Below are 72,089 nucleotides of genomic sequence, written 5' to 3'. Positions count from 1 at the left end.
CTGATCTTCGTCATGTACGGTTCATTCATGATGTTTCTGCCCGACATCGAGTTTCATGCTAAGAGGATTGTGGGAAACATGTGCTCTTGGCTTCAGGGTTTGGTTTAGTGTCGTTTATGTAATTATTGCGGACACAAGAGTTTTGTGAAATCTAACAGTTCCACGTAGTTGTGGTTGCATTTCTAAGTATTCCTTATTAAAGAATTTATATCTAAATCCTTATGTATGCAGGATCATACATCGATTTCTCTTAAGGGAATGTACATGCACTAATCCCCATAATTAACAGTTGGATGATCTGATTTATGAATGAGGATCACTCCTAATGGTTATATTCGTAAGTCTGGGTTGTTGGGTTTTACGTTGAATTCTAGGGTAACGCTGAAACTTTCCTTATTAAGATGATGGAAAGTTCGGGGCGTTACAACATTGCTCCGTATATCATGCATATATTTCATTTTGCCGACCATACGTATTATTAGTCGCACTTAAATTCAGTATGTTAGTTGTGGTTCTTGTCGCATGATCCATTTAATTTCTCAATTGCTTAGGTATCAATTAGATTTTACCTATAATATGACAATCCACAAGGCATAAGTAGCACCTGGGATGTCGATAGTCGAGTATCTACTTGGCCCTTGAAATCAGGGGCGTTATAGGTGGTATCAAAGCATGGTTTGGAATTAAACTGGGCCGTGGGCCGTGGACTCGTCATAACGCATTCGCTGACATAGGAGGGAACGCTGAAACTTAGTGACGTTAAACCCTAGGACTGAACCCTCAGTTATCTCGAGTATTCGAGCCTTAGTTTAGAAATTTGGACTGGAAAGGGACTTGAATGAAGAGGAAGTAGCTACAATGGTACTAGGGCAGGGCCTTGGAACACTAAGGAGTGTTTTGTCTTGCACTTAGGTGAGAGCTTAAAAATTCGGCATCGTAACCTAGCATAGCGGGGTTGGATGACTAAAGTAGATCGCCCTACCCCAAATTCATATATAGTACATCTGATAACTCATTTCGGTTCATGAGATACGTCTGTTTCAAATTCTGGCGGTCCGGATCATCCCTACTTCAGATTGGGACTTTTTCTTGCCCATCTAGATCATCGGACAGGCAAAATGGAGTCGGATTAAGAAAGAAGGGGAAGTATAGAGTCGGAAAAACCTAAGTTCGCCACAAATCGGCACCCCTAAGCCCAAATGGGCCACTGCCGACTCCAAACTGACTTTTTCGGTGCATCACATACATGAGACAAATATGATACCTTAATAGTGACGTTGCCACCGTTAAATAAAGGTTCTGGCCTTAGAAGTCAACCACGCAAGTCAAGGATGCCGCGGGAGGCGACGTCGTGCAACCCACACGAGTTCATGGGCCATCGGGGCCACTCCAAACTATCGACCCTCCTTGTAGGGGGCCAAGAGGTATGTGGCCGCCATGGATTGGCGCGACCCCGCCGGACTAGACAGCAAGTGACGGGGCCACCACCAGATCGGCGCAACCCCGCTAGTACCCGACTCATGTGGGCCCCCTTTTCTACCCTTTACTTAGCCCTTTTTAAACCCCATATACCATAAACCTACCCATTCCTACCCCAAATTTGAATTTCTTCAAACTCCTCTCCCTCAAAAACCCAAACCCTTGCTTATAAACTCATTCCACAACAAATCTTCCCCACCAAACCCCTATCCTTGAATCTTCTTCACCTCTAGGTCACCAACTTCTCACAAAGGCCTCCCTTCAAGCCCATTTCCTTTGAAATCCCTTATTCCCTAAACTCATCTTCCTCAAGGCCACCAACTTCTCACATTCCACCACTTTATTCTTTTAATTTTTCTAAGCACTTTTCATGTTGGACACAAATCCTAAAGCTCAAGGGATAAAGAGTTATAATCAGACTAAAACTTACGATAAATAGTAAAAATGGAAATAAAGTGAATTTTTGACTATTGACCTAATGGAATATCACAAAATAACTAGGTTTTTTTAAGCTAAAGTAGCTTCTCCTATCCCAAATTCATATATGGCACATCAACTCATTCTGGATTGTGAGATACACCGATTTCAAATAACAAGTGGCGGGGCCACTACCAAAATGGCACGACCCCATCGATTTAGTTCAGCGGGCGGCGGGGCCACCGCGGAATCGGTGCGACCCCACCGATTTCGGACAGAATTCGGCGGGACCCTGCCAAATCAACATTACCCCGCCGAAATTTCTTTGATTTTCTATTTTTTGAACTAACTTCAAAAAATCATATCTCCCTCAATATAATTCCAATTTGGGTGATTCAAAAGCTAGATTGAAGCTCAATAAGTATAGTTTTATATAAAAATAAATAAAAAATAAAATTAAAGTTAAAATATAGTTAATTTTAGATAGTTTTTATTTTTAGAATTTTAATAATTTTTATATAAATCGAAATGAAATAAAATTTTGTAGGATAACTTAAAACTTAATGATAAACCATCATAAAAATTTTTAAAATAATTCAGTAGCTAAAAATATAGAAAATGTTACAAGGAACAGAAACATTTTGGAATCATACCAAAAATCGTTAGTTTTGGACAGCCGGCACATCCAGAATTTTTATAATTTTCCTGGAACTTCAAATGAAATGAAAATTTGTGAAATAAAATTAAGCTTCATAATGGATCACTAGAAAAATTATAAAAAATAATTTAGCAACTAAAAGTGATAAATAGGTTACGAACAATAGACGAGTTGGACAAAAAAAAAATCTCTACGACTTTAAGTTGCCAGTGAACCGGACGTCTATATATATATATATTAGAGTTTTAGAACTTTGTGTATTTTTAGAAATATCTTCTAATCATGCCAGGAATCATCCTGTATAATTAAATTAGATTATTTTTAGTATATATTTCTATTCCAAGTAGTTTCTAGTACGGTTGAATTACAACTCTTTAGTAGGGTTTAATTTCATTGCTTAAGACTTTGTAAGTTTGTATTCGAGGTAGACTTCGCTAAAATATTATGAGTTCATTATTCTCTTGTGAACTCAAGGTTAATACCACATTGAGGATATGATGTTCTTCTTCCTTCCCTTTTCGCATCTTTCTTAGTGTCATCAGCCCTCCAAACCTCTTAAATATCTTAGAACTTTTGATTCTTCCTTTTTTTTTCTCGAAATCAACGAAATCAAAGCATGATTTGCTCATAACCCACGCCTATAAGATCGAAATGACAATATACAAAAAAATGTTTAAGCCATGGGAAACCTTTCTAAGATAATCGTTTGACCACATGCACAGTGGGAGATTTATTAATCATTAAGTTAGACATGAATTAAAATGAGAGTTCTCTTTAACCAAGACCCGAAAGACAACCTTATAAATGTAAAACTTTAACTTCTTAATAAATTTTGATATTCCCCAAATGTCTAAAATACGTGGACTACAGAATTTCGGAACCATACACCTGCGAAGCATTCGCGGCTTGACCCAATTCTTATTCTTAGGCGACTACCAATGGACTCACTACTTTGACTGAGTAGAAGACCAGGATTGACCAGGACTAGGAAGGGATACAACGAGGCTTCTACCCTGGTCATGTAGATGATCGATGTATTGGGTTCAAGCCCACTACAACCGTCTCTTCGTGTTGGCTGACCACTGAAAACAAATATTTTTACTCTAGATATAGGGGAATCATCGTCATGAATCCAAATATCTTAGAAAATTATAGTAAACCATCAAGGTTAAAAAAAGTTTTAAGGGGGGTAGACTATAATAAGCCAGACTAGTATAGTTAATATGCACCCTACCATACATATGAACGTGAAATTAATAAAACTTGGGCATATGAAATTAGAATATATTTACCTATTTACATTAGGCAATTTTGGGGACAAAATTGTTTTTAAGGGGGGTAGATTGTAACGTCCTAAATTTTCGCCATTTTGGATTGCCAAAAATCCTTGTTTGAACATAAAAAGAATAATAATAAAAATAAATAAAATAATAATAAAATAAATATATAGAAAGAGAAGAAAATATGAAAAAAATGACAATTCATAGTTGTTTGTTACACGGCGCGCAACACAAGTAATGGAGGAGCCATTATGTGGCGTGAAATGAAGGTCTATGCACAATGCTAATGAACGCGCAATGAACGTGTCCGCGTAATGATAGCTTGTGTTTGATCAATTGCGCGGATAGGAGGGTTCACACGTGTGGGAGGCTATAAATACCACACCATCTTCCTCATTTGCATCGATCAGAAGATTTCGAGAGCAACAAAAGAGTTTAGGTACTTGGAGAAACCTAGGTATCCGAAATATTTCTTGTGCGGCGGGCAATGGATGGCTTACACAACAAGTAACCCACACAGTGAGGTGGCTCGCGCGATGAGTGAAGTCAGTCACTCCCTGCCCGTGCAACAGTCCATTGTGCAGACAGGTTATTTCTCTAAAAAATTATCTTCTCTAAAGATATTGAAGAAGTCCTAATACCTGCAAAAGGGGTCAAAGTATTTCAGTTCTACTACATTGATCAAGATGTATATCAATTCCGCATGACAACTTCTCCAATCAGAAGATCATATTATGATCCGAAACGCTGCTGGAATCGATATCCAAACTCATTTAATATTTACATCTTGTAGTTATGAATACTTTATCTTAGAATCAAAGGATAAGAAGGATGTAAATGAATCTAGAATAAATAAAATGTGATGATTATTCTCTTCATTCTCTCTTTGTTATTATTTAGTAAGATAATCCCAAATGAAATGCATTTGTTTCTTATCGAAACAAAATGGCGACTCTGGTAGGGATTTCATTTATCTTACTCAATAATAGCTTAGAAACGTGCAGAGAATTTCATCATTGTTTGGCATCTTATCGACGCCAAAATGACGACTCTCAACGGGAGCATCCTCCCTTTCATCTCGAAGATAAAGTCATTTTTATTAAATAATAATCGATATCGTTTCATATCTTCTCTCAGAATTACAATACAGTACACGCATTGTAGCTACGACTGATGACGACCGTTAAAAACATAACCATTTTCTACTTCACTCCAAATGGATTTGTAATAGAGCATGCCTGTGATCAATCTCCGAACATGAAGAACAAACTAATAAAAAAGGAAACGACCCTCGTTAAGAACAATGCTCCACGAGCTGTCGCTGGAGTGATATCTGCATCGCCACTTGCACAAAGTAGGAAAGATGAATGGATCATCATTTCCAGAAGGAAGTCAAGGACTCAATCTTGTGAAACCCTCGAATTAACTCCACCAAAAAGGATTAGCGGTCCAGTGACAAGGAATGTAGATAGGAAGAATCCCAAACTCACTCCTCTAGCATTATACTTGGGAAAATCTTTTCTTACTCTAACATTGTAGGACTTTCCAGCTTTGCCCGTGGCTAACATTCAACAGATAAGAAAAGAAAAAGGCAAATCACCTATGAGAAGATTATCAGTTTCCATATCACCCTTAAATACACTTCTAAAGGTTATGTCACAATCAGCTGAATTCTATGGGAGTACAAAAGAACTAAATGAAACTCTTCTTTCATTAAGCCCTGTTATGCCAATGCGTTCCCACTCTACTCCGACAATAGCTTTGTCAAAGAGTAGAGAAGTCATTGTATACATGGCAGGAGCCGGTCCTGCTAAGTGTTGACGAGAGTATGGCCGAAATGGTAGAAGCTCAAAGAACCTTAATGGAAGAGTGTTAAAGACTTCAAGAATCTTTGGTCACTCTCGCTCATAACGTAGCCCAAGTGACGGCTTCGCTGGTAATGGCCGCTATGAACGAACATGAACAACGACCCGAAAGTTCGTTACGACATAAAGCAGGATCACACCAGCGACAAAAATAATGACATAAGAAGAAATGTGATAAATGGTTGCAGAAGTGGTTAGAAAATGTGAGCATATTGGGAAATTCTGTTAAAGAACACCGTACCCAAAAGAAATGGAGGATGTACTATTCCCGGCTAACTTCAAACATCCAGACCTCCAAAAGTTCAATGGAAATGGATCTCCGGAAGAGCATCTGGTACACTTCATCACGAGAATGGGTAACTTCTCCACTGTTTCAACATACTGTTTGCGACTATTTGGTTCTTCCCTGATAGGTAGAACATTCCAATAGGCTTCATGCAGACAGTTACCGAAAGAAAAAGAATAAGTAAATATGTGTTTAAACTCTATGGAACCAGGATTGCCTTTGGGCTCACAAGTGCTAATCTAAGAACCTTCCAAGATCTTGCAATGAAGGAACATGTATTGGAGCTGATGGTCAGAAAACTGCCAATCTTTCAAAAAAGAATAGAAAGAAGTGTATCAAATAGATCAATAGTAAATGTCATTGATCATGAAAAGAAAAGAGATGTATTCTGCAACAGACAAGAAGCAAGGAAAAGAGAAGATTCAGATCGTTACAAAGACCGTGTGAATGATAAATGGCCTCGATCGTATGATTATCATAAAGAATACGATTTCAAAAAAGAAGATGTTATACCAATGATGGAACAATTGTTGGCTGTTGGAACCATCTAACTACCTCAGCCCAGGCGTCTAGAAGAAGTTGAGATGACAAAAGAAAAAAAGTATTGTCGTTAACATTGTTATGTGGGGCATCCAACAGAAAATTGCTTTACATTGAAGGATACGTTAGAGAGAATGATTAAGTAAGGTGAGATAGTAATGAAAAAGGGTGAGAAACGAGAAAAAAAAAGTGACTGTAAATGCAACATCCGCAAGAAATCCGTCAAAGGGCTAGAAAGCTAAAGGGAAAACTGTTATGACTAGAGAATTGCCATTTGTAATGTCGCACATCACAGATTCCATCAAAAAGTTTCTTTATCATTCACAATTTCCAGGATCTTCCTCTGAAGAAATTAGTTTAAATAACCTAGTTTCTATTCACCAGAAAGAAGATAAATTGGTAGAAGAATTCATTAATCGTTGGAGAATCTTGGGGACATCATGTTTACTGTTAGTGAAAGAATAAAAAAAGAACAAATCAAGCTATGCATAGGATATATAAGACCAAATATTGCATTGAGTCTTATTAGTCTAAATATATAGACCTTTTAAGATCTAATTGAGACGGCTTGTGATATAGAAAAGATCACTACAAAAGTGTCTGATTCTTATATGAGTTGGATATTTTGAGGTCTTAAAAGAGCTTCAACCAGTATTGTGCAAGAAGAAAGAAAAATGAAGAACCGATAAGATTAGTAAAGAAAATATGATAAAAGAGACATGAACAAACCTACAACTAAGAAAGTAAAGAAAGAATTTAGACAGTTCAAGAACTGTAGAAAGTATTCATTTGAAGAAGATGATATACTTCCTATGATGAATGAATTGTTGGCAGCAGAGAAAATTAAATTGTCGCGGCCAAAGTGTCCAAAAGAGATAAAGAAACTAACTGAAAATGATTACTGCTATTATCATCGTTTCCTCGGACATCGTTTTCTTATAATATATTCAACTTAAAGAATATATTACAAGAAATGATCGATAGTGGCGAAATAATCATAAGGAAAATGTAGGATATAAGAGACAAAATAAGAGCACACAATCCTGATTGAAACGATTCTTCATATCTTCGTAATCGGGATGCAAATCTATAAGATAAATATATTCATAGAACCGGGGGCAAATTCAATCTCAAATAATCCATACATAATGATAAGGCATCAGTATATTTGTCAATATTCGCTTCATCAAGATATATTGTCTGTGAAGATCACTGTGATTTTGATTGCAAAGATTATTAGCATAATACTTCCCAATCAAAAGGGGGTAAGACAAGAAAAATGATGAAACAGCCTTAAAAGGCAATGCCATGTATTCTTCTCCTTATATGAATAGAAGGTAGATTCTCAAGCATATCAAGCATATCAAATCTATCGTCGATTATCACCAAGTATCGCCAATTATCGCTAAGCGCCAATGATTATCGTCAAATTGATATTATCGCCATCGTTAATCGATGCTGACTACTATTACAAAAGTTATTATCATCGAACTGTTATTATTGTTAAGGTGATACACTATTTTAAAATATAATTATTATCAAGGATACTATTATCATCAATGGCAATATATCGTTTATCAACTTATCATCTACGGCAGTGACGATGACAATTTATCATCTACGACAGTGGAATGCTACGCATAAGACCTACTATAATCGGCGATATATCAAATATTATGTGGGTAGCAGTGAGAAGCCAGTGACCCTAAAAAGCCGTTGTAGGCCATCACATGCTTAGATCTATGCGGGTAGCGGATGAAGCTAATGACTAAAAGTCTTAAACGGGCAAAAGTCCATAAAAGCCAATCACGCGTGAGAATAATGCCATCTGTTCAGCTTCTAGCAGCGCCATGGGAGAAAGTGAGAGAAAATGCCCTCCTGTGAATGGGTCCAACCTGGCTGACGAAGAAAAAGTGAGCTGCAGTGTGTGCTCTTTGGCTCGTCTATAAATAGGCTAATCATGCGTAAGACCCCCCAGATTCCTAGTTTGATTCTAGTAGAAACTCATGAGGACGAGTCTTTAAAATAAACTACCCCTCATTGATGGACTTGCGGCCTTGGATTTGGTACCCTAAGGTAGTCATGGGCACCCCGTGAAATCTAGAAAGTTACTACAGCTAATCCTGTGCGAAAAATGCACCGAGTTCGCTGTCCCGGTAGCTTTACTGGTGTAAGACCCGTATCCTAGTCCGTACTGTTCCATCGAGTCCCGCGATCCTTCCTGTCGAATTTCGACAACCCGTGACGTATAATTGACGTTGCGATCGACCCTAAGTCGTATGCTGTACATTTGAGTCGGCTTAAATCAAGACTTGTACCATTGCGACCGCACCGTCGCCGCGGTTCCGACGCCGCGTCTCTCGCACCGATCCGATACCCTGGCAGGAAGATGTGAGCCGGCGTTTATTTCGAAGAAAATGCCGCGCGTTTGCAATCCCAAGAGAATCTCTACAATGTGTCAAATCAATCCCATCCATCACCTCATGTCAAGTACAAGCAACCCATGCTTCCTCTCTCCAAAGTCAACCTTTTCTCACCCTCTCTCTTACACACCCATGCTAGTCAAGTACACATCACCTCACCCATCACTCACATCCATCACTCTCTCTCTTTACATCCCATCTCTCCCTCTCTCTTTCTCATTTCTCAACTCAACTCCAAGCAACCAAGGAGAGAGCTCACGTCCAAGCTTCTCCATGTGAGAGAGTGCATGTGTGTGGCCCACTTTCCCATCCCAAATCTTCCATCCTAGCCTTTCATTTTCCATCTTCCACCGTTGAAGTGAAGCCTAAGGAGATCGGCATTTCAACGGACCGAGAAGATCGACCGGTGGGTGCTTCTATAGGCTAGATTTTCATGTTCTTATGATGGGCCAAGTGAGGCCTACCGATCAATGGTATGGATCTCACTTTGGACCCTTGATGTGGCTAATGGCCTATCTTGATGCTTAAGATCATTCCATGATGGGGCCATTCTCCATGGACCCCATCATGATGTTTATTTTCATGCATGAATATGGTCATCTAGACCTGCGAGTTTGGTGGAGAAAGGATCTCCACCGTTGATTTTCAATTTGGTGGACCCATATGCAATGGGACCCACTTGATGTACGATTGGATGCTTGAAATGGAGGGCCCATAGTGCCGGGGTCCCTCCATCACGCGTGTCCCACTCTCCTCTTTCTCTATCTCCCTCTCTTTTATTTATTCATCTTGGTGTGTGATGACATGGCCGTATGGCCCACTTGGATGGACCCCACCATGAAGCATGTATTGGATCCGAGTCATTGTAGGTGAGGCCCACTTTTTATGTGTTGCTCTACACCACTTAGCCATGTGGTGGCCCACCGAGGTAGGGCCCACCTTATAACATTCCATGCGCCAGAACGTCCAGCGTCCCCTGGACGCTGGACGTGAAACACCAATATCAGCTTGGTTAATAAAGATTTTTGGTGGCCCACTTGTTTAGGCCCCACCTTAATGAATGGATTCAATCCACGCCGTCCATCCTATTAACCATCTCATTTTAGGCGTTGAGCCGAAAAATGAGGTCAATCTGAGATTCTAGTGGGCCATTGCTTGACAAACAGTGATCTCCACCGTCTAAAGTTCACTGAATTTTTCTACACGCTGAAACAAGTCCAATATTGGACTTGATAAACTTGTTTTGAACTGTGAAATCTAATGGTTAGAGTGGATTATCTTGAAGCGGGCCCCACACGTGAACAACCACAAAAATACCGGTTTTTCAAAAAAAAAAAATTAAAAACAAAGAAGGTCAGTGGCTGCTGCCACTGACACAGCAGCAGCAGCGTGCTGCGTTTGACGGTCGGCCAGCAGACCCACGGCTCCAGCCGTGGGCCCCACCACGATGCACATTTGTCATCCAATCCGTTCATTCGATGGGTCACCTCCTGAGGCGGGCCTCCTTCGAATTTCAGCCACATCCAAGACTCAGGTGGCCCACATCATATGAATCAGTGGAATTGAATGTATACCATTAAAACCCTTTTTGGGTCCACGGAAGTTTTTGGATCAAGCTGAAATTTGTTTGTACTCTTCATCTAGGTCTGAGTGACCTTATGGACGGATTAGATGCCACATAAATATTATGGTGGGCCCCACATGGGACCCACAGTGATGTATGTGTTCTAGGCCCACCATCCACTGCTGTGGACGGTGGATTCCACCAGATTTATGTGTTTCACCACGGTCGTCCAGGGACTGGACGGCCAGTGAGCCCCACCATGATTTATGTGTTTATCCACACCATCCACACCTGGACGGTGGGACCCACCATGATGCGTGTGTTGCATCTAAGCCGTCAATCCATTTTGCAACTCATTTTTGAGCGTGAGCTAAAGAATGAATCAGATCCATGGTCCATGATGCATGTGTTGCATCCAAATCATCCAACCACTTGAAAGCTTATTTTAAAGCCTGAGTTCAAAAAGAAAATGAGACGGATCTAGGAATAGGTGGACCACATTATAGGGTTTGAAGGCCCACCATTAAGACCCTTGGTCTACTAAGTTTGGGACCAAATATGATATTGGTCTTTCCCTTTAATTCAGATCTGTGAGGCCTTATAATTAGATTGGATGAGAAATAAATATTATGGTGGGCCTTAGAAATTTAATGGTGGAAATCATTACCACCACTTGTATTTGGGTGTAGCCCATTTGATATGCATATGGCCCATGCGATGTGGCCCACCCGTCATATTTAAGGCCCATTTGAAGATGCCCACCTTGATATTTATAAGGCCCATTTGAGGAGGCCCACCTTGACATTTATAGGGCCCGTGTTATGAGGCCCATTTGACCTACATATGGGGCCCAATTGGTGTGGTCCATTTGAGATACATAAAGCCCATGTGATTAGGCCCATTCTGATATATTCTAAGGCACATAGGTTATAGCCCATTGCAATGTACATAAGGCCCGTTGGTAAGGCCCATTAATGTGGCTCATTTGATGAATGTAAGGCCCATGTGATACGGCCCATTTGATGTACCTAAGGCCCATGGATCGAGGCCCAACGGGTTGTCCTTAGGGTCCATTGCAATGCATGATTTCTCCATGGTTTGTGGCAAGCTATGCCTTGGGAGCAATGTTGGTTTGACGTCCACATTGCAAGTATAATGTTGGTTAAATGTCCGCATTACGACTCTCCCTAAGGCCCATTGATAGGCCGTACTTGTGGTGTGTAGGCCTTCTAGGCCCATCTTATTGTAGGGATAATTCATCACTTTATAATATGCTTGTATAGCTCCATGATACATGCCCATACGCATCATATGTATGCTTGATATGAGGATTGTTTGATCATAGCATAAGCCGTTGGGCTGTGACATTTACGGGACTCCTTATGAGACGGAGTGCCCCCACATGAGTGCGTAGTATGCACAGGATTACTGCATGATTTGACGATGTGACTCATGCATTCCGCATATGTGTGACTTGATCACTGCATGCCCTAGCGACATCAGGGCCGTAGCCTCCACAGGCACATCGTGGATGGTCGTATCGGATACCGGAAATATTGGCTCTAGCATTGTGGGCACTTAGGATGTCCTTGGGTGAAAGTCCCAGAACCTTTTTGGTACCAGGAGATGCTCCAACGTCTAGACCGAGTGGATACACGAGCGCCCGAGTGCCGAATACCAGTAGGCCGCGTCTCCCACTGTTTCGTGGTCGGTTGGAAGGGGGTGTGGCCTTATCCGCCCGAGTGAGGGGGCTATAAGCTAGGCTGAGTTTGACCAGCTCGCAAATGAGTCCGCTATCGACGAGCCGGGTAGATATTGGCAGACTACTGGTCAGGCGGATAGTAAGGTCTATTCCACTTGCTCGACTGTGCAACTAGGGAGGAGGCAGTCTGTGTGGAGTGTATTAGACCCTGGTGATATCCAGAGAGGAACTGTACTGATATGTGTACTTGATGAGGACTGACATGCTTGCTTCGCATCTCGCATATGACATTTGGCTACATAGGCCTCGCATCGCATGGCCTTGGTATGGCCGATAGCATTCATGTCTTGCATCATATAGCGTTGGTACAGCTGATAGCATTCATGGACTTATCGCATATTTCCGCATTACTCTGATATTGTACACTTGGCGCTGGCCTTGCACACACACTTACAGTACCCTCTAAGCTTTTGTAAGCTTATGCACGACCGTTGCGTGCAGGTAGTGTTGGACAGCAGAAGCGCTGAGGCGGAGTGCACATCAGTTTATTTTGAAGCTTTTGATCACCTTGTATTTCCCTTTTATACGCATTGTACTTAAAAGTTTTCGATATAGTGGATATGTGGTGATGTTGTTTTGTGACTTGGTTATGCTTATGGTTATGCTCTATTACAAAAAAAAATTTCTACTGAAAATCCTCCTTGTAGGATCCCAGGATCGGAATCTGGCATGAGAGTGCCGGAATCCGAGAATGGGACACTACGGAGGCTGTCGGCACTAGATTCGGCGATCGGAAATTTTGTGAGCCCGTTTTCCGAGTTTGGGACGTGATAGTAGTTGGTATCAGAGCATAACTTGGGAATACCTGAGGATCACATCACATATCTGCTATGAACTTAGAATGTATAGGTTCCAAGTCGGAATAACTTCGCGATTTTTCGACTTAGACCCTTAACCTTCATGCCTTCGAGAATTCTCAAGGCTGATAGGCCCTTGTTCCTTCCTGTAGGACAAATGGCTAGAAGATCGACCCGAGCGAATCCCCCTCCGCCACCTGCGACTCCCGCTCCTCCACCAGCTGCTGCTCCCGCTCTACCACCGGCGACTCCCGTTCCGCCACCAGATATTCCTGATTTTCAGCCCGAGGATACCACTCCTCTACCTGAGACCGGTGCGGATCAGACTGTGCCTGTGAGTACTGCCCAGCTTCAGCAGATGCTGCAGGCGATGACTGCTATTCTTCAGGGGTAGAGCAGGTGTCCCACTGTTACACCAGCCAAGGCTGAGTAGGAGCGTGCAAGCGCCCTTCTCCAAGACTTTCGATAGCACGATCCTCCGCATTTTCAGGGTGAGCCAGATCCTACTGCAGCAGAGATATGGTGCTCTGAGGTAGAGAAGATATTTGACACCATGAGATATATGACCCAGCAGCGAGTCCCATTAGTTGTATTCCTTCTACAGGGTGAGGCTAGCATTGGTGGGCATCTGTCACCCGATCGGTAGCGGCCCATTTTTAGTGGACCTGGGAAGACTTTGTAGACCGGTTTGACCGGAAGTTCTTTCCCGAGTATGTGCGTCAGTAGCGCGCATTATTTGAGACTCTAGTCCAGGGAGACATAACTGTGTCCCAGTATGAGGCACGCTATCGAGATTCGCGACGTATCTTATTGATGATGAGGGGCAGAAGGCCCTCCATTTTGAGAACGGCTTGCGTCCTGCCCTCATGAGCCTTGTGATCGGACACATGCTTCCGACATTTGAGCAGATTGTAGAGAGGGCTCAGATCTATGAGACAGATTGGGCCATTTTGCAGAGAGCCCGTGACTGAGGGGAGATCAAGAGGAAGGCGCCCTCGGTAGTTCCCAGCAGCAGCAAAGATCGCTCACGCAGCCGACGCACGACCCGCCGCCGATTCGAGCACCGACAGACTTCAGCACCACCTTCTGGACCATTTACCGAGTACTTGCTTTGGGTGCGGTAGGACGGGACATCGCGTGCAGGACTGTCCCCAGCGGCAGCAGCCTAGGACACCGCATCAGCCACCACGATAGCCACCACAGCAGCAGCAGCAAACACTAGTCTCCAAGACCTCCCCACACAGCAGCAGAGGCAACACCAGCCTCGGAGACCGCAGCAGCAGAGGCAGCAGTCGCAGAGACTTCAGAGGGGACCTACACCTCCCAACAAGTTATGCTCGATACCAACTTCATGCCCCAAACCTGCAAATCGGATTCACAAGAATCCCGATCATCGAATCCGCGACACCTCCGTAGTACCCCATTCTCGAGTCCTGGCTCAGGTTAGATTCCGATCCCCGGATCCTACAAGGAGGATTTTTTTGTATATACATTTAACTCGTAATAAGCATAACCACAAGATTACCCAATTGACAAAGGCAACATCATCATCACATATCCACTAATATAATCATTTGAGTACAATCTTTGAAAGGAAAAATACATATATCGAAATCAAAGCTCCAGAAGACAACTGCATGCTCCAAGCTCAACGCGGCTGCAACCTAATAACACCTGCACGCATCTATCGTGCATAAGCTTATAGAAAGCTTAGGAGGTGGTGTAAGTGTGTGCACAAGGTAAGTGTCAAGTATTCAATACAATGTCATTATCATAAAAACTGGAAGTACTGAATCCATAAATCGTACAATATCGGAATAAGCAAAGATACTAGCAAGATCATGAATTATCTGAGTAAGCAGAAATACTGACAAGAGCAGGAATTATCAAAGTAAACAGAAATACTCACAAGATCATAGATCATACGATAACAGAGTAAGCGGAAATACGAGCAAGTCCATGAGCCAATCAATATCAGAATACGCAATATATAACAGCTACGCAAACGAGGAGTCATAAAGAGCCAAATATCAAATGCCGAGAATGCAATGGGGTATATAATTCCTTATTTGTTCACAAATACGTCATCCATATCTAGACCATATAAATGCAGAAGCACAGTAACCCAAGATGTCGTATGTCGCGGATGTAATGCAATATGCGGTGCGAATGGAATGACCATGCTGGAGTGTGAAGTCGGGATGGTAGTGCGTAGTATCACAGGCTATGGGGTCTATCACAAGGGACTTCTATCCAAACCAGTCCCATACCTAAATTTGGATAGTCAGACTCAATATGGTAAACTCCTGATCTCAAGTTAGTCGCGCGCCCCAACCGAAATCCTGGCCATTGCGAAGGCACACGTAACAACTAGTTGCATACCACCAACCCGAGTAGATAGTGAATGAATGAATGCATGAATGAGTATGCAACTCCTGCTCACTAAATCCACATATCAGTACGGTTCATCTCTCGGGATCATCACCGGGTTTAGTACACTCCAAATGGCACCGCTCCTCTCCAGACCAAGTGAGCATAAGAAACCTCACTATCCGCCTTGCCAATAGTCCGCCAATACTACCAAGCACATCGATTGCGGACCCAATCACAAGCTAGTCAAACTCAGCCTAACTATGCTCCCTACTCTCGGGCGGATAAGGCCACACCCCCTCCCAACCGACCACGACATGGTGGGAGACGTGGCCTATTGGTATTTGGTACTTGGGCGCTTATGTATCCACTCGGTCTCAACGTTAGGTTGTCTCCTGGCCACGAAGGTTTAGGGACTTTCACCCATGGACATCCAAAGTACTGAGATGCTAGAACAAATTTTCAGTGTCCCGTCTGGCCATCCACGATATGCCTGTGGAGGCTACGACCCTGATGTCGCTAGGGCGTATAGTAATCATAATGCAAGATGCATGAGTCATACAATCCAGTCATGCATCAATCCTGCGCATACCGTGTGCTCATGTGAGATAACCTCCACCTATTAGGGAGTCTCATAACAACACGCTCAATGACATATGCAATGATCAACCACATCTTATAACAAACATGCAGATGATGCGTATAGGCATGTATGATGATGTTATGCCGTCACATACTTATAATCGGTATCAACAATCGACCTCGACCATGTGGACACTTAACCAACATTGCCCCCAAGGAATGGCCTACATAGAGTCAAACATATAATGGGCCCACGGCCTCACACAAGGGCCTAATATACAACACAATGAGTCTTACTCAAAGGCCACATATACACAACAGGTGGACCATACTCATGGGTCTAATACATATCACAATGGGCCTTGCCCATGGGCCATGAATACATCACAATGGGCCTTGCCCATAGGCCTCAAACACAGGACATGTGGGCCCTACACATGGGTCTTGAATTCATTAAATGGACCATGCATCATAGGCTTAATACATATCACAATGGCCCTCAACTACGGGTCACATATACATCATGCAGGTCTCGACAATCGGCCATGGCAATCGAATTCGATACTCAGAATCGGCCTCGACACTCGGAACCGGCCAATACAATCGACCTCGACAAATCAACACCGATAATCTACATCGATAATTAACACCAACAATCAGCTTCGATAATCAACACCGACGACCGGTCACATAGACAAGACTGGGTCCATAGATGAACATCTGATCAATCATAATATAAAGATCAGCCCTCGACCATGGTTTTATCAAATCTGGTAGCATGGAGCCATCCGTCCATGGTAAATGGGGCCCACTTATTTGGGTTAACCCACTAAGAGAATGATGAGAATGGGCCTGATAAGGCTTAAGGAAGGGTCACAATGTGGACATCCAACCATCACTGCCCAGCAATGTGGACATTTAACCAACATTGCTCCCAAGGAGTGGTCCACATAGAGTCAAACATAAGATGGGCCCAAATATCCAACAAGTGGGCCTCAAATAGTCATCACAGGTGGGCCTTACACATACAGCACGTGGACCTACACATCACGGTGGGTCGATACATTGGGCCGCACGCCACACCAATGGGCCTCAATTCAACAAGTGGGCCGCATCAATGAGCCAGAAATACATCTCAATGGGCCTCATCACAAGAGTAGGAATATTTCACAATGGCCTCACTAAATGGGTCTGAAACACATCTCAATGGGCCACGACGTATGGGCCGAGTATATATCACAATGGGCCACGACCCATGGGCCGCAACCCGTGGGCCTCAAATACAAGTGGGCCACATTAATGGGGCCCATATATAAACCTCAGGTGGGCCCTGCTCATGGGCTTCAAATACATAATATGTGGGCCCTACCCATGGGTCTTATACGCTTCAAATGGGTCACGCGTCATGGGCCCAATACATGTCACAATAGGCCTTGCATCAATGGGCCGCACTAATGGGCCTCGTACACATCAAGTGGGTTGTATCAAATAGGCAGCACTAATGGGCCTCGACCCTTGAGCCCTGATATATATCATAATGGGGTGCCTACCCTGGATGGCGTGGATAAAAATACATCAAAGTGGGCTTGACAAATGGGCCACAACATACATCAAAGTAGGCCTCATAACATGGTCATACATACATCAAATGGGCCACACCAATGGGCCCCATATATATCAAATGGGCCACACTCAAATATAAGTGGTGATAATGATTTTCACTACTAAAATTTTCAAGGCCCGCCATAACATTTATTTCCCATCTAATCTAATCATAAGGTCTCAAGATTTCAAAGATAGCCGTTCAATCCTCACCGTGCACTATGGTCCACTTGATAAATAAATCTGTATTATTTTCATCCTAAACCTTAAAATCATTTTTCCAAAAATGGTTGGACGGTTGGATGAAACACATGCATCGTGGTGCGTCCCATTGGGATGGAAGGCATAGATAAGTCACATATCCCGCTATGGAGGTCCACAATTGTGGACACAACACATGCATAAATGGGTCTTAAGTAAGACCCACCAAAATGTTTATTTTCCACCCATCCTAGGGCCCAACATACTGTCCATCCAAACTAGGGCCAACATGATGTTTATTTTCCATCCAAACTAATCTGGTGATAGGGTCACATGGGCCTAGGGCCCGTTATAATATTTATTTACATCCAACCTAGGCCACTGTAATATTTATTTGCATTCAACCGGGGCCACTGTAATATTTATTTGCATCCAACCTGTTAATAAGGTCATATAGACCTGGGGCCCACTACAATATTTATTTATTTATTTATTTATTATTATTATTATTATTATTATTTTAACCTGTTGATAGGGTCACACGACATTGGACCCACTACAACATTTACTTGCATCCAATCTGTTGATAAAGTCACATGGGCCAAGGGCCCACCGCAATGTTTACTTGCCATACAACCTCTTTATAAAGTCACGTGGACTAAGCCACTGTAATATTTATTTGTCCACCAAACTTTTGGTACGATTATGTGATCTTGGGGTCCACCATGATGTAGTTCACAAATCCAACCCATTCATTGTGTGTGTCCCACCAATTTAAGGGTCCAAACAGAGTTTCAGGTGGATCCAAGCTGCATGTGGACCCCAACAGTTGATTCCATGTGGCTTGACATACCACCGCATGAAAGATGATGGTGTGGGCCATACGAGAACGTTTTATAACTGATTTTTAGAACCAACGTATCAAATAAAGGGACCTATCAAATGAATGGCGTGGATGTAGAACATACATCATGGTAGGGTCCACCATTGGGGCCAATGGGATCCTCCCTACTTAACGTTGGACGTCCAGAGAGTCTGGACGTCAATGTACATGCATGCATATATATTTATATTTTTTTTTAATCCTAGGTGGGACCCACATTAACCAGATCTACTCCGTCCATTATATTTGTCCCATAAAGTTAGGGGTCCAAACCAAGTTTCAATCACATCCAAAACTCAAGAAGGTCCCACTAGATGATTTTATATTTTTAGGCATGTTAACACATGTTTTTAGATGGTATGGCCCACCTGAGTTCCGTATACAGCTAATTTTTGGGATGGACGGCTGGTCCATGGGGACCCATCAAATGCACGGTTTCGATGTTCAAAATGCATCACGTGGGGCCCACGGCTGGAGCCGTGAGGTCCAGCCAGGCCGTCCGCCCGCCCATGCAGTCTTCTGACAGCGCTGCCTCTTGGTTTTGTGTTTTTTTTTTTTTTTCTAAATCCAATTTTCTAGGGAATTTCTTAGGTGGGGCCCTCATCAGGAAAATCTATCCTGACCATTGCATCTCACGGCTCAATATTGACCAAGCAAGATCAATATTGAGTATTTTTCAGCGTGTAGAATCGTTGGGTGAGTTTTCAACGGTAAAAATTTCCATTTCCTACAGTATGGCCCGCTTGATTGTCAGATTAGCCTCATCTTTTGGCTCAATGCCTAAAATGAGATGAGAAGTGAAATGGGCGGCGTGGATTTTATACATACATCAAGGTGGGGCCTGCATGAGCAGCCCACCTCCAAATACTATTCTTCTTCCTCTCCTTTGCTTATTAGTACACCACCATTTCAATGCACGCACACCACTTTAGCCACTCTCTGTCCAGCGTCCCTTGGACGTTGGACAGCATAGGTATAACACAATCATCATAGTGGGTCCTACGTGTAGGTGGTCCACGTGTCACCAAGGTGGGTCCCACATGAACGTGGCCCACCATATTTAAATCAACTTGATATTTGTGTGTTTCCATCACTATAAAGTAGGGTCCACATGACTTGTACGGTTGGGATAAAACATACCTCAAGATGGGATTCATCCAAGTGGGCCACACATCACAAAAAAATGAGAGGAAAAGAAAGGAGCACCCACCTCGAGATCTCTTCTTCCTTCTTCCGCCAATGCATGATAGAGCCCCAAAGAAACAATTTCAATGGCGGAGATGATCATTGGATGGTGGAGATGGGAGATAGGGAGGTGGGCCACACTAGCTCTCTCATGGGAGCCATGGACGTGGGTTGCTCCATGGAGGGATTGCTTGGAATGGAGAGAAGTGAAAGAGAGAAATGATGTAAGGGAGTGATGGGAGAGAGGGATGGTGAGGTAATGGGAATTAATGAGTTGACTTATGGGGAAAAGGGAAGGTAAGGTGGTATGGTAGGGTGATGTCACCCCTAGGGTGACATCATAGTAATTAATGTTTTTAGGGAAGTACAACAATAGGGATAGGTGGGTCCCACAATCAAGCGATCAACGGCCTAGATAATGCACGGGCCGGATCTTATAATCTGAGCATCGTATTGACGCACAAGACGCATCGTCGGAACCGCGGCGACGGCACAGTCAAAATGACATAGGTCTCATTTTGAGTCGGCTCGGGTTTACAGGATGTGACTCAAGAGCATGCGCCAATGCTATCTACTCGTCCCGGGTCGCCGAAACTCGATTAGAGGGAACCGTAGAAGTTTATGGAATGGTACAGGCTAGCTTAAAGGAAGAAGTTAAATGAAGGATCAAGGGGGCATCTGTTGGAACATAAAAAAAAAAAAAATAAATAAATCAAATAGTAATAAAATAAATATATAGAAAGAGAAGAAAATATGAAAAAAATGACAATTCATAGTTGTTTATTGCGCGGCGCGCAACACAAGTAATGGAGGAGCCATTGCGCAGCGCGCAATCAAGGTCTATGCACAATGCTAATGGGTGCACAATGAACGTGTTCGCATAATGATAGCTTGTGTTTGATCAATTGCACAGATAGGAGGGTTCACACATGTGGGAGGCTATAAATACCACACCATCTTCCTCATTTGCATCGATTAGAAGTTTCGAGAGCAACGGAAGAGGTCATGTACTTGGAGAAACCTAGCTATCTAAAATATTTGTTGTGCAGTGCGCAATGGATGGCTTGCACAACAGGTAACCCATGGCGTGAGGTGGCTCGCGCGATGAGTGAAGTCAGTCACTCCCTGCCCGCACAATAGGTCCATTGCGTAGACAGGTTGTTTCTCTAAAAAATTATCTTCTCAGAAGATGTTGAAGAAGACCTAATTCCTGCAAAAGGGTTCAAAGTATTTCAAGTCTACCAGATTGTTTAAGATGTATATCAATTCTGCATGACAACTTCTCTAATCAGAAGATCATATTATGATCTGAAACGCTGCCGGAATCGATATCTGAACTCATTCAATATTTACATCTTGTAGTTATGAATACTTTGTCTTGGAATCAAAGGATAAGAAGGATGTAAATGAATCCAGAATAAATAAAATGTGATGATTATTCTCTTCATTCTCTCTTTATTATTATTCAGTAAGATAATCCCAAGTGAAATACATTTGTTTCTTGTCGAAACAATCCTTTAATTTTTAATTTTTAATTTTTTTATAACTAGCATACGTCATCACTTACTAACCTTTGATGCTCGAAGTGAGCCTATGCGTAGGTGGTACTGATAAGAACCGCACAAATAAGATTAATCAACCGTAGAAAGCTAACGAATTCGACTGATCACTTAAACATTGAGTTTAGCCTCGTGAATTGTTCATCTACGGCCCAAATCTAACCGATCCATCACTGACTAATTAAGAAAACCATAACTAAATTAAAGATCTACCCAAAGTCGAGCCAGCTATGGGCTGTATCTTAATTAACGAACCAAGTCAACCTATTTACTCATTTAGCCTAAAAACCAACAGTTCAGAGTGATCATGATCGAATCACCATTTTTACTAATTTCGAATAGGCCACACTATGAACATAATTAATCCAGACCCTAATCATTGCGCACAAAAAATCTCCCCACCCAATTCATTATAGAAATGCCTCGATTATCTGAACAAGTTTCAGGCCACTCGTTAGTCGACCACTAGTTTCGAAACTATAGAATAATGTCTGTTTCACTGGGCTTGAGGTCCATCAGGGTGGCGAATCAAGATAATACCCAGAACTATATAATTTGGGCCATAGGCCGAGTGCTTGAAATGCGCAAATACTCGAGGCTGAAACCTGAAACTTAAGTGAAATGAACCTCCCACTCTTTTGCGAAGTTGTGGATTTCTGATCATTAGATCGGGACCAAACTCAAGGTATGAGTTAAGGATATTTTCCTACTCATATCCATATAATTGTGGCCTCGATCGATCACCAACGACCGTCGATCGTAAGTAAGGCCCCCACGGCCAATCAAGTTATCCATTTACCACCAAATTTAGACCAATTACTCATCCGACAATGAGGCATCTACCCCATGACACAAATAGGTTAGGGGTCCTCTGGAATAGCCCTATGGGCCAAGATCCAACCCATTAAGGGCATACATGTTAGAAAAAGAACTCCTGGGGCCATTTAAACACAAATTTCAAACTATAAAAGCCCACAAATTACACTCCCTCACTCCTATACAAATTTTTTTGTTGGAAGGGAGAGGAGTGGAGAGAATGGAGGAAGGGAGCTCCCAAGGAGCTGAATTTAAGGAATTTTCCCTCCTACCATAGCTCGGATCGAAGCCCACGACTCCGCCACCGTAGAAGCGGTCCACCGGCAATAGGAAGGTAATCAATCCTGCCCCTTCTGATTTTCGGCACCTTAGGTCACTTGCATGCACTCTAACATGCAAATTCTATCGGCAGAGGGCTCTGATACGCCAACCCGTGGAACCAAGACCTTAGGAGTGGCTCCACTAACCATTAAACTATTCTTAGGTGCGGACCCTTATCCTTAGGTGACCAATTATCGAATCTATGTTGAAAATTAATGATTGTGTGTGTGAATTTACTGTGTACGTTTTTTAGTAAGAAATTCGTTGGTAGTTACTTCACTATAAATATGCCTAAGTATGTTTGGAATGGCTAATGTTTGCTTCTATACTAGATTAGGCCAAGTAATTAAATTGTTGTCCTTTTCTTTATTTCCCTTCCCACTATATGAATTTGAATTTGATTTATGACCAAACCTGTGATGATGTGGGGGTAATGTGCTTGTATGTCATCAATATGCTTATATTGGGTTGAATGTTTATGGTTATTGATATGCATGGCTGAATTTTCTGCAATTAAGAGTAATTTATGATCTTCTATATGATGCTAAATAATTAAACCCCTTTCTTTAGGGTTGGCCAGAAAAATTTCATGGCCCACACAGGCGGCCCCACCGGTTGGGCCACCCAGCGACCAAGCTGACCAATTTAGGTCGAACACGGATAGAGGACAGTAGTTACAGGTGTACATGAACCGAGCTAGCTTGGTTAGCTTGCTCAACTCAACTCGAAAAAGCTCAATTCGACTCGGTTCAAAGCTGAGTTCGAGTTGAGTCGAGTTGATTTTTTGAGCTTGAAAATGAGTTCGAGCTGGCCCCAACTTGACTCAACTCGGATCGAACCCAGCTCGAATCGAACTCGGATCAAACCAATTCAGTGACTTGGTTACTTTGATATTGATGTTGCTCACCAACTGTTTAATGAAATGACTCAAAGAAGTCTGGCTGCTAGCAAGGAAGGTATGTATATGAAACCAATACCCTTTTTTTCTTAATTTTTATATTTCTTTGAAAGTGTTTGATAAAATACCTGTAAAACCATTGTTGCTGTCTCAAATCCAGTGAGATTTAGAAGGTGCAGTCCAGGTGTTTGTGAAAATGCTGCAATGGCGAACTTGGCTCGAACTGGCTTGAGCTACTGACCAAACTGAGCCAAGCTGGCTAGTCAGGCTCAAGGTCTAAGTCGAGTTGAGTTCGAGCTGAGGTCAGCTAGTGGCTGAGCCGAGTCGAGCTGAGGCTAGCTCGACTTGGTTCGACTCGATGTACAACCCTAACAATAGTTGGACTACGTGTGATGTTTGCACCCAATGCCGGGTGTTCCGCAGTTCGCTTGAATTGAACAAATTGGTCTACTAACTGACCAACCATATTTGTTAGCTATGTATGATCATGCCTATTTGAACTTGAGACACCCTACGCCCATGGATGCCCATTGACAACAGATCGAAAGCGATCCACAAGTCTTGGGAGCTGGGCATGGTGAAATAGGACACTATGCTCGAGTTGTTGGCCAACGCTAGGGTGACGAGCCTCCCCATAGTGTTCGCGAGCAATCCAGGGTACAAACTCGCCTCGTGAGCTGGGCATGGTAGAATGGGATATTATGCTCGAGCTGTCGTCCTACGATGGGGTGATGAGTCTCCTTATAGTGATCGCGAATAAGCCTACTTTACAAAGCCGCCTTTCGTATGTATTTTCTGGGATTGACGAACCCAAACGGATTAAGGATTGCAGGCGCAAGGCAACTGCACCCGCCTGGGCCTCGTAGTTGGTTTAGGGCATTGACTTCGTTAGGGTGTCCCAACTTCCCCAACTTGCTGGATGAATGAACATAACTAAACACTTGGCTAACATGTTCATGATCGCATCACATTAGTTACATTGGCGATTCCGCAGTCGAGGTCGCACTGAGGGAGTATTGGTCATATGCGAACGTTAGATGGTGTCGCTCGAGGGAGTGTTAGATGGCGATGGCATGCATTACAGTAACATGCATACACATTAACAATATTAGCTAGTAACTTTGTGTTTAGATGCTTTTCATTAATTTCACCTATGGAATTGATAACTTGTGTAACTTATTGCTAATAGAAGCCACTGAGTTGATCACTCACTCCTACCCTGGGAAGGTGTTTTAGAACACCAACCAAACTCTATCTTAGATGCAAGTGTCACGGAGCTCGATGTGCTTGATGGGGCGAGTATAGATGAGGAGGAGGAGCTCTCCTACTTTCAGCTTCTGGGTGGATCACCATAGGCCATCCTAGGACTAGTGATGGGGCCTTAGGGCAATGAGACATTTGCACATTCTTTTGGACTATATATTTTGTTGGGACATTGGTCCGTATATCATGTATACTATTTCATTTTGCCAACCATACGTATTATTAGTCGCACTTAAATTTCGTATTTTAGTTATGGTTCTTGTCGCATGATTCATTTAATTTTTCAATTGCTCAGGTATCAATTAGATTTTACCCATAATATGACAATCTGCAAGGCATAAGTAGCACCCGGGATATAGGGAGTCGAGTATCTACTTGGCCCCTGAAATTTGAGGCATACAGAATCCGAACCCTCCTAACTAGCCAAAACATATAAAATGTGCATATTAAATAAACAAGCAGCAAGTACATTTTAGAACAAGAACCCTTTCATATTCTAAAAGCTCGAATTGTTGAAGGTTGGTATATGGGTATTGATGTGTGTCCGTCAATTGCACCAATGCAGTCTTGAATGGAGATTATCGATGTTACATATTATGGTGTTAAAATTTAATCATCATATTCTTGTTTTAAAAAATAAAAAAGACAAGTATTACCTAGAAGTATATTGCCCAATAGGGATTTGAAGATATCTCATGAAATGTTTCTGGTCTAGCTTGGTTAACTACTCTGGGTAAAGAGAAAGTATTAGCATGTGGTGGAAGTGATGACTCACCATTTCACAAGAACATATGAATCATTGTCTTACAACTCGATTTTGTACATTATGTCTAACAGTGTGTAGGAAAAGTGAAATTATAGTCTGAGTTCAATAGCCACTATGTTAGGAGATAAAATGTAAGGCTAAGTCTTAGATGGGTGTGAATAGGACCTTTTAAAATTGCCAAAGGCCACCTCCAATCTCACAATCAAACAAACAAACTAAGATGTATATGTTGATGTATCAATTCAACTCAAGCCTAAAACACAGGAAAAATAGTGAATCATCATGTGGGCAATTCATCAAACATATTGGCTAGAATAAATAAGCATCCACAATCATTCAGCAAAATGAAACGAACAATAAACAAAAATAATTCAACCCATTGCATACAATATATAGTGATTCAGTTATATGCTTACTCCACTCCCGGCTGACGCACTCTCTCTCCTATTGTGTGTTGGAATTCACTATCACAATGGTTTTAAATCAGGTTGACCATAAACCTTTACAACCTACACAAGATCTATACATTTTACACCCGTTGATGGCCTACATAAGGTCTTAGAGAGTTTAGATCACAAACTCCATAAAATTTTGCACCCATTGGTGGCCTACACTTGTCTTACACAAGAACAAGTCACGTACTCTCCCGTCAGAGGCCTACACAAGGTCTTAGATGCGAGTTTGGATCTCAAACTCTTAAACCCAAATCACAAGAAGATGGTCAACAAATGAAATCTTATACTGAGACTTAACTAATTGGATGAGCCCCATGATAGCGCCTAGACAAGGATGCTTCTTCTTGTGCAAATCGGCTCCTCTTCAGCTCTCATGAACAATCCCTTGCTTGTATGTGCCAATGTAGCGCCAAAGTTGGGAGAAGAGTTGTTAAATCTAACTTAAAGATGTAGGATCTATAAGGTATAGTTTAGGGTTCCCAAAAGCTAGTATTCAATGGCATTTAAGATGAGATTTACCATTAAAATTTAGGATCAAGGCCAATAATGAATGCTCGAGTTCATGTTTCAATTTGAACTTTGAATGCTTAATAAATGTGCTTAATCACAAGGATTGAATAATGAACTTCATGGGATAAAGCTATAGGGAGAGGATATGAATAGAGAAAACACCTTAGAGAAGCTCTAATGGATGCCCAACGAAATGTCCAAATGCCATAGCCATCATATAAATAGGACAGATTGAAATGGTTAGATGATGGACAAAAATCGGTAGGTTTGATCGATCGAACGATCCATAGATTGATCGTCCGAATGGTTTTCAATAGATAACCCACCGGATATTTTTTAGGATCATCGATCGATCAAATGATGCCATTGATCGGTCACCCAAAATGTAATTTCTAGACCAAAGCTTGCTAGACATAATTCGTTACCATTAATTGATCGGGCCAAGCCATCAATCGATTGGCCAAAATAGAGTTTTTTTAGGAAAAGCTCACTGGACACATTTCATATCCATCAATTGATCAGACCCTGTCACCGATCGATCAGTTTAAAATGATTTTACTTGTAAAACCTTGTTGGATATGTTTGGCCTTTATCGATCGATCGGGCCAAGGGTTTAATCGATCAGACCAGTCTCCCAATTGATTAATGATAGATCAATCAAGTGCATTTAAAGAGACTTATTCATTTTCAAGTTATCCACAAGGATGGGAGAAGATTAGGTTATTTCACTAGATCAAACGAGCATGAAAATTTCCAACTCAAGTAAGCCCATAAAAAGGAAGGAGTTTTGGAATCTGTAGCTTAAGGTTTTGGCAAACCAAGGCACTGCATTATTTTTACTTGTAAAGCTTTAAGCTTGGTTGTTGCAGATCTTCGAGCCTTGAGTGTCTTCATCTATCAGTAGCACTTCACCAGACTTAATGACACACAACACACGCTAATTGACAAATCTATGCACTTACAATCTCTCCCTTTGTCAATTGCATGACAAAACCAAGGCACGACAAGTCATGGTCCATAACAATGACTACCCAAAACTTACATCAACATTTATATGCCACACTGAACAAGATTTACATTAATAGATTACAAAATTGGATTTGTACATGACACAATTTTCACACATTGCGCTCCCCCTAAATCCCTACACCAAAGAGACCTGTAAAAAGATATACGACACTTTGGTGGGAGTGTGTTCTCCCCCCTTTTGTCAGAATTTGACAAAGAATGTAGCATGATAACCTCATATATATAAAAAATATCTTAAAACATAGAGATTTCTAATGAAGGCACAAAGACACCCATATCATCATATAACAATTGAACATAAAAAATGTATGCAGATAGGGAGAACCTTAAACAATAAAGCACAAAGGGGTAGCAACAAGACATCACACACACACACACACACACACCCCAATGAAGCCCAGTATGTGTGTATATATACATATATATATATATATATATATATATATATATATATATATATATATATATATATATATATATATATATATATACAGCCAAAATACATAACATCCAAACTAAGTAATCCCCACATATACATGTATACCAATATGTCCAACCTCATCTTCAGGTCATCAAAAAGAGATATATGATCGAGATGGTCAATTGACTAAACAAAAACCTAACATATATTAACTCCTCTATCTCTGAGAGCCTAGCTCCCCCTAGTTCGATGGTCCTTCTCCTGATATATCATCGCGCCGGCAAGATAAGGATGATGCAATGCCTTGAACAACATACTGGAAAGACTATATCAGTTATTTCAAACGGGATAGATGCTCTCAATGCTACATGATGTCCTCATGGATCTAAGCCTAATTGGCTAGAAGCTGTGATTGTTACTCTATAATCTATCGTAATGAGGCTGGCGAAGAGTATCCTAATGCCTAAGAGGTGTGAGACCCATACCCTGATTAGTCTATCATACACTTGATTTCTAGTGCCAGCCTGCCTTGGAATGGACCAGATTGACATGTTCTAGTTGGTTGCTTGTTTTAGTACAATAATGACCAGAGATCTATACCTTAGCAACCATGCGAATGTTGTGATTCCAATGCCGTGTGGCATGCTCAATTTTGATGGCCGGATCGAAAGATGTGCGCCGTATCAGAATCAACGCACGACACATATCGTATATGTGCACACATGTAACGTAGGGCCCACTTAGTATAAAATATCTAGAATAATAAAACATTGCTTTTCAACATAAAAATCAAACACATTTACCAAAGCTGCCTCAACCTATACCGAGTCATTACTCTCCCATGTTTTCTCGCCCATCTTTTCAACGATGGTCATACCATCCTTACCCATTTAACCCACTCCTTTCCATCTCACCGTCTCCACTGTAAGAAAGAAATCAACATGAGAAGGAAAGAAAGAATATAGAGAAAGAAATGATAGATTAAGAAAGGGAGTTGAGTGGGAGTTAGAGGAGATTAGGGAGGAGGAGAGGCGATCTCAACCGTTCGTGTGCACCCCATATCTAATTCAACTTTTGAGGTGAGTGCACCGGTCGTTTACCCATTGTTTTGATGTCGGGCTCATTAAAGGGACTCCATCTTGACGTATATGTTGATATCCATGTCATCTTTCCATTTTGTCAGAAGGTGGGACCCACCTGTCCACATTGTCCAGTGTGGGCAACATGTGGTCCACCTTGATGTACATATGATTTCTGTATATGAGCCTCATAGTGGCAAAAGCCCATTCGATAGCCAGAATATCATGTTTTCTTTTTTCCTTTCCGTTTTCTCTTTTCTTTGGCTTTGATGGATATGTGAAGCTCATAGTGGCAAAAGCCCATTCGATAGCCAGAATATCATGTTTTCTTTTTTCCTTTCCGTTTTCTCTTTTCTTTGGCTTTGATGGATATGTGAAGCTCATTAGGCTCACCATGAGCTGGCTAACCTCATGGATGTTATATTCCATCACTCATGTGGTACCCACCTATGCATTTATAATAAAAACAAAACAAATGTTGTCTAGTCACTAGGGGCGAGTGGAGTTTTTCACTCACGAGCCCACGTTGAAGCATTTGGTTAATCCATGCCATCCATCCTCTTTGCCAGATCATTTTATGGCTGGGACCAAATATGAGGCAGATTCCGACCTCGGGCACACTGAAGGAAACAACGGTGACGCTGACGCTCACCATTGAAACCGTCTCAGAGCAATAGCATGGCATTTATTGTCATATGATAAATGACTTTGGTCACATAGACCCGTGTAAAGTGAAAACACAAATATATGGTTGATACCAGACCATCAGGGATCCACCGTTCTATTAGAATCCACATAGTCCATCTATTTTGCCATGCTATTTTAGGACTTGGTCCTAAAAATCGGCCTGACCCAGATCTTGGGTGGGACACACTATATGGAACAATTGAGACAAGAATATCCACAATTGAAAACCAGCTACATTTATTGCTGCATGACTTTTCCAAAAGAAGATAGAATCCTCCTAGTGACATTCCAAACAACAAGTGGTCCACTCGTGGGATCCACCATGGTGTATGTGTCTCATCAATGCCATCCATCTATTTCACTATATCATTTTAGGGCCGGGCCCGAATTTGAGGCCGAGCCTGATCTCAGGTGGGGTGCTCCATGGCAAACAGTGGGGATTGACTCCCACAGTTGAAAACCTTCTTGGAACAGTCCGTGAGAGGTGGACAGCCCTCTTGGGCAGCAACCAGAGGTCCCACTCATGAGACTCACTCTGATGTACCACCTATTTTGCCGGATCATTTTAGAACTTGAGCCTAAAAGTAGGATAGATCATGATCTCAAGTGGACCACACCACAGTAAATAGTGGTGTTGACTGTTCACCGTTGAAACCTCACTTGAACCTACATGGAGCTATTACCCGCACATCCTTTTGGCAGCCCATGTTATGGACAGATGTCTTAAATTTTTATGTTGGTTTGTCGATGACATCGACCAGGTTTCGATGACATTGAAGCCAGTCGTCGATGACATCGAAGGTTGCTCGATGCCATCGATAATTTTCAGAATTTTTCCCCCTGGTCGCTGGACAGTTTTGGTCCGTTTTCAATGACATCGATGGACCTTCGATGACATCGAAGATTGTACATAGATTTTCTGTGAAAACGCAGATTTTACGATTTTTATTTCCTATTCCGATTCTACTTCTTTCTAAACTTATATAAAGGGGTGTATGCGGGATTGAGAGGGATTGAAGGGTATTCTAAAGCTTTCTAAAGAGGTTCTAGGGTTATCAAAGGGTGTAGTAAGGGTGAGATTCGAGATTGTTCGAATCGGGTAAATTTTCTCTCTTATAATTTCTATTTCATAGTGGATTTCTATCGCTTTGTGTGGTGGTTTTTTCCCGAAAGGGTTTTCCACGTTAAATCTTTACGTTCTCCTGTGATTGCTTGTTACTATTGAATTGCTATCCCAGATCTAGATCTATGTGATCCACAGTCTAAATCCCCAATAAGTGGTATCAAAGTGATTGTTGGGGCACAGATCTGAATTTGCAGGATTAGTAATAATGGAAAATGGCAAGTTTGATATTGAGAAGTACTTAGGCAAAAATTATTTTGAGTTATGGAAGGTTAAGATGATTAGTCTGTTAACCAAGCAAGGCGAAATTAAGGCTCTTGAGGAGTGAAAATCTACTATGAAAGATGATGAATCTGAAAACCTTGATAGTAATGCTTTAGCCTCTATCCGTTTATGTCTCATGGATGAGGTTCTCTATATAATGTTTTGAGGGAGAAAACTGTGGCTAGTTTGTGGGCGAAGTTAGAGAACATCTATGCAAAGAAGTCCTCTGAAAATCACCCACACTTGAAGCTACAGTGTTATACCTTCAAGATGGCAGAGGGTGGAGATCTAGAAGCCAATATCCGCAACTTTAATAAATTGATATGCAAATTGCTGGATATAGAGGAAGTGGTCAAAGATGAGGAACAAGCATGTATATTGTTGAATTCTCTTCTTGCATCATATAAGTTTTTCAGGGACACGATGTGCACCATAAATAAAACCCAAAGTGTTGACACCGTTATCTCAGTCCTTCAAGGGAAGGCTATGAGAAAGCTAAACGGTGATATGGGGACATCTTCCGATGCACTGATTATGAGGGGCAGAGATTCTAAGTGAGGTACAAGGTCCTCAAGACCTAGATCCAAATCCAAGGACAAGGGCAAAGGAAAATTAAAGTGTTAGAATTGTGGGTTGTTTGGGCACATGAAGAAGGATTGTAGAATCCTAAAATGAAGAAAGAAAATTCAGCAGCTTCTTCCAAGGAGGCCAATGTGGTCACATCTGATGAAGAATCAAGTGGTGCTGATATTCTGTTTGTTTCCATGATTGGTCAGTTACACGATAATCATAAAGATGAGTGGATACTTGACACAGGAGCATCTTATCACATGAGCATTAAGATGTTTGATGGGATAGAGCGTACCTTGATTAACGTTAGGCATGTTCCTGATATGAAGAAAAGTTTGATTTCTCTCGATGCACTCGAGGCTATATGGTGCAAGTTCACCGGTATTGATGGTGTCCTTAAAGTTTCAAAAGGGGCACTCGTGGTTATGAGAGCGTAGAGGCACAGAAACCTTGATAAGTTGATTAGGAGCACTTCAGTAGGTGGAGCAGCAGCAGCAACTATTATAGACTTCACGTCTCTACATATGTGGCATGCTCGTCTAGGCCACATGAGCGAGTGGGACATGAAGGTACTCTGATCGATGTTTGATTTCAGCTTTTAAAAATTCCGATTTAGATATATGCGAGCATTGTATATATGGTAAACAATCTACATTATCTTTTAAATATGGAAAATATGTCTGTAAGGGAGTGCTTGATTATGTGTACTTTGATGTATGAGGGCCATCGCCAGAAGTTTCCATTGGAGGGTCGTCGTGGTTTGTTTCATTCATTGATGATTACTCCAAGAAAGTTTGGGTTTATTTCATGAAATGTAAATCCAAAGTTTTCACCATATTCAAACAATGGAAGGCAATAATGGAAAAACAATCAGGGTGAAAAATAAAGGTTTTAAGGTCTGATAATGGTGGAGAATTTACTTCCATTGAGTTTAATGAGTATTTTAAGGATGAATGGATCATTAGGCACAACACAGTGTGCCACACGCCCGAGCAAAACGGTGTGGCTGAGCGAATGAATTGGACTCTCCTGGAGAGGGTCAGATGCATGCTAAGTATTACTACGTTGGGTAAGGACCTATGGACAGAGGCCGTTAACACGGCTTCTTATTTGGTGAACCGATCTCCTTCGACGACAATTAAATGTAAAATTTCAGAGGAAATATGGAGTGGTCAGAAAATCGACTACTCAGATCTATGCATATTTGGTTGTGACGCTTACTCTCATGTACCGTCAGTTGAGAGAGATAAGCTAGACCATAGAGCTAAAAAGTACATCTTTGTTGGCTATGGCATTGGTGTGAAAGGTTACAGGTTATTCGACAAGGTCACACGCAAGATCATCACTAGTCGTGACGTCAAATTCGATGAAAGCTCTCTATTTCGTAAAAATGATCAAGAGGAGTAAGAGGAACGAGAAAGGTTGATTGTAGACATCCAAATTGACTCATATGATACTTAAGCAGAGACATGCACGCAGATAGAGGTATAGGATCAGGTGAAGCAGCCACCTGTGAGAAGGAACCCACCGCGTGATCGTAGGTTACCGACAAGATACAGGGACGACTCTAATATCGCATATACTCCCATTATAGATGAAGGGGACCTGTCTACTATTCAGGAGGCTCTTGATGAGCCTAATGCAGAAAAGTGGAAGGTAGCTATGGATGATGAGATGGACTCGTTGCACAAAAACCACATATGCGAGTTGGTGGAATTTTCAATGGGTCGAAAAGCGATCGGATGTAAGTGGTTATTCAAGAGAAAATATGATAAATACAAAGTAATGTTGGTAGTAAAGGGTTATGCTCAAAGAGAAGGAATCGACTTCATAAAGATATTCACGTCGGTGGTTAAGCAGGTTTCTATTAGATTCGTGTTGGCGTTGGTTGCCCAATATGATCTCGAGCTGGAACAGATATATGTTAAGACTGCTTCTTGCACAGGGAATTGTACGAGCAGATCTACATAAAGCAACCAGAGGGTTACGAAGTTAAAGGGGTAGAGAAAAAAATTTACAGGTTAATGAGGTCGTTGTACGACCTGAAACAGTCGCCTAGGCAATGGTATAAAAAATTTGATTCTTTCATGGTGAGTCTGAAATTTACTAGGAGTGAATACGATTACTGTATCTATTACAAGACACTGAGTGATAAAAATTTCATCATCCTAGTACTGTATGTTAATTATATGTTGATCACCTATCATGATATGTCTAAAATCAACTTACTAAAGACTCAGTTATCAGGGACATTCGAGATGAAAGATCTGGGGGCTGCAAAGAGGGTTCTCAGCATAGATATTCACAAAGACAGGAAGAAGAGAAGACTTTGGTTATCATAGGTAGAATACCTTGAAAATGTGTTGATCAAGCATGGGATGGACCAAGCAAAGCCGGTGAGCGTTTCCCACATGACTCACTTCAAGCTTTCCTCAGAACAATGTCCTAAATCAAATGAAAAAAAGTAGGTTATGTCTCATGTGCCTTATTTGAATGTAGTTGATAGTTTAATGTATGCCATGGTCTGTACAGATATTTCACAGGCAGTCGGTGTTGTGAGTAGATACATGTCAAACCCTAGCGAGCAACATTGGAAAGCGGTGAAATGGCTACTTCGATACATTCGAGGTACGAAAGACTACGTCTTAACTTTTGAGAAAATAGGGACAAAGTTGATAGGGTATGTGAATTCCGACTACGCTGGTAGTATAGATTTCAAGAAGTCTACTTCAGGATACTCTTTTGTACTATTAGGTGGAGTAATCAGTTGGATGTCGAATCTTCAGTCTGTGGTGGCTCTTTCCAAAACCGAAGCAGAATATATGGCAGTGAAGAAATCATTTAAAGAAGGTGTTTGGCTCAGGGGCATAATAAATTAGTTGAAACTTCAGTAGGAGGCCATGCCGGTTAACTATAATAGCAAGAGCACTATCAATTTGGCTAAAAATTCTATTTATCACTCACGTACTAAACACATTGATGTTCGTCACCACTTTATTTGACAGGTGCTTGAGGAAGGAGGTGTAACACTAGAAAAGATTCACACCAGCATGAATCTAGCAGACAAGCTCACCAAGGTCATTCCTATAGAGAAGTTCAAGTTCTGTGCAACTTCTCTGGGCTTGGTGATGACGTAAAAGAAGGACAGAGTGTGCACGAGAAGCGTTGATGAATCTATAATGAGATGCAGAGACAAGAGAAGGGGATAAGAAGCTACACAGATGAAGATTGAAGACATGGTGGAGATTATTATGGATAGATGTCTTAAATCTGTTTGTTGGTCTGTCGATGACATTAGCAAGGTTTCGATGACATCGAAACCAGTTGTTGATGACATCGAAGGTAGATACCATCAACAATTTTCAAAATTTTTCACCCCTGGTCGCTGGACAGTTTTGGTCCGTTTTCGATGACATCAATGGACCTTCGATGACATCGAAGATTTTATGCAGATTTTCTGTGGAAACGTCGATTTTGCGATTTTTGTTTCCTATTCTGATTCTACTTCTTTATAAACATATATAAAGGGTGTATGCGGGATTGGGAGGGATTGAAGGGCATTCTAAAGCTTTCTAAAGGGGTTCTAGGGTTATCAAAGGGTGTAGTAAGGGTGAGATTCAAGATTGTTTGAATCGGGTAAGTCGTCTCTCTTGTAATTTCTATTTCATAGCGGATTTCTATCGCTTTGTGCCGTGGTTTTTTTCCGAAAGGGTTTTCCATGTTAAATCTTTATGTTCTCCTGTGATTGCTTGTTACTATCAAATTGCTATCCTAGATCTAGATCTGTGCGATTCCACAGTCTAAATCCCCAACAACCCATTCAAGAGTGAAGCATATCCAAATCTCGATGGACCCCACTTATGATGGTTGTATTTTATATCTGCCCCATCTACCTTTTGCGTCCAATCGAATTGGGCAGAGGGTGTAGCCATCGTAGTGCACCAGTTGACCTTCATTGTCCATCTGTTTTGGGACAGCCGCTCGACCCACCAAGATGTATGTTCCATCCACACCGTCCATCAGTTCTGTTGCTGAGAAATACAACAAATCTAGTCTCAGGTGGATCTTACCATCAAGGAACGATGGTGATGAGCCACCCCAAGAACAGTAGGATAACGACACCTACCATTGAAACCCTCCTAAACAACAACCTATCCAGCATTTTACATGGGTTGGGCCCAAGTTGCTCGTCCATTTTTCTAGCCGATTTCAGGAGTGGCCCGCGATCAGTGGGACCCACACATGTTGTAAATGACTCGACACCATCCACCCATCTTATCAACCTAATAGGTGGGCGGGCTAGATCCAAGCTCAATGGACACCACCTACATGAAACATTGGAAATGAACGTCCACTATTGAAGCCTTGGTGGGCCCATGGTGTTGTTTGTTTACCATTGTTCTAGAGCCCCTGGAACTTACTATGAAGTCCTACCGTGATGTATGCTCTATGCCCTAGAAGGCCCACCGTTTTGATAGCCATAAAGGCCAACGGGCCTTGGTGGGCCAATCTGTTGTTGGGCAAGTCCTGTTTTGTTAAAGGAAGGGCATTTTGGCCAACCTTATTGGGCTTTGTTTGCACTACTTTGAAGACCTTTCCAGGGGTCATGAGACCTACCGTGGACACCCACCAATGTGTAGATGAGGCTCTTAAGTGGACCCTCCGATCTGATCGCTACAAATCGCAACAGACACTTGTGGGTTATTGGATTGTTAGTATGAATAATACCCTACTTGGCACTTGTTGTATAATGATATTGACCTGCATGTTTAGTTCACTTACGGATCCCATTTTGGGGTCCTAGTTGGTTAGGTGTGTGGGATACTTGGCCCTTACCTGAGGGTGGAAGGGGGGCCTGATCAGAGGTGGACCCCACCCAGAACTAGTGGTGATTGAATGCTTACCATCGAAAACTTCCTAAGGCATACTATGATGTCCCACTTGATATATGGGTTTATTTACTCCGTTCATCCAAGGAATGATTTCATATTGATGTATGTATTTTATGCACATGGTTCGTCTATCTTGACTGATTATTTCAAGACAGTGGCCACCCAATGTACGTGTTGTATTCAGGCTGCCTATCTATTTTGACAAATAATTTTAGATGGTGAAACCACCTTGATGTATATGTCTTATCTATACCATACATCCGTGTTACCAGCCTATTTTATATGCATAGGCCTAAGTGTGGACCGATGCAATTTTCAAGTGGACCATGCCACATGGACATTTAAACTTTGGATAGGGCCCATCATTCGGGTCCTCTCACTCTCTTTATATTGACCTATTTAAGACGGATTATTACATATATTGTGCACCTTATATTGTATACATGAATGAGAATATGCGTGTATGTGCCATGATTGGTTACATGCTAATATTCCTGGCCCTGATAAGGTTAGCACTGATAATATGATTAGTATAATGAAGTCCATGCCATTCATATACTCATACACATCATCTGTATGCATGTTATGGATTCTAATTGATCATAGCATATGCCTTTGGGCTTAATATACTTAGGGGACCTATACGAGACAGGGTCGCCCACATGATTATCATATGACTTGATGCATAACTTGCAAGTGTGATTTATACTTGATGCATTATGTATGACATGTTGCATCTACTCCTTAGCGATACTGGGGATGTAGTCCCGCGGCCGGGATGTGGCTGGCGTATATGAGTATGAACACCGGAAACTATTGACGTTATATGGCGTCACAGGCATCCATAGGTGAAAGTCCATAAACCTTGTGGTACTAGTAGGGTGCTCCAATGTCTAAACTGAGTGAATTCATGAGTGCATGATGGCTAGATATCAATAGGCCTTGTCTTCCAATGTGTCGGTGTTGATTAGAAGGGGGTTTGACTTTACCCGCCCAGGTAAAGAGGGTTATATGGTAGGTTAAGTCTGATCAGCTCGTGAAATGGGTTCTCTATCAATAAACCGGGTGAGTTTTTGTATAACACTGATGAGGCAGATAATGAGGTCTCTTACACTCGCTTGGTCTCATGCGCGATGGGCTACAACCAGTGTTGGAAGTGTACTAGATCCTGATGATGATCCAATTGTAAACTATTCTGAGATATGGATTAGACATCAGAATTGACATGTGACACATGGTAATCATACATTCATGTGGTACTCGAGATTGGATATACATAAATATAATTCAGTGCTATACAATCGGCCCAATCCCCAATAGGTATGGGACTATTCGGGATCAAGAGTCTATTATCTTGGAATTACATTACATCTTAAGTATGGTACTAACAAGAGTTTGATGATGATCTAATTGTGAACTGTTCTGAGATGTGGATTAGACATCAAAATTGACATGTGACATATGGTAATCATACATTCATATAGTACTTGAGATTGGATATACATAAATATAATTCAGTGCTATACAATCGTGGGCCTAATCCCTAATAGGTATGGGACTATTCGGGATCAAGAGTCTATTATCCTGGAATTACATTACATGTTGAGTATGGTACTAACATATGTTGTAATCTTGGGTGCGAGGCCCCTACTAAAATACGATACTACGCACTATGACTCGTTCATTCATCATATATTTTTGTATTGCATGGTTGTATATGACATTTGGCTCGATGGGCCTTTACTTTGTATAACCTTTGTATGGCTGATAGCCTTCATGGACTTGAAAACATACATCTTCATCATTTTCACATACTCTGATATCGGTATACTTGTCATATGCATTGTGCATGCACATAAGCACTCTCAAAGCTTTGTAATAAACTTATGCACGTTGTTTACGTGCAGGTTATGCTAGTCAGCAATAGTAGTGAGGCAGGAGCACATGCCTGACCTTTTGGAGTTTTTATATATGTATTGTATTTCTCTTTCCAGCATTGTACTTGAATACTTTTAGGGTGGATGTATGTGATGATGTTTTGGCTTATGGTACATTCATGGTTATTCTTTCCTTTCAAAAAATTATCCTAAAAATCCTCCTTATGGGATTCCATTTTTGAAACTTGGTGCAAGCTAGAAATCAAAATCGGGGTACCACGGAGGCTGTCAGCACCAAATTCGGTCTACAGTGAATGGGTATTTCTTGATTTTATTGAAGGCAACTTGGCAATCTTTGTTCCATTCTTTCGGTGAGTTTTTTCGTAGGAGCTTGAATATCAACTCACAGATGGGAGTGAGTTGTACGATGAAGTGACTGATGTATTGGATCCTACCGATGAAGCCTCGAATTTCTTTTTCAATCTTTGGAGGAGGCATTTCGATAATAGTCCTTGTCTTTGTTTCATTGACCCTAATGCCTTCCTTACTGACTATGAAGTTGAGAAGTTTGCCTCTGGTTGCACTGAAGACACATTTATGAGGGTTGAGACGGAGTTTATACTTTTCTAACCTATCAAAAAGCTTCTTTAGGTCTTCAAAGTATCCTTCCATTGTACGAGATTTGACAATCATGTCATTTAAGCTTACTTCCATTTCCTTGTTCATCATGTCGTGAAAAAATGCTGCTATTGCTCGTTGATATGTGGCTCCAACGTTCTTCAGATTAAATGACAAAACCCTGTAACAGAACATTCCCCATGACATGATGAATGAAATCTTCTCGCGGTCTTCTATAACCATCTTGATCCGATTGCCTGAGAATCTATCTATGAATGAGAAGATCCTGTGCCCTGCAGTGTTGTCGACCAGCGTGTTAATATGTAGCAGTGGGAAGTCATCTTTAGGACTGGCTTTGTTGAGGTTTTGGAAGTCGATGCATATCTGAAGCTTACCATCCTTCTTTGATACTAGCATAATATTGGTAAGCCATTTAGGGTAGTTAGAGACTACCTAAATCCCACATTATATTGTTTGATGACTTCTTCTCGAACTTTTAAGACCCATTCTGGCTTCGTTCTTCTCAGCTTTTGTTTGACTAGCTTCATTTCAGGCTAGTTGGCAAGTGATGCACCACAAGTTCTTCATCAACTCCAGGCATGTCTTCATATGAGAACACGAAGTTGGACAACCTTAGATTCAAGAAGTCTGCCATTTTCTGCCTGTATTCTAGAGACAATGATTTTTCGCTGCACATTTCTCGAGGAACTTCAGGAGTCCTCAAGTTTATAATCTTGAAGTTGTCTACCACAACATTAGCCTTAGTTTCGAACTTTTCGAGGAGATCTTCTAACTTGGAAGTCATGTCATCATCTTCCTCATCTTTGGCTTCGTCCAAACCCATGAGTTTGAAGTCTAACTCGGTGTCAAAATCATATGTGTTGATTTTGAAATAACACGGCTCCACAGACGAACATGCACATTATTTCATGCAAGTTTTGAAAGATTTTTTTTTTTTTTGATATTTTATAACACTGGAATATTTGATGTTTTTGGATTTGGATTTTTTTTCTTTTTTTTAGAACTTTTAGCACTAAGGGATCCAAAACAGGTCAGCATTGCAAACCATGATTGAGGCTAACATGGATCTAGATGCCAAATGCTACTTAAATTGCCATTTTTTTTGGAGACCGGTGCCCTTGGATGGCTCACCAACTAACCGAAGTCCAACTAAGACCCCTAGCCCTTCCAAATAAAGTTGACGAGATGGGTGGATGATCATGGCCTAGACTAATGACCATTACCTCAGCCTGGTCGGGGTCAGGACGGGCTAAGAATTATACCTTGTTCCTCGTGGGTCACTTACCACACATTGGAGTTCTTCTAACTCCTCAGCTTGTCATGGTATTTAGATATCTAACTAATTTAGGGTTGGCCATTTCCCTTTCATGGTCCAATGGATGGGCGCCTTCTGCTTATGGTTGGATGTATGGTGTTGTTGCCCTTGGCGGTGGGCTGCTGATGTGAACGTGTCATGTCCCTGGTTGGAAGACTGAGTGGGCAAGTCGTGTCCCTGTTTGGCTGGAGTGGGCAGGCGGTGCCCTTAGTTAACTATGATTGAGATGGGGAGGTTGTCCCCTTGACTGGCTGGAATGGGTAGGTTGTGCCCCTAGCTTACTGTGACTATGGTGGGGAGGCTATCCCTTTGATTGATTGGAGATGCGGTGGACAGGATGTGCTCCTAGTTGGTTGGAAATAGGGGGAGGTTGTCCCCTTGATTGACTGTAGTTGAGACGGAGAGGCTATCCCCTTGATTGATCGAAGATGTGGTGGATAGGAAGTGACCTTGGTTAACTGGAATGAGCAGGTTGTGCCCTCGATTGATTGGTGATGTGGTGAGGAAGGGTATTATGGCATCCCTATAGTCCTCCCAATGTTACACCTGGTCTTGCCCCTGCTTGGGCACTTCCTCTGCTTTTACCGTGTCCTAAAATGGTCTCCCATCAGATAGGAGGCCATTATGCTCCATGTAAGAATAATGGGAGGCCTTTTCTCAGCGAGGTCGGTCCTCCTTGCCCCGACTCTTTGCAAGGTGTTCATGGTTTGACAAGCTGGATTGGCGTGCACTAGAATCTTCTTTTCCTCCATTTCTCTTTGAAAGTAGGCCGGTATCTTAACCCCCACTTTCTATGGTTGTATGTCATCTCTACCTCCCTTGTTTTATATGATTCTTTGTGCGGTATTTAAGACTTAGGCATTCTGCAGGCGGGAAGACGTACTCAACATTTATTGGTGAATGATTGATTATCACCTTCACAATCTTAAACTCGAAACTATGGTAGGTGACGTCTTCTTCAGAGTGCTGGATGTCAATAATTGGGATGTCCTGCTCTAGTGCGCCATAACTTCTGGCGATATAATCTCTGGTTCGACCAGAATAAAAATCACCTTGTTATCCATGATGTATTTTATCCACTGATGGAGGGTGGATGGGATAGATCCAACCTTGTGAAGCTAGGGCCTACCTAGAAGCATGTTAAATGAGGCGGTGATGTCTATGACTTGGAAAGTGATAACGGAAACATCTGGGCTAATTTGCACTTCGATGTCTCTCTCCCCTTCTACAGTCCTGCGGGAGTTATTGAAGGCTTTGACGCTCATGTTACTTGGTCGAAAAGAAGATGGCTCGATTCCTATGCACATAACAGTCTGGAGTGGGCATACGTTCAAGCTTGAGCCATTGTCGAGGAGGACCAGTGGGACCCCTAGGTCCTTATAGCGCAAGGCTATGTTCAATGATCTTTCGTGATTTCATCCTTAAGAAGGCAACTTGTCATCAATGAACGTGATGGCTCGGGGCGTGAGAAGTTGCCCGATCATGAGTGCGATAATCTTAGGTGGAGTATCTGAGGTGATATGCGCATCACTCGGTGTTTTGGTGAACAATTCTCTATGCATGCACATTGTTCAGAGTAATTCCCAGACAAAGATTTGGGTTGGGATTGTATTCAGTTGTGTTGTTACATCATATGTTGCCTATACCAGACAGAGCGCCTTTCGGGTCACTTTGGTTTGTCCCATCTCTTCGAATGCATCACCCATTGGAGTTCATGTTACCTACTTCATAACATTTCGGGTAATGCCATGCAACTACCTTGTAGGAAGAAGCTTCTCTCCCTCTAATATCACCAGTGCTTCGGAAGATACTACCAAGGTTTCGGACTTTAGTGGGGTCGCCTTGTCATGGTGATCTTGTGCTTTTACAATGGCTACCCTTGATGATGGAGCTCCCCACAGAATGAATATTGGTCCCATGAAGCATCTTTGCATGGCAGCCCATTGTTCCCACGTAGGTCTTCTGTGGTGGGCTAGCTGGTATGGCATGAGAGGTAAGTTGTCGAAGAATTTGCCGGTTTGTGCTCCGGTTGCCCCTTGTGGGACAACTGGCTCATATGCTCATGGTGCTCCTTCCAAGATCACCAGTTCTTCTGGTACGACCCTTGGTCTAACTGGTGGGAATGTTGATGGATGCAGGAAGAAGGCCCCCTCTAGGATTATTGGTTTAGGGGCTGGGAATGCCCTTTGTAGGATAACGGACTTGAAATGGGAGGGTGTGCCATCTAGTATGACAAGCTCCCATGGCTCATTGTCACTGGGAGTTAATGCAGGAAGATGGGGATCGTATCTCCCCTGGAGAATCACCGGCACTGGTGCTAGAGGTGGGGCTTGTGGTGCCCTTGGCAAGACCAATAGGGTGTAATATGTGATAGCATGGATGGACTGAATGTGTGAGAAGAAGAGATCAATGCTCTCCTCCTCCAAAAAGTTGATGGCAGGGCCACTTAATGTGTTGAGGCATGCTTGGTGTTGTGGCAGAGGATTTTGGAGGATGTTGGTGGGTGCGGTTGCAGGAGTTATTCTGCGAATTCAGATCATAATCTTCCTTTTATTAATCGAATCTTGGACCGCATGCCTTAGTGAAAAGCATTGGTCTATGGTGTGACCTCGACTCTGGTGGTATGCGCAATACTCGTGCTCATTATTGTTGGGTGGAAGAGGATTCAGAGGTGGCTTAGGTTGTAAGGGAGATAAAAATTTCTTATGCACTAATGTAGCCAGGACTGTCTGTACATTTATGTGAGCAGGGTGAACTTCCTAGGATCCCTCACCATTTGTCGATTTTGATAGGGGTATTGTATGTTACCCCTTAATTGTTGTTGTTGCTGCATTTGTGGCTTCAGAATTTGCTACGACGGATGCGGTTGATATCTTTGTTGGTGTTGCTGAGGTTGGTATTGATATTGATGCTAACGTCCTTGTTGGGGAGCATAATGACTGCCTTGAGTAGTAATGAGGATGTTGTTGACATCTGTTGAACGTTGGATTGAACCATTTCCATTCCCATATCTTGGGGGTTTTCCCTTGAGCTTGCTCCATTTTTCTGGAGTGGTTTGATGTGTCTAGGGGGCAATTGTTCCAGCCCTTATTCTGGCCTTGACTTGCTCCCCAGCGCGGATGAGATGGGTGAAGTTTGCATATGGGTATGAGATCAAGTACCTTGAAATACTCTGATTTGTCGAGTGGATGATCATGGAGATCTGCTCCTCATCGTCAATGAGGGTTCGCATTTGGGCGTCCATGGCTCGTCAACGTCCGATGTAGGTTGACAATGTCTCATCACTTCTCTGCCTTAGGGCTGCCAAATCTGCCCTCCTTGGTGCCATGTTAAGATTGTATACAAATCGATCGACGAAGGCCTGGGAAAGTTGTTCCCAAGTCCTAATATGGTGACAATCCAATGATGTATAGCAATCAAGAGCATCACCCTTCAAAGATTTTTATAATAGGTGGGTAACGGCTCCGTTATTTCTTGTCACAACATTCAATTCTCCACAGAAAGCTTTGAGATGGGCTGTGGGACAACTGCTACCATTGTATCTCTTGAACTTGGAAACCTCAAAATTTTGAGGTACTCGTGCATCTGGAAAGGGACACAGGTCCCTAAACTTTCTCGAGCAAAGGTCAACCCTCTACTGTCATTGAAGCTGGTTATGCATGTCATGGAGCTACTCCCGCAACTCTTCCAGTTCTATTCGGCTTGTTTGAGAAATCGTTGTCTCTCCCAGCTGAGCTCGTTTCGCTTTTTCGGCATAATGGTCAATTTCTTCGACCCTATGGCCCTAATTAGGGGGAGCTTGCTGCAATGTGACCGCGTTCTTGAATGAGGGCAATTATTGGAATTAAAAGGCACCATCGATGGGGGGAGGCTGAGAAGCTAGAAAGTGACTCCCTTGTTAGGTATTCACTATTACCTGTTGGTTTTAGAGGACTTGACACTAACCCCCATTGTGGGCATTTGCCAATGTTGTTCCTCGGCTTCCGGTTGGGGAAGAAATTGTTTCTTGAAATTGAATCCCAACTTGGGGATGTGCTAGAAATTGATTAGAGATCCTAGTTGTAGGATCTGTTGAGAATTCATCTGAAACCCTGGCTACGAGTTTGGCTAAAAATTGACTGAGAATCTCAGTTGTGGGATTGTTTTGAGATTGACTCCTAGTTGCGGGAGGGTATTGAAAAAATACCATATGGTTGAGGGTTATGCTGATTGGTGCCGATAACCCTGTGCAGATTCCAATGGCTGTGCCTGGTTTGAACTTAAGGTTAGAAAGAACCTTGAAGCTAGTGGTTGTGGTTGTTGAGATGGGCTAGCGTGGTTGTTGGCTGAGGTGTCTTATACTTTCATGAATTATAGGAGCATCTCCTGCATTAATTTAACTCCTTGTGCCAACTCTTGAATGATTGGCATGACTTCTGCCTGCTGCGGTTGTGCATGTTGAAGTTGTGTGAGATTGAGTGTGTGGAAGGGTTGGACTTCTTCCTCATGGTTGTCATGGTGGTCTGTGACTTGGTTTGAATGATGCTGTGGAAGGAGAGGTTTTTTTTAGAGCACCTGGGTCGCAAAGGTGCAATGGTTTTGGATTTTTAGATTATACACACACACACACACACACAAATGCAAATGCTTGAGAACTGTTGACCCTCCGGGATTGAAAACATCCTATTTTTCGAGTTAAGTCTCAATTGGTGTGGCTAGCAAATCCCCAACAGAGTTGTCATTCTATGGCTGCTGGGATACCGGGCCAAGTTCAACTCTAGGGCCACTTAGCTCCATGGGTTGCCTCTTTCGAGGGCTTTTGCATTGTGATTGATTGATTATATTTGACTAGAGTTATCACTAGTTAATTTCTTCATTTCTACAATCAGCTAGACCCTATAGAAATGTTGGGGTGGGGATCTGAAGATTTTTTACCCTAAGATGACTCTTTGGTTCTACAATTAAAGATTTTAAGGGATTGCGATTACAGAGAGGGAAGGTGTTAGGCACCCACTCTACCTGTACAGATGTACGATCTCTACTTCACATGATCTTAACTGTTCGTGAGGGTCATAATTCAGTTCTCTTATATGAATGTATGCAAAGCTTGTGACAAAAAGTGAAGTAATTGACAGGTTTTCTGTTGAGTAGGATTTGATTAAATCGGCAAGCCTTAAAGCATACTTATGCACTAATTTGTCAGGCCTATGTCCTAGTATCTTGCCATTCCGTAGGATCTCGCGGTCCTTCCGATCGAATTCTGGCAACTCGCGACCTGTAGATATCATTTGCGCGTGACCTTAAGTCGCAACCTGTAAACTCGAGTCGATTCAACCCGAGATGTATGCCATTGTGACCGCATCATCGCCTGACGCCGCGTCTCGTACGTCAATGCGATGCTTAGATCATAAGATATGGCCCGCACATTATAATGACCGTGGACCGCATGTTGCGGGACCCACATATCCCATATAACACCATTTCCTAAGATCATTATGAGGGTGACATCACCCCTACCTCTAGCCACCCTACCCTAGCCCTTAGCCCCATGCCTCTTACAAAACAATAATTGCTAGCCCCCATGCCTTCGTACACCCCTCTTACAATTAATGATTGCCTAGCTAAGAGAGCTAGCAATCATTACCTCTCTCTCTCTCTTTTATCTCTCTCCCTCTCCTTTTCATTTCTCATTCTTCCATTGCAATGGCCATGGACGTCCCACCCATCTCCAAATTTTCAGTCACTTCCACTCTCTAGTTCCCCAATTCCAACCCTCCAAACCCCATCTCAACCTTTAAATCTCTTACCTTGGAGCATTATAACCTATTGGAGGAACAAGTTGAAGATCCAAGGTGGGTGCTTGTTTAGGATTAGATCCTTCTTTCTTTCTCAGATCTTTGTATTTTATTGCATAGGATCATATAGGACCCACCAATCAATGATGAAGATCCTACTTGACCCTTTGGATGTGGCTAATGGTCCATCCTTGTTGCATGCATGATCGATGATGGGGCCATTCTCCATGGACCCCATCATGATGTTTTGAGTTAACCCATGCTATTGATGGGTCATCTAGACCCTTGATTTATGGTGGGGATGACATCCCCACCTTGATTTACTGATTTGAGGGCCATGCAATGCATGAGACCCATCTTGATGAATGAATGTTGTAAGATGTAGATCCTAGAGGGACCCATAGTGGCAAGGGCTCTCTCTCTCTCTCTCTCTCTCTTAATCCGTGCATGATGGCCCACTTGATAATGTATGTTGCTATCCAAACTTGGGACATCCACACATCCAGATTTTTGGGACACCTTGCCGCCCATTTTTAAGCCAATCTGGATAAAGGAAAACACATAGATCAACTTGATTTTTCTGGATGTTTGGCCCACCCACGTGGACCCCTTACTTGAAGTATGTATTTTATTCAACCCGACCACCCGTGGGGCCCACCTTGCTGACGTCCAGCACTGCTGGCACCCTCCAGCAGGCCTAGACGAATGGAGAACATAAATATTAGCTTTATCCCAAGCTGTGGTGGGCCACACGTGTGGACCCACTTGGATGTTAGGGTTTCATCCCCACCGTCCAGCCCCACCGTCCAGCTGCTTAATGGTGGGAACCCACCTTGAATGTATGTGTTATATACACACCGTCCGTCCATTTTCTGGGTGTGGGACCCACCCCACACGTGCTACACATGTGAGTTGGGGCCCACCTTAAGATATGTAGTGTATATCCAGCTGTCCACGTGGGACAGTGGGAAACCACCATGATGTATCTGTTCATCAACATTGTCCATCCATTTGCTGGACGTGGACCCACCCCACACGTGCTGCACGTGTGAGGGTGGGGCCCACCTTGTTATATGTATTGTGCATCCACATCGTCCAGCCTGCTTGACGGTGGGACTCCACCATGATGCATGTGTTGTACTCACACCGTCCACATGGGATGTGGGCTCCACGTGATGTACTTGTTTGATCCAAGCTGTCCATCTGGTGGGGCCCATTTGGAATGTGCAGGGCCCACCTTAATGTGTATGTTGTACATTGTTGCCCATTTATTTTGGTTGAACCATGGGCTACCTCATGAGGCCCATTTTATGTTGCAATAGGCCTACCTCGAGGTATGTGTTGTAAGCACACTGTCCATCTATTTTTCTGGACCTTTGGGCTGACCTGTGAGGCCCACCTTGATGTGTATAGTGTGCATGTTGTCCACTCGTTTCTGGGCTATATGGGCTGCCCCATCAGGCCCACTATGTTGTATGTGATACACACTACCCATCCCTTATGCTGAATCCATGGGCCCATTATGATGTATTTGTGGCCCATTTGGTGAGGCCTATTATGATGTATATGTGGCCCATTTGGTGAGGCCCATTATGATGAGTATGAGGCCTTTATATGAGGCCCTTGAGTGAGGCCCATTATGATGTATACGTGGCCCATTTGGTGAAGCCCATTACGATGTATGAGAGGCCCATATGATGAGGCCCAATGTAATATATGAGAGGCGTATGTGGTGAGGCCATTATGATGTGTAAACCCACCATGATGTATATAGTAATGTTATGATGCCCAACTATTCTCATAACTAGTATAAGGCCTATGAGCCCCCATTATAAGATAGATTCTAATGGGCCATGCCTTGGGAGCAATGATGGTTAAATGTCCACATTGTATGAGCAAAGGTGGTTAAATGCCCACATTATGATCTCCCTGAGGCCCATTGTTAGGCCCATTCTCATCCCCCCCTTTAGTGGGCTAACCCAAATTGATGGGCCCCCACTATTATTAGTATGATTCATCTCACCTTATTGGGCTATCCCAATTCCTTGAGCCCCTATTGATGCTAGAAGGATTGACCCAAACCTTGAAGCCCACCTTAATGGGTGTATCATATGCACATAGTTCATCCATTTTAGATCATAGGGCTGCCCTGTGCGGGCCACTGTATTGTGTATATGTGCATTAATTGTCCATTTTCTAGGCTTTGAGCTACCTACCTTAACATATGTGTGTTCTACACAGGCTAACCATCCACCTTCCCAGCTAGCCTGAGAGTCAGGGGGGCCCCCATCATGAGTCAGATACAATCCCAAGTGGACCGCACTATTAAGTCTCCCTAGGGCCCATTGTTAAGCTCATTCCCTATTCTTCCTCCCGTTACTCAGACCCTACATGAGTGGCAGATATACCTTGCCATGATTAGGCTATCCCAAACCATTGAGCCCCTATGATACCCACCTTCCCTTGTTGGGCTACCTCGAACCATTGGGCCCCATTGATAACGATGCCTCTCACATCTTGTAGGACTACCCAAGTATTGGAGCCCTCCTTGTGTTCATACTGGGCCTTCCATGGTAAATGTGGACCTCCCAGATACATGTGTTTATCCGAGTTTAGTAATCCAAACCCGAGGCCCACTTAGATGATGAGTAAGCTACCCCATCCGTTTGTAAAGGCACACAGTCTTGGACATGTGAATCATATTAAGGCCCGCCTTGTATTCATATCGGGCCCCATAGAAAAGCCCGGTCGTTGCACAATAAAGATAGTGAGAATGACCACTTGATGTGTACCCGCTTGACTTACCCCGTAGGATGTATCCTACCTTGGGATTGATTGCTAGGACCATGTATATCGTCCACATAGTCTGCCTTATTTGGATGAGTGTAAGACCCATCCTTGACATTAGTACATCATCATCACCTCCTTGCTGTAGATGGAAGAATATATGGTATCAGATTAGGCATATCCACTGTTGATGTTATGGATTAGATCCGCTATGCTTTTATGGACCCCGCCATGTATATAGGCCGATTATTTTTAGCCATGCCATTATACTTTATCTAGTACGACTTACTGAGTACGTGCTAGTATAACATCATGATACAAGCCCATCGAGATGGTATGAGGCCCATTGTGATTGTATTAGGCCCATTGTGATTGTATGAGGCTCATTGTGATTGTATTAGGCTTAATGTGATTGTATGAGGCTCATTGTGATTGTATGAGGCCCATTGTGATTGTATGAGGCTCATTATGATTGTATGAGACCTAATTGTGACGTATGAGGCCCATTATATGCGTGAGGCCCATTGTATGTGTGAGGCCTACCATGTATGAGTGACTATGTGCCCACTACCCATTCACTTATACGGGTCATGGTTCGTCTTATACCGGCCCACCATGAGGTATGATTATAATCATGCTTAGTATATTTAATAATACATGCCCATATGCATCATCCACATGCTTGTTATGAGGAGTGGTTGAGCATAGCATGTGCCATTGGGTTGATTGTTTATGGGACTCCCTAAGAGGCGGAGTTACCCCACATAAGCGCGCGGTACGTGTAGGTTTGATGCATGACTAGATGGTATGACTCATGCATCTTGCATTTTGTAATATGACTACCGTACGCCCTAGCGACATTAGGGCCATGGCCTTTACAGGCATATCGTAGATGGCCAGATGGGACATCAAAAATATTTGGTTCTAACATATGGGCACGTTGGATGTCCGTAGGTGAAAGTTCTTAAACCCCTGTGGCCAAGGGATGCTTTAATGTCTAGACCGAGTGGATGCATGAGCACATGAGGGCCAAATACCAGTTGACCGTGTCTCCCACTGTGTCGTTGTCGGTCGGAAGGGGGTGTGGCCTTACTCGCCTGAGTGAGGGGGCAATGACTAAGCTGAGTCTGACCTAGATTGAAGAATGGGTCTGCTATCGACAAGCCGGGTCCGATATTGGCAGGCGGATAGTGAGGTCTCTTCCACTCGCCCAGTTGTGCTCTTAGATGGGGTGACAAGCTAGCGTGGAGTGCATTAGACCCCGATAATTGTCCAGAGAGGAATTGTACTGATATATGTTATCCTAGAGATGTACGGTACTGATATTGTGACACCTCGTCACTGTTGCACACATGGACGGGCACACGTGGGTGGACGATGATGTGGGCGGAACCTTGACTTGTTCATTCATTCATTCACTATCTACTCGGACTGGTGGTGCACAACTAAATCACTATGTAAACCTTCGCAATGGCCAGGATTTCGGTTGGGCGCGTGACCAACCTGAGATCAGGAGTTTGCCACATTGAGTCTGGCTATCCAAATTTAGGTATGAGACTGGTTTGGATAGAAGTCCTTTGTAATGAACCCCACAGCTTGTGATACCACGCACTATCACCCCGACTACACACTCCACATTTGTCATTTCTTTTGCATTGCATATTGCATTGCACCCTCAGTATATGATATTGGTTTATTATGTCTTCGCATCGCATAACATGTATAAGGTTGATGGTATTCATGAACTTGCCAGTATTTCTGCTTACTTTGATATCGTATGACTCATGAACTTGCCAGTATTTCTGCTTACTCTGATATCGTATGACTCATGAACTTGCCAGTATTTCTGCTTACTCTGATATCGTATGACTCATGAACTTGTCAGTATTTCCGACATTATGGACTTGTATTGTATACTTGACACCTGTATTGCGCACACACTTACACCACCCTCTAAGCTTCTTGTAAGCTTATGCACGATAGATGCGTGCAAGTGACGATAGGACGCAGCCGAGCTGAGGCAGGAGTGTGCGGCTAAGCTTCTAGAGTTTTGATATCTATCTTGTACTTCTTTATGTATTGTACTCCAAAAGTTTTTGATATTAGTTGATATGTGGTGATGTTTCTTGTTGTTATTATGGGTTATGCTTATAGTTATACATCTTATGAAACAAATTTATGTTAAAAATTCTCTTTATAGGATCCCAGGATCAAAACCTGGTATATGGGTGCTAGGAGCCGAGAATGGGGTACTAAGGAGGCTGTTGGCATTAGATTCGGTGATCGGAAATTTTATGAGCCCGATTTCCAAGTTTGAGGTGTGATATAATTTGGTGCAAAGTGTGTTAAATGATGAGATGGATGTTATATTGTGTAGATGTTATGGACTACATGAATCTTGATTGAAAAATACTTGGCTGAGCGACAGTATCACAACGATTATATTGAGTGGCTTGGATTGAACTTAAATTGGCTCTAAAGGCTAGTATTAGGGCTGGACCCGGGCTAGGATATCTTCCTCTCTCTCACTCTCCTTGGTGGGGGATGGCTAAAGGGAATAAGATGATTATGGATTGGTAATGAATGATAGTGGATGCTTGAAATATGAAGGGAATGAGTATTTATAGCCCTCTAGCTTGATTTTTTTGGTAATTCTTTCAAAGTTTGGGGTTAAGAAGGGTTTGGATGGCTGAGATTTGAAATTTTTATGTTGTAAGATCTTATATGTTGGTTGGGATGGCATAAAGTGTAATTTTGGCTCAAGGGAGGAGCATCAAAGTAATTTTCAAAATTTGCACATGTATGAAATATGCAGGGAGGACATCAGCATACAGTGAGCAGTTGATCGAAGTACTACTATGTTACGTGGTGAGCGGCACCCTGTGTGCCACTCATCCTTTTTTTTTTGCTTTAGCTTCGGAGGTAGGTTCCTCCTGTACACATGGACAACTTTGGCTCTCTAAAGCTACCTTGTTGTCTCCCCTTTTCTCTAAATTGGGCTTTGGAATGTGCTTCGACCAAAATGAGTTGTGGGCTTGGTTTGATAAGGTGAGTTGACTGGGTAGGTTATATGGGTTGATTGGGTGAGTCGACTCTGTAAGCCATGTTTTTCCTAGGGTTTGGGTTTGGGACCAAGTTTAAGGTTCTGTCAGGTTACGACGACTGGGTTAACTAGATTTTAGGATTGGTTACTAGGGTTTTAGGGTTTCTAAGGTTTGGATTTAAGGTTAAGGGTACTGATTGTGGTTTTGGGTTTGGATCAGGGTTCGAATCATGGTTAAGGGTATGGATTGGGGTTTGGACCATGGTTAAGGGTATGGATCAAAGTTAAGGGTATGGATCGGGGTTTCTGCTTATTGGCCCAAGGTAAGGCGTCTACAACACAATTGAACCGAAAGTTCATCACCATCAACCATTGCACTTGTCAAATCATCAACCATGGTGCTTACAACTAACTTGTAGACATTTTCAATTTGGATGCCTTTCATAAATATTCAAGCTCCTTTGGAGATCTTAAGAAGCCTATATATTTACAACCATTGAATCCAACTTGGAAAGTGAAATCAAGCTTCTCTTTAATTCTAGTAAATGCCAAATATTTCTAAATGTCACAACCATTGCATCAAAATCCATAAATGTACCAAACCAACTCCAACCATCCTAATGGTTAGGTCATTACCCATGGATACAAACACCGAAACATGGTTTATATGTACAAAAGAAGATCTATAGGGATGTATATGATAAGTAATTTCATTATTAAGAATCTAATTTTGATGAAGTAACACATTATATCCCACCATAAACACATTGTAATAGTCGACTTCAAAGCCCACGCTACTTAATTTATTTTATTTTTAGATTCAAAATGCTTCTCTTTTATCGAATTGAATCTTTTTCAGAATCTATACCATATTTTTGCCAAACAGAAAAAAATCATGTGACAATTTTGCCATAATTTTAATATGCAAATGCTCATAATGCCCTTTTCTTACTTTGATTGGAAGCGAAACTTGGTTTGATACAGACTTTTTATTTTTGCCCACAAACCTTCCATAGTAGTTTCACCAATTATGTTTGACAAAACCTTATTCTTTGGACATAATGGAATCATCGATAAAGCCTTCAGATCCATCTCCTTCCAAGCATCATTAATCATAGACTTTGATTCCTTCACCTTGTCTAGCAATGTCCAATGTCGCTCTTTTTGGGCTAACAAATCTTTGACTTCAACTTTAAGCTTTCAAAGTTCAAAATTCTTCGGCTAATCCAATTTCTCCACTTGAAATAGACTATTAGCCATATATTTATCACATAAAACCTTACATATTTGATAATTCTAGTTGCGGCCAATATTGCCGCTCGCAAAACAGTCACTAGTTCAAGCAAACCCACAAACACTTCATGTTTACAATATATATATATATATATATATATAAAGACCAACTCCACCAAAAGTCTCATGTAAAGACTGAAAAATAAATGGAATAAAAATGCACACCAATACGTAACAATAATCTCTAAGAGAGAAGATTTACGGTTCATCATGATAGGCTACATTCCCGGATTAGATTGCAAGAAAATGTATCAATTATCGAAAGGAGATTACCGGAGTAATATGACCTATCACATCTTCTATACGACAAACCTTATGTAATTCTCTGTCACTGTCTTTGTCGTTGGAAGATGCTTTATAGATCACCCCTCCTGCTAAGATTTAATCAAAAGGAAAAACCATTCTCACCTGATCACTATTTCCTATCTCAAAGACCTACTAAATTAGTTTTTCTGCCGTTAGCCCTGTATGACTTACCCCATATGACAACGGGTAATGTTTAAAATTCCCCCGTTGCAACGTATTGCAATGCACCTTTTCGCTGCGTCGCGATGTATCAAGTACACATCTTAAAATATGTAAAATGGAGAGGGTGCTATTGGTGTGGCTCTCAAAAGAAATTATGACGAGCATCTGTTACTAATTAAAATTAAGCAGCTCCGATCTGTCCCATCTGAGCCGTCTATTGTCTCGCCAATCCATGATGGGCCTGGATGGCAAACGGCTGATCGAGTCTGTACACCTTTGGGCGACAACGTAAGTGTCACGTTAGTTGGACAATCTTATCCATCCATTTGCTGGCCATCAAAGCGGCAGTATGAGGCAAGGGAGGGCCAATGATCCACGTTTAACTGGACCTCCCCAGTTGATGGTGGGACCCATCTTACGATAATACGGATTATGGACCCTTTCCACCAAACCAAGGGGTGTTTTGTTAGTTTTTTTTTTTCTTCTTTTGTGTACTTTTCCTCCTTCAGAATCATGACTAAAATAAAGAAGCAAAGAACGAAAAGGTCTGTCTATCTTTTTTCCTTTTTATTTTGTTTTGAGAATTTTACAAAATACAATTTTATTAATATAATATTTATATTGCAGTATCTATTTAAATGAGCTTTTCATTAAAAATTGTCAGAGGGCCTTCCATCAGTTTCTAACTAAGCGTCCTTTTCTTCGTAAAATGGAAAAGAAAAAATGCCCCCCAACGTGGATGATCAGGATCGTGCTCACTGGCTTGAGATGGACGGACGCAGGTTTGGCTGGTCACCCCAACACCAGCCAGCTAACTGGTGGGCGCGGATTGGGTACTCCCCCCACCAGGACCTACCTAGAGACGGACGGTCCTGTCTGGGAATGTGGGCCCACCATGACATTTGTGTTTGATTTAATCCATTCATCTATTTTGAAAGATCATTTTAGGGCATGATCTAAAAAAGAAGGCAGATCCAAGGCTTGAGTGGACCACACCATAGGAAGTAGTAGTAACAATGGCTCCCACCGTTGAAACCTTCCTAGGGCCACAGTAATGCTCATTTGCCATTCAATCTGTTTATAAGGTCACATGGACCTCGATGAAGGGAACATAAATATCAACTTGATTGAAAACTCTCTCTCTCTCTTTCCTATGGTGTCGACCACCAGAGCATTTGATCTACCTCATTTTTAGGTTCATTACTTAAAATACTTTTTATTTTTCTTAAAATGGATGGAGGGAATGGATAAAACATATGCATTAAGGTGGGCCTACATAAACTTTGACAGGACCTGGGTCCTGGGTGGGTGTAGTACCCAATCCCCACCCCTAGCTGGTGTCTAAGTTCTGTGAGGCGGCCCATGGTGATGTATGTTTTATGTACATTGTCTATCCATGTTGCCCACTCATTTTCAGGTCCAAAGCTTAAGTGGACTGCACTACCTCAAAAGACGAGGATTGCATGCTTCCAGCCCAAAACTTCGTAGGAGTGACAAAAGTTTTGTTCAAGCTGACATTTGTGGTCTCTCGGTCTCTCCTCATCCATGCCTATGTAGCCTTAAACACAGGTTCAATGACAAATAAATATCATTGTAGATCCTAAGAAAGTTTCAACGATGTATTGTCTCCTATGGTGTGGTCAATTGATCTTTCGAGCTGCCTCATATTTGGGCTCATCTCACAACATGAACTTGTAAAATGGATGTTTTTTTTTTTCCAAGTGTGACCCTCCTTATGAATGGAATAGGATAAGTTTCAATTTAGATGATCCACAGATGCAATTTGTGTACTCGGTAGTGGGACCCACCATGATTTATGTGTCTTATCTTCGCTGTCCATTAGTTTTTCCAGCTCATTTTAAGGCACAAGCCCAAATGGAAGCATATCCAAAGCTCAAGTGGACCACACCATAAGGAACAGTGGCAATCCAATGCCTACCAATGATTTTTTTTTTTTGGCGCTGCTAGAAGCTTTGGATCAGGTGGATATTTGTATGTTCCCTTCATCCATGCTTGTGAGGCCTAATGAAAAGGTTAAATCACAAATAAACATTACTATAAGCCTAGGGAGGTTTAAATCATGTATGTCATTATCCCAACTCATTTCTATATTGTGGTCCACCTTAAGCTTTAGTCATGCTTTAATATTTTTGGGATCATGCCTTAAAATGAGTCCATCAAATAGATGGATATCATGGATAAGATATATACATCATAGTGGGTTGCACGGTAGCATACTAAGTTACCCACTATGCAGTCTTCATCCATGATCTACCTGGTTAATGGACCAAATATTTAAGACGAAATCATGTTATCAGAGAATATATGAGTTACCACTTCTCTATAATAAATCATATGTTACTAGTGGAAGTTAGCTTTAGAGATCACTTTCCCATTGGGATTCAACTAGGAAGAAAAATCATTCTCACCTTACTATTTTCTCTCTCATAATCTCAGGTGAACTCTTAAATTAGGTTTTTCCCATTTACTATATAACTTGCTCCTGTACAACAACAGCAACAGCAGCAGCAGCGGCTGCACCAAGTAAAATATTTTGAATTATCTCCAAAAGTGTACGCATGCATACGCTCTTGCTCAATGACCACGTTACAAGTTATAACCAAGGTTTTAAACGGGAGTTGGGGAGTGTTATTTAATGTATCAATCATTACCAATACCAGTATGTGCTGCTTCCAGTGGTGTGGTTCACCTGATAGTTGGATCTGGTTAATTTTTCTGACCACGTTCTATAATGGGTTAAGAAAACGGATAGACAGCATGGATATAAGAAAATTCATCAAAGTTGGCCCCACGGAAAGGTAATACCTGGTAACACCTAACCACTCCCAATCCAAGGGGGCTCCATGCACCATATCGCAACGCGTCGCGATGTATCAAACCTCTTAAAATATATAAAACCGAGAAAGTGCTGCCAGCGTGGCTCTCAAAAGTAATTACACCAAACTTCTGCTAATAATTAAAATTAAGCAGCTCTGATCCGTTCCATGATCCGAACCATCTATTATCTCGCCAATCCATGATGGGCCTGGATGGCACAAGGGCGATTGAGGTAGTCTATCCAATTGCTGGCCTTAAACTGACAGTATGAGATGAGGGAGGGCCAAGAACCATCGTTTAACGGGATCTCCCCAATTGACGGTGGGACCCATCTCATGATTATCCGGATTATGGACCCTTTCAACAAACCAAGGGATATTTTATTATTATTTTTTGTTTTGTTTTTTTTTTTTTTTTCCTTCTGTGTGCCTTTCCTCCATTAGAATCATGATTTAAATTGTCTAAAAAGAAGCAAAGCACGAAAAGAGCAGTCCATCTTTTTAGCGGTTTATTTTATTTCGAGAATTCTATAAAATACTACTTCATTAATATAATATTTACATTGCAGTACCTATTTAAATTAATTTTTCATTAATTGTCAAATGGGTCCTTCCGTTAGTTTTCTATTAAGCATGTTTTTTTTTTTTTTTTTTCATATAATGCCCACCAACATGGATGATGAGGAGCGTCCTCCCTGGCGTGAGATGGACATCCGCTACTCTGGAGCCGCCATGCCCACGTGATCCACATGTTTAAGATCCAGGCCATTATCATGCAACTAACACTCTTTATATTCTAGACAAATAATTACGCTGCTTTATATTTTAAGGTACGCCACACGCAGGTTCAATAAGATCTGTTGATCATCTTTCTAGTTATACATTATTTCAATAAAAGTGTGACCCTCCTATTGGGTAGAATAGTATAAGTTTCATCCTGATTAATGGACCAAATATTTAAAACAGATATTATTTTCTATTCAATCAAACATGAAGCCACACGTGTTAACAATTGCCCGTATTTAGCCAAACATGTACAATTAAAACAGTGCAGGCATGTCAAAGTCATTCTTGACTCAAGTTCAATTGAACGCTTGCAACTCCAAGCCCCGAGATAGACCGACTAAACCGGATATGTGAAGATCTACCGTTTACCCACCCATTGATTGTTGCAGTGATTAGACAATTTAAAATGAGAGGGTTAGTCCTTCTGAATGGAAAACTTTTATCTTGTGTTAAGGACTTTTCTTTGAACAATGATTGCAGGTATTGTGTTTCTGAGCAACGCAATAATGGAAGGAAAAGATTGAAAACTTAAAGGTCGAAATTACTGATTTTATTGATTTATAATGGAAGGTTAGTACATTTAGCAGATAAACAAGATGAGCAAAGAACTAAATAAAAAATAAATACCTGCGATCGCTTATATTGACAAACAATCGAGGCAGATGGTCAACAGGATGTGACCGGTGGGGTGATCTTTGGAGTAAGGACTAGGTTGATTGGGGATCCAACGATGGTAGGTTGTGGATATTTATTCTACTCCTATGCGTACTGCAGCAACGGCGTTAGACAATAGAGATCTAAAATATCCTAAACTCTGGATGTTTTGCAGTAGGGCGAGACAGAAGTGGGGATATCTAAAATTAGATTCAGATTGACGACATTGTGCTTTGTAGAGAGATTGTATTTAGCATGGGCCCCAAGCTCTTCAACATGTGCTCCTTTTATAGGTCAAGAGGTGGTAACTGTAAGACCCGTATCCTATACTGTACATTCCATAGGCTTCCGCAGTCCTTCTGGTTCAATTCCGGCGACCTGCGATCTGTTATCGGCATTTGCGCATGATCTTGAGTTGTATCCTGTATTTAAGAGTCGGCTCGACCTGAGACTTGCACCCTAGCGACCGCACCGTCGCCGAGGGTTCCGATGCCGCATCTCGCGCGCCAAAGCGATACCCAGGCCAGGAGACGTGGGCCCGCGTTCTGTTCGAAGAAAACACCGCGCGTGCGAATTCTGAGAGAATCTCTACAACTTATCACATCCATCAATCCACCAATCAATCACCTCAACTAAGTACACCATTACCTCACACCCATCCCCAAGCAACCCCTAAAGTCAAAAAAGTTCTTACACCATTTACCCCAAAGTCAAAAAGTTCTTACACCCATTACTCACCACATCCATCACTCACACATCTCCCTCTCTCTCTCTCTCTCTCTCTCTCTCTCTCTCTCTCATTTCTCAAAAAACTTATCTCCTAAGCAATCCACATCCATGGCTTCCAAGAGGAGAAGCTAGTGTGGCCCACCTTCATATCATCCAATCCCACCCTTTCAAATCGATTTCAACCGTTGAATCTTGTTCCCTTGAAGCTCTACAATGCGTTGGTGGAAGAATGAAGAAGAAGATCCTAAGGTAGGTGCTTCTCTCTCTCTCTCTCTCTCTCTCTCTCTCTCTCTCTCTCTCTCTCCCCTTCCTTTATTTTGTGGCCCATTTAGTGAGTGTATGGGGTGTTCAAACCATCCATCAAATGGACTCCATGGCTGTTCAAACATGGGACCAACCCACTTTACTACGCCTCTTGGAAGGTCTGGATGATGGGAAAACACACATCAAGTTGATCCAATCAAGTCGGTCACGTCCACGAGGGACCCACCTTAATTGTATGCAAACTGTCCAGCGTCCCTAGACGTTGGATGTGGCTACTCATTGAAGTCTGAACGGACAGTGGTGTATTGACGCCCAACCTCCCTAGACGCACAGTGGAGGTTGGGATGAAAATAAAAGTATCAGTTTGATTTCAACTTTTTAGGTGGGCCGCTCATGCAGGCCCCAACTTAATGTATTGATCTAATCCACACCGTCCATTCCATTTCCTATTTCATTTTAAGCGTTGAGTCAAAAAATGAAATTAATCCGATTATCTGGCGGGCCATAGCATAGAAAACAGTATTTTCTACCATAGAAACCCACCCTAATGTTTCTATACACTAAAAATACCTCGAATATTAGGCTCATTTAGTTTGTCATGAGCCATGGAATTCAGTAGATGGAGTGGATTGTCTTGATATGGGCCCCACTTATGAAAAACTATAAGAAAAAAAACAAACAAAATTTATATAACCAAGGGGCCTGACTGCTGACGTCCAGTGTCTAGGACGCTGCAGGTCCTGCTGCTTGTAAAACCGGCAGGGCTGTGGGCCCCACTATAGGCCCCACTATGATGTGTGATGAACATCCACACCGTGCATTTGATTAGGCCCCTTTAGGCATGAAGATATCCCAAAAATCAGCCACACCTGGAACTCAGGTGGCCCACGTCATAAGAAACAGTGGGGTGTAGCTATCAGTGAAGTGAACTGATGCTGGAGTGTACTATCCAGCTAACTCCTTTTTCTTTTTCTTTTATTATTATTATTTTTTTACTTTTAAATATATTATACCATAGGTGGGCCACGTCTATGTGGGACCCACCATGATATCTGTATTGTATCTATACCGTCCAGCGTCTAATGACACTGGACATCAGCCGTGTAGGTGGACTGACAGTAGGGTGTACTCGCCAGCAACAAGAAATAAATAAATAAATATATATATCTTATAGTACGTGGGGGTGGCCTGCACGTGGGACCCACCTCTACGCCTTTAGCTGCAACACGCAGCAGGCAGCTATGTGGCTATCGTACGTCAGCAGGGTCCTTGGACCAATCCACGTCGTCCATCTATTTAGGTGGGCCACACCTCTTGCTCGTGACGTCTCCACCATCCAGGGACGGTGGGACCCACCCCCACGTGTGGTGATACCCCTATGCAGGTAACTGTCCAGGCCCTAGGCGGCTTGGACGTTGGTATATTATATATATATATATATTATATTATATATATATATTATATTATATATATATATTATATTATATTATATAATATATACATGGTGGTGGGCCCTATGTGGGACCCACCTCTGCCTTTCTAGTGCAGCTAGCCGCATGTACAGTAGCTATATAGCTGCTCCTTTGATGGCAGCAAGCCCGCAGGCCCCACATTGATGTATGTATTTCTACACCGTCCACTTTTGGACGGTGGGGCCCACCATGATGCATACGCTGTATCCATACCGTTCAAACATTTTGAGATATCATTTTATGGCGTGACTGCAAGAATGAGTCAGATCTAAAGTTCAAGTGGCCCCCACCACTTAAAATAGTGGACAGTGACCTGCACCGTACAAACTTCTAAAGGCAATAGCAGTTTCCACTCAAGCCTTTATTTTTGGTTTTCACTTCATCTATCACTATGTTAACTTATGAATAGGTTGGATTTCAAATACATCATGGCGGGCCATACCATGATGTGACCAGCCCTTTGATCAGGTGGGCCACACCACAGAAATAGTGGAGGATTGAACGTCTATCATTGAAACCCATTTGGGTCACGGAAGTTCTGGATCAATGGGGAATTGTTCTCCCTCTTAATCTAGGTCTTTATGACCTTATGATTAGATTGATTGGAAAATAAAACTTCAGACTGGGCCTTGTGAATTATTTAACCATGAAAATTATTATCTTCATTGCCATTTGTGGTATGGTCCAAATGATCCTCCAATATGATTTTTGGGATTATGATTAGGCCCATCTTGATTTATTTGTGGCTCGTCCGTTGATGCCCACCTTGATATATACAAGGCCCAATATTGAGGCCCACCTTGATGTATTTGTGGACCATCCATTAAGGCCCACCTTAATGTGATGCATATTAGGCCCATTAGTGCGGCCCATTGATGCGGCCCACTGGCGCAACCCATTGATGCGGTCTACTTGATATTTATGAAGCCTATCAGTGCGGCCCAGGGTTTGCAGCCCGTCTTGATGTATTCGAGGCCCTTGTATGAAGCGCAATATGATGTATGTATGACCGTTACATTGTGTATGAATCCCTTATGTGAGTCACTACTTGGGAACAATGTTGGTTAGATGTCCACATTGATGGACAATGATGGTTAGATGTCCTCATTGTGATCTTCCCTTAGGCCTTGTTAGGCTCATTCTCATCATTCCCATAGTGGGTTAACCCAAATAAGTGGGCCCCATTCATCGTAGACGGATGGCTCCGTGTTATCGGATTTGATATAACCACGGCCGAGTGCCGATCTTTATACTATGGTTGATCGGCTGATCATTTATAAACCCCGCTTTGTTTATCTGTTGATTATCGGTGCCATTGCCGTGACTGATTTACCGATTCCGATTATTGATCGATTCTGATTGTCGTGGCCGATTGCTGATTTCGATTGATGTGACCGATATGCCGATTCCAATTGTCGTGGCTGATTGCCGATTCCAATTGACGTGACCGATTTATCGATTTCGATTATTGACTGATTCTGATTGTCGTGGCCGATTGCCGATTTCGATTGACGTGACCGATTTGTCGATTCCGATTATTGACTGATTCCGATTGTCGTGGCCGATTGCCAATTAGCGATCGAGGCCGTTTATCATGACCGATTGCTGATTCCGATTGACTTGGCCAATTTGCTGATTACGATTGTCGAGGCCGATTATCGATATCGATGCCGATTGTTGATTCCGACTCCGAGATTCTGATTCTGATTATCGAAGCCAATTCTGATTTGTCAAGGCCGATTGTGTAGGCCGATTCCGATTATCAAGGTCGAGTATTAAGGCCAATTTCGAGTGTCGATTCTGATTATTGAGGCCGACCTCGATTGTCGAGGCCGATTTTGATTGCTAAGGCCGATTGTCGTAACTTATATGATGTACATGCGACCTGTAGTTGAGGCCCATTGTGACACGTATTAGGCCCATGATGCATGGCCCATTTAATGTATTCAAGACCCATGTGTAGGGCCCATATGTCATGTATTTGAGGCCCATGGGTAAGGCCCATTGTGATGTATTCATGGCCCATGGGTAAGGCTCATTATGACGTATTCATGGCCTATGGGCAAGGCCCATTGTGATATTTATTAGGCCCATGAGCAGGGTTGTGTATATGTGGCCCTTGAGTAAGGCCTATCGTGTTGTGTATTACGCCTTTGTGTGAGGCCGTGGGCCCATTATATGTTTGACTTTATGTGGCCATTCCTTAGGGGCAATGTTGGTTAAATGTCCACATTGTCGAGGTCGATTGTTGATACCAATTATTGATACCGAATATGAGTATATGACAGCATAGCATCATAATACAAACCCATACGCATCATCTGCATGTTTGTTATGAGATGTGATTGACCATAGCATATGCTATGGGGCATGTTGTTCCTAGGGCTCCTTGATAGGCGGAGTTGCCCCACATGAGAGCATGGCATGCACAAGATTGATGCGTGATTGGACTGTGTAACTCATGCATCTCGCATTTGTGTGACATGACCACCATATACCCTAGTGACATCAGGGCCGTAGCCTCCACATGTATTTCTGCTTACTTTAATAATTCATGATCTTGTCAGTATTTCTGCTTATTCTGATATTGTTTGATTTATGGATTACCAGTATTTTCGGTATTGTATGATTATGACATTTTATTGAATACTTAGCACTTACCTTGTGTAGACACCTATACCACCCTCTAAGCTTTCTATAAGCTTATGCACGATAGATGTGTGCAGGTGAAGTTAGGTTGCATCGGCGTTGAGCATGGAGCGTGCAGCTGTCTTCTGGAGTTTTGACTTTATTTTGACATATGTATTTCTCTTTCAGCATTGTATTCAAAGTTTATATTAGTGGATATGTAATGATGATGTTGTTGCCTTTGTGATTTGGGTATACTTGTGGTTATGCTTATTACGAGCTAAATATACATTGGGAAAAAAAATTCTCCTTGTAGGATCCCAGATCGAAATCTGGCATATGGACGCTAGAAGCCGAGAATGGGGTACTACGGAGGCTGTCGGCATCGAATTCGGCAAACGGGTATTTTGTGAGCCCAATTTCTGAGTTTAGGGCGTGACAGCAACCCTTTCAGGTTTCCTAGCCAGTTCAGGATCCTGGATGATTACGGGATGAAATTATTTTCAAATCTTCTTCCCATGATGATTGCAGAGATCCCTGAATGTTACGAGATCTGTCTCGCTGGACTTAGATTCCTTTCCATGTCCTTCGATTTCCTTTCGTTTTAAGAGGAATCAACTTCTCAAATCTTCATAATCAATGTGAAAGTATTGATCGTCTCTAAGTCTTCCCATTTGCGCAGGATTATGTGAGACGGGCTTTTCGAGAATATGCAAATTGTGATAGGATCCCTATCTCAATGAGTCTTTATAAGCTTGTTGAGCATGCTGTTTTGACCACACGAGCCACTCATGTAAAGGCCACGCGTCGTTCCTCGCAATGTCTTATCTGTAGATGTGTGTATGACTATGTGTCGTTGTACTTTTGGCAGGTGATGTGTCCCTGAAGGATATGGAGAAAAAGATAACTTCAAGGTGAGTATGATTTCGTCCATCATTTATACGTAGTGCCCACACGTGACGGTATTTTATTGGTCCGCGTGGATCACTAGGATAGGTGTAAACAATGCCCCCCACATCACTTTACATCCGAAGATTGTAATGGGACCTTTACATTTTGAATTTGGCAGTCGCTCCGATGCGCGACACGGGGTTAATGCTCGATCGTCATGCGTAGTAATGTTATGTCATAAATCTCCTGTGTTAAATGTTAGGGCAGGAGCTTTGACAGTGATGATTGTTTATAAATAAAGTTCATTACTATGATAACTTGTCACCCAGTTCTTCCATCATATTCCAGTTTTTCACCACAACGCTCCATGCTCTTTCTCCGGTTGAAGTGGTTGTGACCGTTTGGAAAAATGACTCTCTCTATGTGTAACAGCCAAAGTTCAAGACTTGGCCACTATTTTTTAGCAAGAAATGAAGGATTCAGCTTCATGAAGGACAATTAACGAGGGACCCTTTTGTTTTATTTTTCTCTCCATTTTTTTTTTTACATATATATATATAGCACATTGTCGGTCCTTATGTTCTTTCTTCTTGTTATAATAGCCAATTAAGGAAAATTATATATATATATATACACACACACACACACACACACTTTTAGCACATTGTCGGTCCTTATGTTCTTTCTTCTTCCTTTTATTCTTTGTCCTTGATGCTCTGCTCAACGACTAACACATCTTCTCTTTGCATGGACTCCCACAAAGTTGGGTAATACTTTTTTAAATAACGACCATTTATAAGATTCTTATTTACTTGGCCATTCATGTTTAACAACAAAAACGCTCCTCGGTTCAACGCTCATTTGATTACCGTTGGCCCCTCCCATGTCGGAGATCACTTACTATACTTTCGATGCTTAGCACCAATAGGAAGAATAGTCTTCCATGCCATTTCTCCTTCACCAAAAGCTTTTCCTTTTACCTTCTTATTATAGGCCCTATGTACCTTCAATGGGTCAAGAGCTTACAATCTGATGTTGTTAAGCTCTTCAAGTTCCATGAGTATTGCTTCGATGAATTCCTAAGGAGTTAGCTTATTTTGGTAAACCACCCTAAGTGAGGCAATATTTACCTTCATAAGTAGCACAACATCATGCCCATAAGTAAGGGCAAATGGAGTCCTTTCAGTGCTAGTCCTCTGAGAAGTCTAATAGGCCCATAACACCTCCGATAATGTTGTATGCCACAACCAAGGATGATCCTCTACCATCCTTTTAATGATATTCTTTAGGATTTTATTAGTAGACTCGGCCTACTTGTTGGCTTGAGTGTAGTACGTTATAAAATATGTGAACTTGAACTTAAAAGCATTCGCAACAACATGGATTTGAGTTCCTGAGAATGCGGTCCTTTTTCCACTGTAAAAGTTTCAGGAATGTCGAACTGATGTATGTTGTGTTCCTTAATAAAATCCATATCTTTCACTGGATCAACTTCTTACAGTGGTTGTGCTTCGACCCATTTAGTAAAATAATCAATCGCGACAATGATAAAGCTATGTGGCTTTGAGGATGGTGAAAAGGCCAAGCTAAACGTCCTACAGGGAGGGTGAATTGGACTATGCCAAATTAAAAAATAAATGCGGAATTGAAAGAAGATAGCATAATCAAATAATAAAGAAGCACAAGTAAATAGCAACTTCAAACGTACTAGTCTTGAGAGGTTGATATAAACTTAGTTCTAAAGACAACCTAATACCAAAAACTAAAGGCTTATGGCAGGACAACATTACTAGAATGTTTGTAAGTATCAAGAACCCAAACCAATAAAGAGGCAAAGGAAATAAACTAAGTTATTACAACATTCACCATAAGTGCATAAAATAAATTATATCATTCACCACAAATGCTTAAAGTAAATTACAACATTCACACACATAAGCACATTCAATCATCCACCATGACACCAGGAATTGTAGTGGTTCATTTGTGTGTACACCAACTATTAGAAAATAACCACACAACTACTCCACTTTTAATATCTACTCTCTCAAAATATTAGCGTTCACTATGAAAAAGGTTTTCCAAGGTTCACCTTAAAACCTTTACAATTGTGTCTTTAGTTGGACTTATACAATTACAAAAACCCCACACTCTGAGATTTTCTGGATTACATCAGACAAAACCAAAATGAGATTTTCTAGCACAACCTCACAAACCAAAAAGATATATAAAATGTAAATGATACTTATCTGTAAATTCTCCTTCTGAAGAAGCTTGGTAGAACCAATTCGATGTAGACGAAGATGTTCAATGTCCAGTCTCACAAATGAAAAAGTTATAGTTCTAAATGATTTTTAATTAAATCAACCTAGGCTAGCTTGATTTGATTTTGATCTCAAGAAAGGATAAAACACAAATCCCTTCTCAATATAAGATTTGAATGAAGATCACAAAATCAAATTACAGAGAATCTAAAATGAGCACAATATAGCTTAATGAATTTACAAACTTATCATTCAGAGTAGTGTCTTGATTTAGCTTCTAATGACTGAATAAACTCTTAAATTCGTGCTCTATTTATAGGTGAAAATATTGTTCACTTGACTGGTCTAAGAGTCGGTTCGACTGGTCGAAGGACCAACCAAATTTCAAATTTTCTGGCGCAATAAGATAAGATCGTTACTCGACTGGTCGAGTGGCTTGCTCGACTGGTCAAGTGCATTGCTTGACTCGAGCAATGCACTCGACTAGTCGAGTGGGACCAGAAAAGCTTGCTGGACTTTAAGTCGAGCACTGCACGATCGATCGAGTACTGTTCACTCGACTAGTCGAGCAGTCTCCAGGACTGGTCGAGAGTCCAGCAGAAAATTTTGAAAAATTGCAACAAACCTTAGACTGATCGAGAAAACTCTTAGACCGATCGAGCCAGTACTTGGATTAGTCGAACAAGGACTAAGACTAGTCGAGAAAATGACCTATAAACTTATAAAATGATCCACATAAAATATGCAATGAATATGACACAACTTATGGTCAATCCAGGGTCATCTATACCTATTTGTGAGTTGGAACAATTGAAACATCATTTGCTTCAGAACCTTGAATTATTGTGATACGTGAAGCTTGAGTTTGATCTCTTGAACTTGAGTTTGAGTTACGCTTGAGTTATTTAGTCTTTAGCATACAATATTTGAACTTCAAACTTGAACTTGAGTTCTTAAGCTTTAATTCTTGAATTTGAGCTTGAAACCATGATCTTTAACAATCTTCTTTTCAACTTAAAAATGTAGGCAAGTTCAATGAAGATACATACAACTTTAAAATGCACGAACCTGATCATTTCAACTTAAAGCATGATACAAGTTCTATATGGTTTAGCACAATAAAATTTGACAACTCTATGGGTGCTAGATTTACACTATAGCATTTATAGATGGCGGGTAGATTTGGCCAATAATATCTATGGCCCATCTTCGAAACGGCCTTAGCTTTACAATATGGTGTAATTTTGATGTTGGTACGTGTTGCAATGGCTTGTGCTTTTGACAAGCTTGACATCATTTAGCATATTTCATGCAATCCTTCCAAATGGTCGGCCAATAGTAATCATGCCTTCAAATTAGCTACCTCATCTTCTATCCTGCTTGGTGGGCTCTGCATATGCCTTTGTGCAATTCTCCCATGATAATTATGGCCTCATCTTTTCCTATATATTTGAGTAAAAGGCAATCAACTCCCTTTTGTAAAGGTCTTCATTAAAGATTAAGTCACATGTCACAATCCTTTTGATGGTTTGATCAGTCCTGGAGCTTGGCCTCATCACAATCTAATTAGTGGATTTCTCCAGTCATTGTTTGTCATTTCCAGCAAAGCTATCTAAAATGTCATGGCTCTTTGCTGCGCAGCTGAGAGAGAGCACTTCTGGACAATGAGAAGCCTCTTAGATAGTCCCTCAAGCAATTTAAGGCTTGTTGCAATATGTGCCATCTCGTTGGCATTAGTGTTGAACTCTTGTGGGATGTACTTGAGCATGACATCATGAAAGTCGGCCATGAGCTGGATGACCATCTTATAATACAACATCAATACTCAACTCAAGCATTTATATAATGCGGCCAATTGATTGATTATCAACTATGAATCGCCAATAATTTCTACATTCCAAGCCCCTGGTTCCATCAAGATATCTAACCCAATAACTATTGCTTCATATTCGGCCTGATTATTCATGCACTCGAACTCGAGTTGGAATGCATAGCTTCCCTTTTCTCGTTCGGAGAGATAATGATGATCCCAGCTCCAGATGATCATTCCATCCTTAACTCATCGAATATAAGCCACTTGGGGGTGGAGATCTGATCATCATTCCTCATGGGGAAATTGGCTAGAAAATCGGCTAGAGCTTGCCCTTTTAGAACCTTCTGGGTACATACATGAAAGTAAATTTTGATGAAGCTAGAATCCACTAACCAATTCACCCGCGCAAGAGTAGTCGTGCCAGCATATACTTGATCAAGTCATCCGTTAAGATACATAGATCATTCTCGCCAACAAATAATAATGAAGCTTTGTTGCAGTGAAAAGCAACGACAAACACAACTTCTTAATGGCCAAATATGTTGTTCAACCTCGTATAGTGTTTGAGAAAGATAATAGATTGCTTGTTCCTTTCGATTGTCATTTTCTTGTGTTAGAAGTGCCCTAATTGACTTGTTGGTCGCTAAAATGTAGAGTCGGAATGACTATTCCTTTTTGGGAGGAATCAACACCTAGGGCTTTATAAGATCATCTTATATTTGATTAGAATGGCCTGATACTTTTATTGCCAAATGAACTCCTGACTGGCCTTCAACTTTATCAACAACGAGAACGCGCTGATTTTTTTGGTTGAGCTTAAGATAAATCGGCACAAGAAGTTTATTTGGCTGATGAATCTTCGTAATTCTTTCTTATTTTTAAGTGGCTTAACTTCCAAGATTGATCGTACCTTATTTTGGTTGACTTCAATGCCTCACTGATTAACCAGAAACTCTATGAAATTACTAGGTGAGACACCTAAGGCGCACTTTAGGGGATTCATCTTCAACATATGCCATCCCACATGCTTAAATGACTGTCTTAGGTTTGTAAAATGATCATTTAGGTCAAACGACTTTACGACCACATCAATGATGTAGACCTCTATGAACTTGTTAATCATGTCGTGAAATATACATTCATGGCTCTCTGATATGTTGCCCAAGAAACTAAATGACATTCGACCCAATAGTAGGTTTCAATTGCTCCAGGACAGTAGAAAGCTATTTTGGGGATGTTTTTCTTTAGTGATGTAGATCTGATTATACCCAAAATGGCCATCCATAAACAACATAATTTTGTGTCCAATGACCTCGTCGACAAGCTAAGATGTAATTGGCGACGAATATTCATCCCTTGAGGTTGCCAAATTTAGGTTTCTAAAATCTATGTAGATTCTTAGATTCTCATTCTTCTTGATGATTAGGAATATATTTGAGATTCAGCATGCATATCTAATTCGCTAGATGAATTCGTCCTTCAATAGCTGCTCAAACTTTTCTTTGATCCTGAGGGTGACCTCTGAGGTTATCCTTCTTGCGGGCTATTTGAAGGCCTTGAATCCTTCTTTGATTGGAAGGTGATGCTCAACCAAGTCTCTGTCCAAACTCGGCATCTCATGGTAATCTCAAGTAAACCGTCAGAGTAATCTCTTAGGAGGGAGATCTATTAATACACTTATTTGTGCACCTTTGTCAATCACGTGGGTCTATTGTCAGTGAGTGTAATAACTCGAATTAATCTTGACTGTCCAATTTTAACCGTTGATCGATGTACCAAAGTAATCCAATATGACCGTTAATCTACATGATCAACCTATCCAATCTCAACCGTTCATTTTAACATATCAGAATCCAAGCCGTAACTAATAAATCCAACTATAAATATTACCATCCATCCAATGATACACCCATCTAACTGTTCATATATTGATCCATCTAAACTGACCTGTCCATCTTATTGGCATAGTGGCCACCCGCAATCCTACCCTTCTATTTGACCAAATACCTAGCGTGGGGTCCATACTAAAGGTGTGCACGTCACTTCTTCTAAAAACCACCATTCATCACCATTTCTTTTAACCCACCTCATATTCTACCACTTCATCCCACCAACCCATCTAACCATACATCTATCTATTTATACATCAATCCATCCATCGATCTACATCATCCATTTATGCACCATTGAATACATTACAACCATGCACTAAACACATCACATACATACCTCACATGCACACACAAGTGGCACGGGCATGCAGCACACACATGGCATATGTGAAATGCATGGTGCATGTATGAATTTCCATGCATGCACAAGATAACGTGTGACTATAAAAGAAACAAAAAAACATGAAAAAAAGAAAATGAAAATGGAAGCAATGAAGGTGAGAGTTGCTTTAATGTACATGTATTAAAAAGAACACTATAAAGAAGAAGGGTGGCTCTTCACCAAGGTGTGAACATGAGAAGTGAGTTGTTGTGGCATGAGGAGAGAGAGAGTGGGAGAGAGTGTTTCTTGGCTTGTTGACTTGAGAAATAGGTAAAGAGAGAAGCAGAGAGAAAAAAGAAGAAAGAAAAGGAGAAAAGAGAAAAAAAAAAAAAAAAAAAAAGAGGAGAGAAGAGAAATGAAGAAAAAAAAAAAAGAAGGAAAAATAAGAGGAAATAGAAAAATGAAAAGAGGGAAGGGAAATAATAGAAAAAAGATTATTTCTTAATTTTTTTTCTCAATTAAGTTTTTATTTATTTATTCATTTGTTTGTTTGTTTCTTATAATTAATTTTATTTGATTTCCTTTAAAATTCATTTTATTATTATTTGAATGATTCAATATCTTTTTATTTATTTATTTACTCAGCTTAGTTATTATCGATTTATCTGTTTGATTTTTTTAAAATTATTTTGTAATGCCCCATACTTTTTAGTACTCGGGTGTTACCATGAATACCTAACTTATTGAACTGTTCACCTTACTCTATTCTGAATCCAACCATTAAGGGTAATCTTCATTCGTAGATCAAGCCATCCATCCGTCGATTTTCGAGATGGACCTGCATATCATTTAAGAAGTCTATTTTTAGGAGCTCGTTCTCCTTAATGGATAGAATCTAACCCTCCACCTTAGATTAGAATGTAGGATCATGGGATACATCGTTCCCTAGACCCGTAACTGAAATTTGAGTGATCCATCACTAGAACACTATAATTTGAACCATCAGAATACAAAATGTACCACTATTAATCCACCAGAGGAGGCTAGGAACCATAGATGTGCTGTTAATTCGAGTTAAAAAGAATCTAACTGTCTGATCGACAAAAATTGATTCTTAAAGATAAAAAGATCATTGGTGTGGCCCACCTGAACTTTGAATCTTCTTGATCTTTGGCCAAGGGTCCTAATTAGACCCATGAGGTTGGGTGGTCAGAGTGGATTGGTCGAATACATATTTGTGGGTCCCACACATAAGGTGAATGTGCACGGCCTACGCACACCCACAGTACACCAGACTAAAAGTCGGGTCAAACTGGGTTTGACCTGACCTGAAGAGGTAAAAACCTCATTCTCTTTCTCTCGCCCTCGTTGTTTAAACGAACATCGTTCATCACTCACGCTCATGGCCCACCATCTGAGATCATATGGATGATTTAAACCGTCCATCCCGTTCGGAAGAAAATGCCGACCAAACCCCTAGCCTTTTCAACCGTTGTTATTCACGTGTACATGCAAGAATGCGAGTAAAATTCATGTGTCCGTGTGGTGCATTCTGAAAATAAAAAAATTTCATTTCTCCCTCCTTAGCTGGCATCCACGTGCGTCCTCCTCTTTACATCCTAGCCCTCTACCTCAGCAGATCTCAACCTTACAGTCTAAGTTGACTTTATGGTCCCCATCGCAATAAAAGAGTCGTCGTAACTCATAGACTCGGAACCCATCGAGATTTTGTGGATTGACATCTAAAATATGGACCCCACATTGATCTCTAGTCCAATCCAATCTGTCCATATG

This window comes from Magnolia sinica, chromosome 16, assembly GCF_029962835.1.
Source record: "Magnolia sinica isolate HGM2019 chromosome 16, MsV1, whole genome shotgun sequence".
Classification (NCBI taxonomy): Eukaryota; Viridiplantae; Streptophyta; class Magnoliopsida; order Magnoliales; family Magnoliaceae; genus Magnolia; species Magnolia sinica.
This window is presented reverse-complemented; position numbering follows the sequence as displayed.